General features: G+C 42.4%; 1 protein-coding gene and 1 non-coding gene across 2 annotated transcripts; both read left to right on the top strand.

Moving 5' to 3' along the window:
• The first annotated feature begins 22,045 nt into the window (after positions 1-22,045).
• LOC146347021 (desmoglein-4-like) lies at positions 22,046-65,672 on the top strand. Its single transcript, XM_084851460.1, has 16 exons — positions 22,046-22,075; positions 22,645-22,683; positions 23,197-23,325; positions 25,752-25,907; positions 26,528-26,675; positions 35,101-35,264; positions 36,274-36,408; positions 37,617-37,802; positions 40,841-41,112; positions 43,907-44,049; positions 44,673-44,894; positions 46,651-47,289; positions 51,642-51,793; positions 56,546-56,609; positions 57,935-58,152; positions 60,545-65,672. Exons 1-16 carry the CDS (start codon positions 22,046-22,048, stop codon positions 61,562-61,564), a joined length of 3,717 nt encoding a protein of 1,238 aa, XP_084707586.1. The 3' UTR covers positions 61,565-65,672.
• LOC146347022 (U1 spliceosomal RNA) lies at positions 59,726-59,889 on the top strand. Its single transcript, XR_014791880.1, has one exon. It is a non-coding gene; the product is annotated as a U1 spliceosomal RNA (small nuclear RNA).
• Positions 65,673-72,089: the final 6,417 nt, after the last annotated feature.

The following is a 72,089-nucleotide window of genomic DNA, read 5'->3' as shown; positions in this document are numbered from 1 at the left end:
GAATGAGAAACGCTTTCATGTGACCTACAAAAACGGGTTTTTAGGTGCTGTATACTCCGCCTTTCCTGCTTCGTGCGCCCCTGACGGACCAAAGTAATTTCAAGAAAATCCAGATATAACCAGAAAGCACTTCTCATTCCATTTCCATGTAGATCCCCCCCTGGATAGAAGCATCATTTCCAAAAACTCTCAGATTATGCATGTAGGAGGGAGCAAACATCAACCAGATATTTCTGGAAAGTTGCTTCAAGTTGTTCAGGGTATACTATCAGTAAAATTAGTTCAATTTCCTTGTAGAGCACATTTTAACATCTGCTCTAGTACATTTACAAGTTTATTTATCATTTGATTTATAGCAAATGTATGTTCGGTTTCTTTGGGGTTATCTGTTTTACTAAGTATCAAGTATCTTTCAATCTGATTATGTTGTATGTATGTTGATGATAACTAATGGCTTTTAGCAAATAAATTTGACTGGCCAATAGGACTTTGTGTGGTTCTTTCTCAGGAATACCTAGATCTCTGACTATTGTGTAGTATAAGAAGTAAGCAGAAGAAATGCTCATAAAATACATTCCTTCGGGGGAAATTGAGGCCATTGTTTTGTACTGAATGTTTACGTATACCACCCTGGAATCTCCTTTGGGATGAAGGTGTAGTTTATCATTTTTTTTAAATAAATAAAATAGCACCAATCCTATGTCTACTTATTTCTGAGTAGACATGTATAGGACTGCACTTTTAATCTTGAACATGTCCATGAACAGCATTTGAACTTCATAGTGACTGTTGCCCCTTACTGAAATTTATTTGCCTCCCCCCCAAAAACCCCTGAAATGCAATGAATATGAACCTGAGCACACTCCGGGAGAGAGCGGAGGACAGGAAGGCCTGGCGTTCTGTGGTCCAGGGGGTCACGAAGAGTCGGATGCGACTGAACGACTGAACAGCAACAAAAACCCCTGAAACAGTGCTCCTGTTTCTGGTTGTCAGTATTTCAATCCAAAATGCATATTCCTTCCTAATAGTCACTCTTGCTTTCAATGGCGTGGCCTTTTGCTTGCACGAGAGTAGCAGGAGCTTTGTCTGGATTTGCTCAAGGTTTCAAGTACTACAAGAGGTTTCTATGGGGATATTGCAACATACACACCACTCCCTCATTCTAAATCAAGTCAGACAACTTTTCTCTGGGATAGATTTATCAAACCTCTCATACAGTAATTGCTCACTCACTCAAGTACTTAAGGGAAACATAGAAAGAATTCTATCCCTCTATAAATTTCATGATCTTAATAAGCATGGACTCGACTGCAAACAGACTTCTTATACACTTTGTCCACTAGCCCAAATATACTCTTTTCTGAAAGCTGAGTCCCTTTGGGGAATAAGATGAAACCTGGATCGTTCCAACGACAGCAGTTGTAGCTGTCCATGTTGCGGCACTGAAGAATGGGGGAATTCCACACATACATACACATATATATATACATACATACATACATACATACATATGTTTTAAAACAGGGGCAGGAAACCTGTGGCTCTCTAAATGTTGTTGGATTCCAACACCCATCAGCCCAGCCAGCATGGCCAGTGGTCAGGGATGATGGGATCTGGTGTCTAACGACATCTAGAGGTTCACAGACTCCCCATCCCTGCTTAAAAAGTTGCAGGGATGCTCACTCATCACAGCAGGGGAAATCTGTTCTGCCAGTAGTTTCCATTCCGCTGGTAGATGGCCAGCATTAGATATAACCCTGTGAGTGTACATAGAAAGTTAAATCAGCATGAGGTGTCACCCCATGGTAGCTTGGTCATATGTATTCCTGATTTTCCCTTCTAAGCACTGAGGAAAAACAGTTGCAATCATACAGTATACTCAAAGGAGAATCAGGGAAATTGTATATATAGTAAAACCGACCTCAGTAGGAGCAGTGCGAGATACAGAAGACAGGGAAAGGGGTTGCAAAGACTGCAAAAATGGTCTGGGAAAGAAATTGTAGTTTTAAAGAACTGCTGCAATTTAGAGACAGGAGGTGTTATGGGAGTAGAGAACAGAAGCAGAAAAGTAGATGAAAGAAAAGTAGTGAGAACACTCCCATGGAGAAATATATAGGTGAGGATCCAAAGTTTGTGTTGGACTTAAAAGAGAATGGGAGAAACACTGAGAGTCTAAGGTGTCATCAAACTAGCAAGATGAATGATCTATCAATAAAAATACTAGGCAAAGTTAAGTAGGTCAATCTGGAAATAGTAAAGAACATCAGGAAGCACTAAAGTGACCATTTTCAATAGAATTTAGGGCCAAAACAGACATTGCTTTAGATCTGTATCTAGCAGCTATGTCTCCCCCCCCCTTTTTTTTTTCTTTTTTACTCTAAAATAAGCACAGGAGCCCCTAAGCCAGATTGGGTCCATTGTGTGGGAGGTCATTAAAGCCCTCTACCCCCACACACACGGAGGTCCCAATCCAGATTGGAGCCCCTGCTTGTACTGTACAGTAAACATGAAAAAGACATAGCTGCTAGATATGGATTTAAAGCAAATCCGCTTTGGCCCTCAGTCATAATTAATTTTAGATGGATTGGAGCCATCTTGTCTGTAAAGAACGAGTCCAGATCTTGAGATGAGAGGGACCGTGAGGGGAGGAGAGCAGAGCAGAGCATTTAAAGAACAAACTAAAAGTACAGACTATATCATTAGAGTTAGAATGAGAAGAATGAAAAAATGGTCCTGTTTGTTGAGATATTGCAGATCTAAGGGATGCATGAAAGAGTCACCTGAGAAAGACTGCTTAGTTGGGTGGTTTGTAGATGACTTACCTGGTCTCTGTGTTAGCATAACCTCCTGAGTGCTATAAAAAGAAGTATTCAGAAGAAGGAAGGGAAGAATTAAGGAAGGATATACTAAAGACAGAGGGTTGGATCCACCCTTAGTCATACTTGGGGTAGACCTATTGAAATCAATTTAAATTAGCTATGGCTCACTTAATCCCACTGGTTTCAATAGGTCTGCTCTGTAAGTATGATGAAATCTGGATCCAACCTATATAGATGATCCTTGGAAGTGAAAAGAACTGGAAAAATCATGAGATGAGCATTAGGTCAATAAAGAGAATCTTTACTAGTAACATTCTGAAAGGCATTTTGAGGAGAATTTTGTAGGGAAGTGTTGTTTTTTCAGCTCTTAGAGCAAAGATGGGGAACCTCTTTCAGGCCAGGGGCCAAATTCCATTGTGGAGAAGCTCTTTGGGGTTGCAGTTCAGTGGTGGGTGAGGCCAAAGGCAAAAGGGGTGGGGACAAAACTACCAGCATATTAAAGCTGAAAGCTCTTACTCTGCCAGGAACTAAGCCTTAGGAGAGGCCTTGCAACCTTTTAGAATGGGCAAAAAACTGCACAAAAGCCAGAAAACTATCGAATGATCAGTGGGTGGGAGAAAGGGGGTGGGGCCATGGGAAGGGAGGTAGGAGCGTTACCTTGAGAGTGCAGTTCTCTGCAGGGAAGCCCAAAAAAAAAAGTTGTGGGCTTTTTATTTTTATTTCCTCCCTGCATTTAAATAATTTGTGTTTTGCCACAGCTCCTGAAGAAGGATTATCTCCGAAACGAGTTGAGCTTATTTAAGAATAGCTTATTCAAGAATAATTTTTATAAGCACCAGAGCTTGTCTCTCTTTTTGTACCATCTGAGGAACCCCAGAGGGCCAGATTGGGACTCCAAGTGGGCTGGATTTGGCCCCCAGGCCTGAGGTTTTACACCCCTGTCTAAGAGGATGCAATTTGTCTCCAGTGCACATACATAAAAATATACACTCATGAACGTTAAGGTACCATGTCGTTCATAATCTGAAATTTAAATACTGCAACTGCTAAGGTCCATTTTGAACTGCTCAGAGCCTATTATAAGACATTTCTATTTCTCCCATAACTCTTAAACCAAAAGCGCAAACATTTTCAATTTTAAACCTGTGCAAGATAAGCTACTGTTTAATAAAGGAATAGAGCAGTCTTTCCCAACGTGGTACCCTCCAAACTTGCTGGACTGCAACTTCCATCACCACCAGGCACCTTGGCCCTAGCTGGTGCTGGTGGGAGTTGTTATCCAGTATCTGAAGGGTAGCGAGTTGGAGAATAGAACATACAGCTAGAGAGGGGACTTCAGTAATGGAGGGAGCAATTTGGGGGCCATAGTATAATTCACATTCCTGGATCCGAGGTTGGAGAGAGCGCTCCAACTGCAGATCCAGAATTCCCGCTCCCTCCTCCTCCCCCTCAGAGATGACACACAGAGAGTTGCACAAGCTGCCTCTCCAAGGTCACAAAGGCAACGTCAGAGAGGGGGTAAAGGGGGGGGGTGCCAGTGGGCAGGAAGGGGAGGGAACTGTGGAAGCCAGGATACAACATATCCCGAGGCCTCCCCAGCCTCCTTTCCTCCCACTGTGACACGCCCCAGCTAGACAGGTGAAAAAGTCTGTCTATCCAAAAGCTCCTCTCTGCAGTGGGAGGAACATGGAAGCAAAAATTGCCTCTGCCACTCCTTCCCTTCAGCATAGGATGTCTGTAAGCCTCCGAGTTTGGAGGCTTATGGGCATCCATCACCATAGGATTGCATCCATATTATATTAAGAAGTGAGGGCCTCAAGGCAGTGATTCTTAGTGTGAAAAGAGGGGTGTTGCAAGTACACAAGAGTACCGCTATTTCCATCTGTGACTTTTGGTGGATATGAGATGATGGGGAAACCAATAGGGTGGCCACGTGTCCTAATTTACAGAGGAGAGTCCTGTATTTGAAAGGCTGTCAGTTCTTTGTTTGATGGTATCCTTGATTGGAAGGCCTGTCCAGTCCAAGTCTCATTTAAAGATGCAGAACCAGAAGGAGACAGAGCAGTGGCCCTTCAAGTTGCCTATCAACAGTGAGTGCCTCAACAGCAGAGTGAGCAGGCACACAGCTCACCTGCCCACAGTCTTCCCCAGTATGATGAGGCATATTGTATTCCTAGTGAAATTATAGTAATTGTGTCTATATTTGCATCTATACATATCAATCAGCACATGTGAGTTTGATGCATATCTGTGTCCTCTTCAAATAGAGGACTGTCCTCTGCCAGCTGTCCAAAATAGAGGACTGTCCTCTGTAAAGTAGGACACCTGGCCACTCTATTATTTTTCTTCAAGTATAAAAATGTATTAATAACCCACCTGGTGCCAGATGTTTGCTCTTGGTAAAATATTTTATCCAGAAAAAACAGAAATGAAATTTGTCTTCATTTTAATGTTTCATGCATTATGTGAGCTTTGAGACCTACGTACACACAACTGTTCTAAGTGCCTAAAAGCTGTGGGGAAAACTCTGCCCATGTTGACTCCCATGTGCTCAGTCTATGGTGAACTGGTGGTCATGTGTATCTTTGATGTGTGAAGGCTTTGGCTTTTGGCATTCCATTAGTAACCCATATTTAGGGAGTTTGCAGTCTTGTGACAAAAGATCAGACAAAAATGGGTAAGGGCCATCATTCAGAGGCAGAGCACATGCTTCCAGTATGTGTCTCACTGCAATACAAATTGCTGATTTTGACTTAAAGGTACCTAAATAGCCTGGAACTAAAGTATCTGAAACTCTATCTTATTGCATACTGTTACCCAAAGGCCACTCTCTTGTTATTCTAGGAAGTCCTCAAAAGGGGCTAGACTCCTTAAACATGGGGGGGGGGACACTAGAAGCAGCACTGTGTAAGTGGTTAGAGTGTTGGACTGGGATTCAGGAGATCTGGGTTCTAGTCCCCACTCAGCCATGAAGCTCACTGGGTGACTTTGGGCCAGTTGCTGACTCTCAGCCCAGCCTACCTCACAGGAATAAAATAGAGAGGAGGGGAACTATGTAAGCCACTTTTGGTTCCTTGAAAGAGGAAAAAAGGCAGAATAGAAATATAATGATAAATAAAAACTAGTGGATGGAAGCAGCTATTTATTTTATTTTTCTACTACAAATACACAAAATGTATGTCAAAAAAGTAAGTTTCTTTCTTTTTAATGTAGAATTTTGTTTTATTTTGAAATAAACCGATATGTAGGCAATGCAATGTGCATGATACAGCATTCCAAAACAAAACAATTTACCACCAGTAGTGCATCCATTTTACACATTTAGGGTGCAATCCTATCGGGATAGGTGGCCACCTCCAAACTCGGAGGCAAACACCTATCCAATGCTGGGCAGGAGCAGGGCAGAGGGGATCATCCCCTCCGTGCTTCAGCCACCCTGCTTTCAGGGAAGGCGGAGCTGGGGGGCAGACACCGGCCGACGCATAGGAAGCATCAGAACGGCACTTCTGTCCTCCCTACCCCAGCACACCCCTAGGAACACCCCATTTTCGCCACTCCGTGCTTCTCTTCTGAGCATGGAGTGCGGGGCCGTTCCACGCTGCCTATGAGGCAGCACGGGAGGGGGTGGAAGTCAGTTCTCAGGGAACCGACCTTGGAGCATGGGCTCCGAGGTCAGTTCCTGGGAACCACCCTATCCTATGGCTCTCTGGCCGCTCATTAGCGGCCATAGGATTGCACCCTTATAGAGTTATTTATTTATTAAGCTTCTGCATCCTGCATAGAAAATAAGTGAAAACCATGGTGCCACATCTTACTTTACAATTAGGATTCTTTTCTTGCTGCACTTGCTAACTAAGTTTGTACGTAAACATAATCTCTCTCTCTCTGTCTGTCTTTTTTTTAATCAATCCACTGCTGTTGAAATGGTTGTATTGGGTATTTCCAGTTGTGTGCTCTATATATAACTTTGCCAACTGTATATGCTTAAGAGTGGCCAGTTTCTTTGTAGTGCTGGGGACGTCCTGTGCCTGGCCATGCACTCCTGTCTCTGCAGGGGTGAATCCTGTCAGTTCCCTCTTGTTAGTTCCTCATGTCTTTAAACACAAAATATTTTAGTCTAGTATCACTTCCTGTCTATGATGTTTAATAGTGATTACATTGCAGGTTTTAGCAATGCATCTTTACCATCCTGTTAGTACGCACTGATGTTGGGTGGGTTCCTATCAGCTTTTGCTCAAGCTGCTTATACAGTCATACCAGGAATGTACACAAACCTAGATACACCTTGTTACAGAGTGGGAGGGGGAATGACTTTCTCTGCTGGGGGACCCCCTCTTTAAAAGGGTTCCCCCCAAAATATTAACTATTATGCTGCCACTAGTCAGGATGAGCCTCCTGACACACCCTGATATGTCCAGCTGCTTAGGAGTGAGAAAAGTGCTTTGGGACATGACATCAAACCTACTACTTCTGTGATTTGCAGAGCCTTTTTTAAAGAAAGAAAACTAAGTCACTACACTCAGGAGCATTCTCAGTAAAGGTTTGCCCTGAGAAGAATACAAAGAGAGATGGAGGAATTCGTTGAGTCTCCCTTCACTTTTGTGGTCATCCACAGCCTGGCCCAAAGTGCATCCCACCATATTGATTGTATCCATTGTTTTATCCAATCTTAGTCCCATTCATTTTAATGGGTCTACTGTAAGTAGGAATAACATTGGACACAACTCTATTACTCCATTGGTGCACCTTAAATCTGTAAAGAAATAAAACCTACTGCATTGTTCCCTATTGAAATGACTAAGGTTGTTGTTGTTCAGTCGTTCAGTCGTGTCCGACTCTTCGTGACCCCATGGACCATAGCACGCCAGGCCTTCCTGTCCTGCGCTCTCTCCCGGAGCGTGCTCAAGTTCATATTCATTGCATCCGTGATGCTATCTAGCCATCTCATCCTCTGCCGTCCCCTTCTCCTTTTGCCTTCAGTCTTTCCCAGCATCAGGGTCTTTTCCAGAGAGTTTTCTCTTCGCATTAGCTGGCCAAAATATTTGAGCTTCAGCTTCAGTATCTGTCCTTCCAGTGAGCACTTAGGGTTGATTTCCTTTAGGATTGACTGATTTGACCTCCTTGCAGTCCAGGAGACTCGTAAGAGTCTTCTCCAGCACCACAGTTCGAAAGCATCAATTCTTCGGTGCTCAGCCTTCCTTATAGTCCAGCTCTCACAGCTATACGTTGCTACTGGGAAAACCATAGCTTTGATTAGATAGACCTTTGTCGGCAAGGTGATGTCTCTGCTTCTTACTATGCTGTCTAGGTTTGCCATAGCTTTCCTCCCAAGGAGCAAACATCTTTTAATTTCATGGCTACAGTCACCGTCTGTGGCGATCTTGGAGCCCAAGAAAATAAAATCTGTCACTGCTTCCATTTCTTCCCCTTCCATATGCCAGGAAGTGATGGGGCCAGATGCCATGATCTTTGTTTTTTTAATGTTGAGTTTCAAACCAGCTTTTGCACTCTCCTCTTTCACCCTCAACAAGAGGCTCTTTAGATCCTCTTCGCTTTCTGCCATTAGGGTGGTATCATCTGCGTATCTGAGGTTGTTGATAATTCTCATGGCAATCTTAATTCTGACCTGTGATTCATCCAACCCAGCGTTTCTCATGATGTACTCTGCATATAAGTTAAATAAGCAGAACGACAATATGCAGCCTTGTTCTACTCCTTTCCCAATTTTGAACCAATCGATTGTTCCATGTCTGGTTCTTACTGTTGCTTCTTCACCCTCGTACAGGTTTTTCAGGAGACAGGTAAGGTGGTCTGGTACTCCCATCTCTGTAAGGATTTGCCACAGTTTGTTGTGATCCACACAATCAAAGGCTTTAGCATAGTCAATGAAGCAGAAATAGACGTTATTCTGGAATTCTCTTGCTTTCTCCAGGATCCAGCGAAAGTTAGCAATTTGATCTCTAGTTCCTCTGCCTCTTCGAAACCCCGCTTGTACTTCCAGTAGTTCTCGGTTCGCATACTCCTGAAGCCTAGCTTGTAGGATTTTGAGCATCACCTTGCTGGCATGTGAAATGAGCGCAATTGTACGGTAGTTTGAACACTCGTTGGCATTGCCCTTCTTTGGGATTGGAATGTAAACTGACCTTTTCCAGTCTTGTGGCCACTGTTGAGTGTTCCAAATTTGTTGGCATATTGAGTGCAGCACTTTAACAGCATCATCTTTTAGGATTTTAAATAGCTCAGCTGGAATACTGTCATCTCCGCTAGCTTTGTTGTTAGTAATGCTTCCTAAGGCCCACTTGATTTCACTCTCTAGGATGTCCGGCTCAAGTTCAGTGACCGCACTATCGTGGCTATCAGGGACATTAAGATCTTTCCTGTATAGTTCTTCTGTGTATTCTTTCCACCTCTTCTTAATCTCTTCTGCTTCTGTTAGGTCCCTGCCTTCTTTGTCCCTTATCATGCCCGTCTTACTAAGGTAGACCTCTGTTAATTATGTCTGTCTGTCCATCTGTCTGTTTTTCTTCATTTGAAAAACACACACCAAGTGAATATATAGTTCAGTGAATTTTAAAAGTGTTACTCTTGAAAGAAATAATTGTTCTCTTGAAATAATACAAAGCTTTGGCCATTTGTGATCTACAAAACTTGTGACTATAAGAAACAAAATGAACTCATTCATTCCAATCCAGCTAATTACTGTGAGCACCAGGGCTCTGATGTTTCCACAAGCCCAAGAACACTTCCATTCACTCCAGTGGAGGACCAGCTTTGCATATTTGCCCATTGATGCATATTGATCAGCTATTAAAATGAATGGAGCAGTCTACATGTACAGAAGCCCTGGTAGGAAAATGCACATGGAACTGTGGATGTGCATGTAATTTTTCAAGCTTCCCTTTATTTATACGATGACTGTATCTCATGTTACTTCTCAAAGCTGGAAGTAAGCAGAAGGCCACCAGCCACATTCAGAATCATAGCAGCAATTTCAGTTGTAGATTTCTTTGTGGTGGTTACTTTGGATTTAATTTGGTAGTTCCCCAATAAATCCTGTCATCTCTAAAATGTTTTCTTAATGCCCAACAAGTCTTTCATTGCAACAACTATCAAGGTGTGTCTTAAGCTTTTCCCTTGGAGCAATAATGATGTTGTCAAGCAGTTCAAGTGAGACCTGCCCAGAATTTTTGGGTGGGGAAACACATGCAGCATCTTCAGAGCTCCCTTCTGAGGAAGCCAGAGGTCCCTCCAGAGCCTGGGTGAAAGAACATCGGTGCAGTGTCTTTTAACAGACTCTGCCATCGGGGGGGAGGGAAGGGCACAGCCACCTGGAGTATTATCATCATCTCTTTCTTGGACTTAAGAATCAACAGATGCAATGGACTGGCTTCCTTACAGAACAGCTGCTGTGCTGTTCATTTTAATGGTAAGAAGGATCTTTAAAGCAATATTTTAAAACCCAGTATTACCTTTTGAGCTGAGGATCAACCTTTTATATAAAGGTGATGCCTGATGCTATATTCTGCTTAGGTTAATGCTTGACGTAGGCAGAGCTTAAACTGTGCATTGGTAATTCCTGAATTCTGCATTAATAGTTTTTACTCATTTTAAGGTGAAGACTGGGGGTAGGTGGGAGGTGGGAGAGAGATTGTGGCTGTAATCCCATATTTACTTATGAGGGAGTAAGTCCCATTGAACTCAGTAGGGCTTACTTCCAAGTAAACAAGCATAGGATCATGCTGTCAAAAAACAACAATCCATCAGCTACTCTAAATACGATAAAACTTATTTATTTAGATTTTGTTTTAAAATGAAATTGAAGGTCTGATACTATACAACATAACAATCAATCCCTTTTTGCTCATTTGTCTCCTAATATAAAGAGTAGAAATATTTGAACTGGACTAAATCTTGCCAGCTTTATCCAAAATTATGCTTCCCTTGAAAAGGCAATACAACATAAATATTGTGTAGTTTGCTGTTTATTTTATTCTACCTTAATTGGAGCCTGGTAGAATTAAGCAATTGTCTGAGATCCTCAGATCTCTTGAGTTGGACTTTTCCAGTGAAGTGGCAGCACTGAGGATAGGTTGAATGCTGACTTCTAAAAATATGCACATATGATAACGTTAGTCAGCGTGGTACTCCTTTATATGAAGGCTTTAGGTTACAGTGTTTGTTTTTCTTATAGAAAGAGGGAAGTGGTGGTGTCTATGGTAAGAACTGGCAACTGCAGCATGTATATTCCTCTTGATCCCTGAAGCAATCAAATGTTGAGGGATTGTCCTTCATGGCCCATGTTCTCATGTAACTCCATTCTTCATCGTTTATATTTCTTTTTCTAGAATGCAGGAAAATTGCAACAACCACTTAACTTTAAGAGTACAACAAAGCCTCTTGCAATGGCTTCTTATATGGCATTTGTTCAGGTCAAATGTATATTTGAGTCGGTTTTTCTTTTAACCCTTTCCTGCTGGCACTATTTCAAAATGTTTTAAGTTGATGTGTCTACGTGAAACTGTGATTCATTGCTCAAATGAATTAAGCAAAGCCACCCTGGTTATTTTACATTCAGTACGGTAGAACTAATCTATACAGGCAGGTGTCAAGTAAATAACTAAAGTGCTGGCAAAAAGCAAAGCAACAAATTAGTACTTGTATGTTTGGTATAACAGACAAGCCTCTTCAAACTCTGGAGTGTTGCTTGCTCTTAAAAAATGAGACTAGGCCATTTGTACACCAGTGTCATTATTACCTGTACTACTAGGTTCTGTTAAATTGGGTTTTAACATGCATTTCTTAGGGCTAGGATTGAAGTACAAAGCTTGATGTGCTTGTTGCACTCTCTTTCAATGTTATCTGCAGAGATTCTCTCTTTTAGCACATGACCCAGTTCCATTTTTAGCAATCTCCTAAGGAAGCTTCTATGAACTCAGGTGTCACACATAAAGGCCTGAATCCAAACTACTATGTACACAGAGGGCAGCTTGTGGCCTTCCAGATGTTTTAGTCTACAACTGCCATCAGTCCTAGCCAGCATAGCCAACGGTGAAGGATGATGGGAGTTGTAGGCCAAAACATCTGGAGGGCCACAACTTGCCCACCCCAGAACTAGTGCAATGAGCCCAATGGGTCTGGGGTCTTGTGTTACCTGAACACCATTCCCTTTTGACAGTGAGCAGACTTTCAAATGCAGTTTGTAATACTGCATTGCAGGGGATGGGGGTGTCTATTGTTCCAAATTCACTGAAGATTTCTAATGAAATCTAAAGTCTGTCTTTCAATATGGGCCACAGAATGACATTGTATGTAGTTATCAAAAATAGGAACTATATTATATATGAGAGGAATGGAGGGGAATTCCGAGGCAGAAGCAAAATGCATACTTTCCTAATACCATAGAATCTCCCCAGCCGCAGAATGAAATAAACAAAAGTCTATTTATCATGATCTGCATTTGAATAAATGGTAATACTCTGGAAAGCATAAGAAGGCCAAATTGTCAAGTATAGATACATGGAAGGTTGAACAAACAACTTTATTTGAGACAAATGACATTCTCTATTTGGGAGGGAGGAATACATATTTCCCCATCTGGTCTGATTGTTTAACACCTGTTTGGACCAAAAATATTCACAGCAAGGGGCTGAATGATATGGTTGGGCTGTGTTCACAGTACTTGTACAGGCTTGCTTCATGAAGGCAATGCAGCATGATTTTTCTTTTTGCCACTGGCCTGATGGTTTATTATTACCATCTCCATGGCTAAAATCTTTGTTTGTCATTTCATCTAAGCACCTTCCTTTCCCCTTCTAATTATTAAAATTAAAAGGCTGAATTATTTGAATATATTTTAATTAAGTGTTACAGCAAACTCAGAGGGCCAAATAACCTTTTCCAGGATTTTGCATCTCATACAAGGTTGCGATCACAATCCAGCATGGAGTTAGGTGTGTTTAAGGCCTTTGAGATATATAGGCTGGATTGTGACCTATATGGTCACAGTCTAGTAGATGGATTTCTAATTCACCTAACAATAAAACTGTGTGTTTGTTTGGACATGTCATGATCCTCATGGTCCCCAGCACAGGGAAAACATAAAGGTTCTAATCCAGCCAGTGCAATGCAGCTTGGATAGCTCCATTAGAGTTCTGACTGGTTCTGACTGTAACCCGGAGCAGATTTACCACCCCACTGAGATCGGAGCCACCAGCCTCCACTGAATCCAGCTCTAGTTTTTGTGAAGCTAGCTGCATTCAGCCTGTGATATGAGGATAAGTATCCCCACCCACATCCAAAGACATGTCCAGTCTGTTCAATGGAACTCAGATGTATATCACAATGTAGCTGGGGAGATGTATTCAGGTGTACATCCACATCAGGATACAGGCCTGCACAGAAGAAGCCTGCTTCTACATGTGCATCACTCTTCTTGGATCAGACGGAGATTGTCTGGTTACCACGTTCAGTCAGCAACATCACAACTTAAAATGTGGTTTGTGGATTTGTTGACCAAAGCTTTATATTTAAAATAGGTTTTTTATTATTTTATTTTTAAATAAGGAACAAGTAGCCCCTAAATACATTAAACGCTCTTGGTTAGCTTTGATTTAAAAATAAGCCTTAAAAAAAAATCACTTGAAGACAGACACCAGGTATCTGAATATTTAGGCCCTAATCCTAAACGCATTTACATGCAGGGGAAGGAGTGTGAGGGGAAGAGGACCAGCTGCACCAGTTGGACCCGGAGGATTTGTCTCTGTTCCAGCCCAACCAGGCATTTACATGTATAGAACTCCTACTGAGGCTACAATCCTACCTGGGAGTAAGCCTCATAGAACTGAATGGGACTTACTTCTGAGTAGGCATGTGTAGTAGTGCACTGTGAGTTGCGGTTAGTTTCAGTGGGAATTCTAACCATGTAACAGGGTTTCGGCTTGGAGACGCCATCTGCCAGGATTTTGAAGGCAAAGTTACAGAACTCTGGAAGTAAATTTAATAAAAAGAAAGATCTAATCTTGTTCAGTGGGAGTTTTGGCTCGGGAATAAAATGCATAGCCCAAACTGCTGACACAACAGCATACTACAACAGCACGAGGATGACTAATAGCGTAATGTGTACTGGGATACTCAGCCCTGTTCACACAAATGCCCTTGCTTGACTTCAAAGACAGCAGACTCAACCCCTAAAATGAACAGCGCTGGGAAAGAGAACGAATCAGGAATTAAGGGCATGTTCAGTCACTTGGATGCAAGTAGGTGGAACAGGGAGTATTCCATAATTGCACGTAATATTGCTTTGGCACCGATAATGGTTAGTTAATTCAGGTTTGTAAATGGCTTTGAAGGAGAAGTTGCAAAGCAGCATATTAAAGCGGTGGGACTGAAGCTACTCTCATATACAGCTCAGACATTGGGAATTTGGGTTCAAATAATGTACAAGTTTTCATTCTTAGAATACATCTAAAAAGTCAAATTTACTACACAATCCTATACACGTTTACTCAGAAGGAAGGCTAATTATCACCAATGAGGCTTACTCCCAGGTAAGTATGTTTAGGGTTGTCAGTCTTAGTCAGGCAAGATGCAGTGGTTTTTTATTGAACATAGGAAGTTCAGTAACTTCAGATGATTGGGCCATTTAGCCCAGTACTGTCTGTGGTGACTGGCAGCAGCTCTACAATGCCTTTCCTAGCCCTTTACCATCTGAGATCCTTTAGTGGCCAGGTTAGTCAGACTAATCATGTAGCTATTGTTAAGGATTTTGTTCACTGATCTAACCCTGTCGTTCTTATTTTTGTGTCTTCCTCTCCATGCTCTAGAACTCCATATGGCACCCCAGTCCAGAGTTCTGTGTGCACTTCGATGTTCACAAGGAAATCCCATTGTTTCATATACTAGAGCCGCCTTCCCCAACCTGGTGCCTTCCAGATGTGTTGTACTATAACTCCCATCATCCAACATCCATTGATCATGCTGGCTGGGGATGATGGGGGTTGCAGTCTAACACATCTGGGAGGCGCCAGGTTGGGGAGGATGTAGTAGAGGGAGAGGAGCAACACACCCTTCTGCCCACCCCTGCATTAATGATTGCTGGTTTGGTTTCTGGAGTATCCACTTTTCCTTCTCAAAGCCACTCCCAATGAACATTCTGAATTTACTACTATTCTTATTTCCTTCATTAATTCATGCTGTTTTTGTCAACAACAGCATGACAAATTTATCAAATGATGTATTCAAACTAATGCAGCTATACACCAATTTCTTAGTTTTGATGTATGGAATTTAATGCACACACTAAGTCAAAACTGATATCTGACAGATAAACCAACTATTAAGATCAGGGTATAATTCATCAAGCAACATTTCTCCCACACCATTCTTATATGTTCTAATAGGGTTTGCATCAAATATGCCTATAATGGACTCATAAGAGTCATAAGAGCAGTGCAGAGCAGCAAAAATGGGGCATTGCTGGAGGTGGGCCAGGGCAGGGAGGTCAGAAGTGCCAGTACGACACATCCTATGTGCTGTCCAGCCACCGCTTCCCGCGCTCCAAGGTCCTGAGGCTAGACAGCCGAAATCAGCTGTCTAGCCACAAAAGCAGGGTGTGGGGTGTGGGGAGGAGATCCTCTCCTCACCACTCCTCCTGCCCTGCACTGGATAGGCTGTCGCCCCTGGGGTTGGAGGGGACTGTCAATCCACATAGGATTACTCCCTAAGTTACTTTTTCCTCTCTCATGGCTTTTAACTATAGACTTTCAGTGAATGGGATTCTAGTCCACTAATGCTTATGCCATAATAAATGTATTAGTCTTTAATGCATCACAAGACTCTTCATTGTTTTCGCTGCCACAGACTAACACAGCTAGCCCTCTGGGGAAAGTGAAGTAATTAAGAACATAAGAAGAGCCCTGCTGGATCAGCCCACGGGTCCATCTAGTCCAGCATTCTGTTCACACAGTGGCCAACCAGCTGCCCGCAGGAAACCCACAAGCAGGGCATGAGTGCAACAGCACCCTCCCGCCCATGTTCCTCAGCAACTGCTGTACATAGGCATACTGCATCAATCGTAATTAATAGATTTAAGAATGATAACATTTGTGACACTATAGCTAATATAACATCACATGCAAGGTCCTATAAGCTTTGCACCAAAATATTTGTATCGTAAACAGGTCTGCTAAGAATATTTCATTCCCAGAGAGAAACACCATGGTTACTATCATTCACTGGTGATGTATTTTTGTATAGTTCTCATTCTTATGAAAGATGGCATGGTGGAATTCTGTAAGTAGATAACAGTAGTTCTGGCAGTTCTAGTGATGACCCCAGATATGAGGAACTCATGAATTAATAAAACGTGGTGTTATCTATAGTGTGGATGCTTTAGAATATCACTGTGCCAAATTTTTCCATTTATTCATTTTCGACCATTCGTTGGGAGGAGGGGTGAAAAGAAATTGCACCCTAAAATCATGGGAAGGGGTGAGAATTTTGGAGAAATTTCACAGGGTGCAGGGCTTCAGAGCTTACCTACTATAAGGAGGTGGCTGCGGGGTGGTGTGTGGTGTGGGCACTCTTTATTTTACCATTTTTATCCCATTCAGTTCCTTGCAGCTTCTCCGGCTGCTTGAGCTTTCTGAAAAGCTCCCTAAAGGACTTAGCCAAGACTTTCTCCTTCAGCCATGTCCTTATTATTTATTTATTTAATAGAGTTCTATAACCCTGACTATATTTAAAAATATCTCTAAGTGAGTTATATTAAACACATTAGAATACATTATGATATACATTAAAATACACAATAATTGCTAAAACATTAATAAGAACATTAAAACCAACACAATACTATAATTACATAGTCCTACACCCTGAGGAATTTCTCTGAAATTCTCAACATCCCTATGAAAGAGGCAGAAAAATGACTGCCTCTTTCGCAGGGAAATGAAGAGTTTGCGAAAGAGCAGGTGGAGTTTCAGCACAGCACTACTTTAGAATGTGCTTTGATGTGTATCAGGCCTATAGGGGCTATTGTCAGGGTGGACACTGAGCCCATAGAATCCCAGAGTAGTTCTGATTTGGAGGAAGAGCAGTCGCTCCTGGGAGAGGAGCGCGCCCCTTTTTCCCAGGGCCTGCAGCTGACAGAGATTCCTCCCACCCACATTCCTAGATTAGAAAGCAGTCCAGGGAGTGACCCAGCACAGATAGCAGACTGGGTGGATGCGCGGCACAGACGCAGAGAGCGGCGCCAAATGGAGGGCGCGGAAAGGAGGCGTAGCGCCCGGTTGGCGCTCAAAGAACGGTTGAGCCCAGAGGATCCAAAGGAAAAGGGGAGGGATTCTCCCTAGTCCTTATATTCAGGAGTCTGCCAGTAATTGCCTTTCAAACGGGGACCAACTGTTCCAACTTAGGGCATAGGGATGCTGCTGCTACCTGTAGAGTTGTTAAGTTGTAAAAGAAGAATAAAGCTTTGAAAAGAATCCCTTTGTCTGTGTCTGGACTTGGCTACTGGATTAGACTGAGAGAGCCCTCCAAGGAGCCCTTGACAGCTATGCCTATTTGGCATCCACTTGCTCTGCACTTTAGGACCTCTTCACTTGCCTCTCTTAGTCCAATGCAGCTCTACAGGGAAGAGTCAACCCTTGATGACATCCTGTTGTGTGTCTATCACCACCACACCTAAATTTAGCAATGGCAAATTTTCCACTGATATAGGCTTTGGAGAACTCAGTGCAGCATTACTGAAGTGAGAAACTGTGTTGGCACACAATTGTCAAGCTCCTGCCACATTGCCCTTTGAAGAAAGAGCCTATGTCTTTTAAACAAGTTGCAGTCTCTCAGCATCACTTCCCTTTCTGTAAAATGAGAACAGTTAATTGCGTCACAGAGTTGCTGTGGTGGCACAGCCAGTAAGGACTGAAATTCTGTTTTGGAAATAAGTGCTAAATAAACCCTGTTGCCTGGGGGGTGGGGGCGTGCTGGGAGGAAGTCTGGAGGGCACCAGGTTGGGGAAAGCTATGTTAGAGGTACCGTTCATCCTGCTTGAACTAGAGAAGAAGTGAACTGGAAGTGCAGCCTAGAACTTTCTCATGGGATGGGGAGGCAACACCACAACCCTGACTTTGACTAGACCGATGCTTGCCAAATTCAGACCACACCCATCTTTATAGGCAGAGCAGCTCTTCCTTTGTTCTTTTGTATTTAATAAAATGTGCCTGAATGTGACTAAGCTTGTTCAGCGCTGCTGAATTCTAAAACTGTTCCATGTCCCATTTAATTTACAACTTTGACAAAGTGATGGCCATTGTTAGTTGGTTGCAGTTGTGAGGAATAAAACCAGTTATGTGTGAGAAGAAACTTTGGTTGGTTAGGCCTATATTTAGATAGCCTGACCCAGAGTCCAAGTTAAACTGAAATTCTTGGCTGTAGTCAATTTGTCCCCATCGTTTTCCATGGCACTGGCATCCCAGTGAAGCTTATAGGGCCATTTATATTCAATAGGGCACAAATTAGTGTGCTGGCCAGGGTGTAAAATATCTTCAAGTATTCCAGATTAGCTAGGTTGTAGATAAAGCTGATCCTAGATAGCTCATTTAGGCCGCCATCTGAAACCCCAGTCTTCTCTACCTTGATGCCCTCCAGATGTTTTGGACTTCAACTCCCATCAGCCCCAGGCAGCATGGCCAAAAGTCAGGAATGCTGGGAGTTGTCATCCAAAACATCTGGGGGGCACCAGGTTGAGGAAGGCTGCCATACCCCCTTCCAAGGGAGGAAGCTCCATTGAATTCAGTGGGATTTACACCTGAGAAGACAAGCGGGGCTGGGCTGCTTGTGGTCCTCCAGAAGTTTGGGCCTATAGTTCCCGTCAGCCCTAGCCAACCAACATCTGGAGGGCCACATCCCATCCCTGAATAGAATTGTACTCTTAAAGGTATTACTCTGATCTGTGGTGATGAGGCAATGACTATGGTATCAATATTGCCATAATTACGAACTTATTCAAATATTCAGAAAAGATAGGTGGTACAGACCCAGGAGTGACTTCCCTGCTCAAGATTGTGAAATGGCCGGGATGCCATCCAGGGAGGTAGAGCCTTCCTGAGACTGTACCACTTCAGTTATGGGGAATTACGATTCTGAATGCCCCTCACTCGTCACTCCTATTAAAATGTTCCTGAACCTGGACAGCTACCACTTCAGGTGGAAGACATTTCAGGTGGACATTTCTGCTATCCCTTGTTTTGTTTTGTTTTTCTGAACATTTGAATCAGTTTGAATATTAGGGGCACTTTTCAGAAATATTAATGAAAATAATTATTCAGACTTCATTCAAAAATATTGTCATGCTCGAGGATTTCTCCCTGGAACCAGGCCTAGCAAAATTCCAGGAAAGTATTATTTCTTCTATATGGCTGCTCTCATAGGGTCAAATGTCCTCCAATGGATGCTAAGCTAGTTAATTCTTCATATGCAGCAGAATCCTATGCATGCTTATTCAGAAGTAAGTCCCACTGTGTTCTATGGGGCATTCTCTTGGTAAGTGTGTTTAGGATTGCAACGTCATTCATTCATTCATTCATTCATTCATTCAATACATTTCTGTTCTTCCCTTCCCTTAAGGATCTAGCTTTAAACCTGGGAATACATGGAATTTACTCCCCAGATAAACATTCATACAATTGTGCTGCATGGTGGTGAACATGGGACTTAATCCATACTACAAGAGGCCAATTAATTATTAAAGAGCCACTGCCTGCAGATTTCCCATTGGTTATTTGCCAGACAGGTGTTCTGTGTTAAGGAGCAGTGTGGTTTTTAAAATGAAGCCTGTTGTCCCAATTTAGAGCCCACATGTTGAGATCCTGAGGTGTCCCATTCACTTCAGTGGATCTAAGTGCATGTATGAGCAAGTTATCCAATATTTCTTTTAGTTTTTATTATATGTTGGGGATCAATTCCATGTTCAATATAGATTTACAAGTATAATTAAACGTTATTTAGTAGATGATAAGTGAGATCTGCAACAAAAATATTGCAGTGTGGGGTGCAGTGTTCCTGTTCACTGTTCCAGTCAGCTAGCCATGCCCTCTTCCACAATACTCCATTCGACGTACACATACACCCAACAGCCAGTCAGTGTTTTCATAGAATCATAGAATAGTAGGGTTGGAAGGGGCCTACAAGACCATCAAATCCAACCCCCTGCTCAGTGCAGGAATCCATTGTGGCCACTGAGTACAGTGAGTTGTTTTGGGTTCCCCCTCCTTAGGAATTTTCCCCTTACAGATTTTGTGTACTTCTACTAACATTGGGGTTCCCCCAAGCCTGCTGATACCTCCCCCTTGTGCATGGATGATGCCATTCTGGCTACATAACGATCGGCACTCAGCAATTAACTTCAGAAATAGGGAGAATAATTATAGTTGTTAGAGACCCAAGAAGAAAATAGACATATGGGGAGACATTATAGTTTATCACATTTGCATGCAGTGGATTTAAAATTGCAATATCCAGGCAAAATATATCAGTGGGGAACTTAAGCACATCCTTATAGATCTGCCATTGAAATCATGGGATTTAAACGCTCTTGACTTAAGGCACAATGCTAAGCCTGTCACTTGTTGCATCTTTAATTTTTAAAAAAATTCATGGGGAGGGGCAATTTTCATTTATGAAGAGCCATGCATGCTGTGAGCACCACAGCTCACCTCCTCAACCATAATCTAAATGATAATCCCCTTTCTCTGCAGCTATTAGCCTTGGGAAGGAAGCTCTCATCCGCACAAATGGCAATGGGAGCGTCCATCCAGGACTAAGAGCAGCTATTGGAGGGGCAATTTTAATTGTGATCATGGTGGAGAAGGAAAGTATTAATCCCCCCACCCTGTGCACAACATTTCTGATCAAGGTCTCCCCACCCCATTTATTTATTTAACTTATATCCCACCTTTCTTCCATCATGGAACTCAAGGTGGCTACATGTGGTCCCCAGGTGCTTTCCTCTCCAAGCACTGACCAGACCCAAACCTGCTTATTTTATTTTTATTTATTTATTATTAAATTTATTAATCGCCCATCTGGCTGGTCACCCAGCCACTCTGGGCGATGTACAACATACAATAAAAACAGTTTAAAACTATAAAATTCTACAATAAAAACATTTTCTAAAATACCCTAACCCACCCCAAATGCCTGCCTGTGCCTGAACAACAACGTTTTTAATGCACGACGGAAGCTTAGCTTCAGCAAGGCGGCTGCCTCATGTGCCTTCAGACTACGCCCTGGGATCATGCCTGCTATTAACTGGTTGTTTTTAAAGATGCAGCAGCACTAATGCATTTAGTGTCACATCTAGTTTGGCCTTTTGGCAGAACTGAGAAGTAGCCATGCCTATATAGCTACCAGCATGCGTGGCTCTTCACAAAGTACAAATCCCTGTCCCAAGGAGCTTACAATCTATCATTTGACATAAAGGAAACGATGGAGGTGGGGTATAAGTTAGTTATGTCCTGCCTTAATTCCCACCATCTCATCCAAATCGCATCACATCATAGCTGCCAACTTAAATGAACAGACTATAAAACAAGACAATATAGGCCAGTTTTCAAGAAAGCATAAGAAAGAGTTACTAATTAAATCATCTTTCTCATATTGCAAAATCGCCCCCATGCAGGTGCTCAGATGACTGTTCTCATAAAGCCAACATAAGTTTTATGTAATGTATTAAACAGTATTTTGCATAACTCTCATATATATATATATATATATATATATATATGTATGTATGTGTGTGTGTGTGTGTGTATATATATATATATATATATATACACACACACACACACACATCTATATATACACACACACACACACACACACACATCTAATCTAAAATGGTTTATACAGTCTTGTTTTGTTGTAGGGTGAGTACTCTCTATGCATAGCCAAGTGCTTCTACAGACAAGTGTTTCCACATAGCCGAGTGCTTCTTGATTTCCTATTGCAACTTTTTGTGCTGTTTGGCGGATGCTCCCGAGGGTCCACCACATTTTGTCAGCAGTGTATAAATTATTGTGGGTCCCTTCCCAAGAAGGGCACATTTTGTGGGTCCCTTCCCAAGAAGGGACCCACAATCAGAAGATGGAACCTCTAAGGCCTGCTACATGGAAAGTTCCCATCTGGTCCTTTGGATCTGAGCCAGAATTATAACTGAGTTCAATGGGGGCATGACTGGAACATTTGCCCAAAGCGGGATGGTAGTGCAGGTTGCATGTGTCTGCTGATTTGTTAGGCAAATGCTGAATCAAATGGTCAGGGATGATTGGATTTGAACACTATAAATCAGCCTTCCCCTTCCTGATGCTCTCCAGATGTATTGGATTTGAACACTATAAATCAGCCTTCCCCTTCCTGATGCTCTCCAGATGTATTGGATTGCAACTCCCATCATCCCCAGCCAGCATGACCCATGCTGTTTGAGTCTTTAATTTAATCTAACACATCTGGAGGGCACCCAGATGGGGAAGGCTGCTCTAAGCCCTGATAGTGAGAAGTGTATGAGATGCGTTGATTTCAACTGCAGAAGGCAATGATACAAATGAGGAAGGGAGGGTGGGTTGAGGGGGAAAATACATGTGTGTGTATGGGCCTGCATAAGAACATTGTGGGACAGGATTCGTTATCTCCATATATTTTATCTCTGTGAAGTATTCAGACTCCAGGATACTTCAGAAAGTATTCAGACTTTGATATAGATGAAGTGTATTTATACGAACTTATAAATTACAAGAGGATCGTGTTGACTCTGTTCTTTTTGTTCTCCTAGGTGTCCCTGGAGTTCAGCATTGGCAGTTTTCATGTTGAGGTAATTTAATCCCATACTGGCTTTAATCAGTACACAGCCTTTCTTACATATAGGCCTTGTTTTCATACACTTTCCTCCTGCCTCCTTCAGAATCCTAGCCCTGAATCACGTGTCTCTCCAGTGACCCACAGCTCCTCTGTCTCTAGACTGTGCAGAGTTCCTGCCCATACCTATGCCCCTAATTCCACAGTTTGCAGCTTACCTGGTTCCAGGCCCCTTGGTCCCACTACAGTAAACAGATTCTCAAAGTAATAGCAAAGCCAACCAGATCTTCTACTTCTCCCCACAATGGCAGTGGTTTGCAGTGGACCCTTCACTCTCAGAAGTCTGAATATTTGTGAGCATCCTGCAACATTAGAGATATTCAGGGGTGGAGCCTCAAGAAAGAAAACAGGCAACAACCAGAGCTAGCCTATTATATGTAACATTATATATAATGTTGAGTATTCAGAACAGTTGCTTCATAATGGCAGTCCATTAGTCATAGTAATGCTAGTGTGCTTTTTGTTCAAGGTGAGAGAATGGAATGAAAAAGGTGTGGAGAGATGGAAAACATATCGAAGGCAGAAACGAGAATGGATTAAATTTGCTGCAGCCTGTAGGGAAGGAGAAGATAATTCAAAGAGAAATCCAATTGCCAAGGTAAGGTCTAAGCACCTTTAAAAATACTTGTACTTTTTTGTTTAGTAATTTACAAGAATCCTCCCATATACTGGCTAACTAGCGAAGTCCACTGGGCTTGAAAGAATGGACTCCCAAGCTAATGTGTGAAAGTGACAGCAAAGATCTGATAAACTTTGATAATAAGGTAGCTGTTTTTCTTATAGTACTGTAGCTCTAAGAGTTGTTTTTTTTAATTTGGTAGGGTGATCTGGTATTTAATATTCTGTGATGTATAAATCAAAATCAAACAGCTTAGCAATTGCTAGGGCTCAGTCTGTGACAAGGTTCAGCAGTGGAATGGGGTGCATGGCTCTCGGGCCATAGGTTGTGCAACCCTGGATTAAAGAGTGAAGTCCTCCATTCACTTTAAGAACATTGTGCATCTTACCTTTTAAGTATTTAGCTTCAGGCATTTTCACACATTCAGACAAAGCACAATCCAAGTGCAGTTTACCCATTCTGAGATACTCCTGCAAGTCTCCATGCAATGCCTACGTGATATCCCATCACTTCCTAACGGATGGGCATATAGCTTTGCTGCAGGAGAATAGTGGTGCAACTCTATGGGCAAGCCAGCATCATAGAAAGGGAGAAGGCAATCTTCAACACCTAAAAATCAAAAGAGAAAAGGGAAAGTAAAGATTCACATAAACAGAGGGCAATGATGAGATGGATAGTTTCCTCACCACTTTGTGTTACTGTTAAAACTGTGTCTGGATGAGCATTCTGCCACAGACAGATCACAAAATGGCAGGTGGATCACAGCAACTACAGATATAAAAACAGGTTTAACAAATTAATTTCAAAAACAGAAGTTTGCAAAAGAAGGTAGGTTGCTCAAGTGAAAGAGGGTCAGTTTGGATGTAACAATCTTAGCTTAATAAACTTAGTATCCAATGTTAGTCCTAGATAGAGTAGGCCCATTTAAAAGAATGGGACAGGTTAGTCATGACTAACTTAAGTTACATTCATTTCAATCAGCCTACTCTATGTAGGACTAACATTGGATATGACACCATGATTTATTATGCCAGAAATGGGTGTTGGAGGCCTCTCACCCCTTCCCTCTCCTCACATACTATCTTCAGTGCTGTGATCCTAGTTTCAGAGTCTGGTTAGTAAATAAACATCAAACCATAGTTCCCATTTCAAACATTGTGGGATACTGTAATTTAAAGAAATAACCACTCAAGCACCAAAGTTGGCAGCCAAAGAGATGAGAGGGAGTGGGAGCATGCAGGCCCAACAATTGCTCCCAGCTTAATAAAACATGGTTTATTAAGCCAGAATCAATGACAGAATCAGACCAGAACGACTGGGTTCACACAACACAGTTGCTGAACTGTGAGTTGTTTGCTGAACCATGGGTTAGCGTTAGGGATGTATGCAACTGTGTAAAATCCATTCTGTCTGTGTTTCATGGATTGTCAGATGCCTTTCATTCCATCATCCACTCATTGATGAAATCGGATTTTTTAAAAGTTTCTGAATTTGCACAAATTCATGTTTGTGCAATGCAAATTTGTGCTTGCAAAAATGTGCAATTTCCCACAAATGTGCAAATCCCCCCAATGTGCATTTTCACACTTTAGCCTATGGGAAAATGCACATTTGGGGCCAGTTTTTTAAATTTTTTCCATATTTTTCTATGACTAAATTTGCGCAAACTTCTCAAAGGTTAGAAAAACAGTCTGCAAGTCTGCAGAATCTTCCTGACAGGGGAAAAGCCAGTCCACTGACTAATCTGCAGGTAAGATTCATAAAAATCTGAACTCATTTGATTCTGTTGCAGATTTCTCCAAATCCCTAGTTAGCGTGTTGCCTGAACCCGGGAAGTTTTCTGCAGGATGACTTGTTATTTTTCTCGAACAAGCCACCTTGAGAACCCATGGTTTGTTGTTGGGTTGTTCAAGGTGTTTAACAAGCCATACTGCATGGTTAACAAGCCACCCTGAGGAAAATGTCCTGGGTTCAGACAACACATTAACCCACAGTTCAACAATTCATAGTTCAACAACAATCCACACTCAACCACTGAGTGTGGGTTAACGTGTTGTGTGAACAGCCCCAATGCGTCAGTTGCATGGCCATCTCCTGTGAGACTCCTTCTTTGATATTACACTGCTCACATGAGAGAAGTTAACTGCATGAATAAAACAGCTGCAGTAATATTTGCACTGGCTCTTAGTACACATAGCAGCAAGTTCTGGAGTGCTTCTCTTCTGGTTTTAGTAAGTGCTGTTAAATCACAGATGATACCATTCCCATTTGTTAATTTTCTGATTCAACTCCTGTATCAACGTTGATGTCAGAGCTGCTAAGGATCACGTAGGGACCGCTTAAGGTTGAGAAAGGCATCCGAATCATTAAGAAGAAAACTAGTTTTGTTTTGCTTTCTCTTGCAGATCCGATCTGATTGTGAGGAAACTCAACCAATTCTATATAAAATATCTGGAGTAGGGATTGATCAGCATCCCTTTGGAGTATTTGTCATAAATCAAAAGACTGGTGAAATTAATATAACAAAAATAGTAGATCGAGAGGCGAATCCAGTGTTTATTGTAAGTTCTAACTATATGCTCCTTTCGCTTTACAATTTACGATTGGAATATGTGAAAGATGTCTTTCCTCACTGGAGCCTGCTTACTTACTAAGGTCATCTGCAGAGGCCCCTCAACTTCTGATGTACGTCTGGGAGGAATCAGAATGAAGGCCTTCTCAGAGGCTGCACACAAGTTCTGTAACTCCCTCTCAAGGGAAGCCTACCTTCACCCCTCTTGAATGGCATTCTGCCGTATGGTGAAAACATTCCTTTATAGAAAGGAGCTTTGGGGCCATATTTTTCATTTTGCTGCTGATTTTTCTCTGGTGTGGCATTCCACTGATTATGATATTATAACATGGGTGGCTGTTTGCATTGCTATTAAGGAGTTTTTTATTATTTATTATGCTGCTTTTACTCTTTTTATGGTTGTTTTTAATATTTATCTCATTTTGCTGCCTTGAACTTGTGAGTAAAGGCAGGAAACATGTTATAATAAGTAATAATAACAATAACAACAATATCAGAATTGATAAATTAGATGAAAGTTGTTTATTTAACAAGTGAGTGGTTTTCAGTATTTTGAATGGTTAAGAACAGTCCTTTTTAAATATTTTTTTTTTAAATTTTCTAATCCAGATTAAATGTTATGCTATCAATGTTATCACTGGACAATCAGTGGAAACACAACTTGACCTTCGAGTTCGCATTCTGGATATAAATGACAATGCACCAGTATTTACACAAGCCATGTTTGCAGGATCAATAATAGAGAGCAGCATGGAAAGTAAGTACATTGTTGCCATTTCTGGTATAGCTGCCAGTAAAGAAAAGTATATATGTAACTCTCTTAATCAATACTTTCTGATTTTCTCAAAACTCTTTGAAACATAGGGCAGGATACAGAGGCGGTTTTTAGGCTGCAATTTATACACACATACTTGAACTCAATGGGACTTGCAAACATGCATAGATTGTGCTGCATGGCTCATTTATGACAACAGGAGAATTAAACTTCTGTTTAATTATGTCATATTGAAATCAATGGCATATACAAGTGTTTACCCTTGGCTGGATTGCACCCCTCGACATTTAAATCCAGTCGTTTTCTTCCTATTACTTGTGAGCTTTACAAATAATATATTCATCATCATAGGAAAACTTACCTTGAGATGTAGAAATGACCAAATAAAAGTTTTATCCACTCAACCTTTCCTGATTAAAGTAGTCCCCAGCTGTCCTCAGCAACAGTAGCTTTGATTGTGTGTCTGGCTTACAACAGAAGGCATTTGTTCATATCAGGTGTATTATTTACTGAAATAAATAAACTGCTCAAAGATTTGAGTGGTCTGCTCTAAAGGTTTTCCACACTAGCAAATAAATGTTTAAAATGGAGAGCAAAAAACATGTCTATGGGCAAGGTCATGCTGGTGTTTCAGACCAATAAACCAGTGAAAGGCCTGAACTAAAATAGTTCTTCCCTATTTTATGACCTTATAGAAGGGAAGCAAAATGGGAAGGATCATTCGAGCTATTTTTTTTAGTGACGGGGGAAAATAACCCCAATAATGTGGGTACGGAGGCTTAACTTCCAGGTTGTTTGGGGGGTTTTAAAGGAGGAAAAGTTGTCCAGTCTGACCTAATTCACACAATTAAACCAGCATACTGGCTCCTAACTGCTCACCCAATTCTGGATTGGTAGACAACCCAGGAAGATTCCTTGGTTGTGCTCCATGACGTACGAACCTGAAACTCTGGGTTGTTGAGGAAGAAGCAATCCAGAGTTATAACCCAAGTACAAGCCATGGGTTAAAACTTTCGGTTGTTTCTCCCTCAACAACCTAGAGTTCTGGCTTGGATGTCATGGAGAGCAATCCAGGAACAGGATTCCTGGGTTATTTAGCAAAGCAGAAACAGGCAAGTCATTGGGAGCCATCATGCTCACCCCCACATGCTCTGAAACAACTCATGGTTAGCAAACTGTGGGTTCTTCTTTGTGGTCTCTGTGCATCACACATATGGGCTCTGCACCTGCGCAAAACCTTGATTCAAGAACATTCTGTAACTGAGGAGATTTTCCAGCAGGAACCCATCCCCCACCATCCACTGTGCGCATCGCTAATGGTTCCTGCTTGTGCCCTCAGTTCTTCTTTGACTGCCATTGTGTGAGCCTTGTAGGGAACACTGTCTGTAAAGACTGCATTTGTTTCGTTCTGATAAAACTGAGGTTTATTCTTTCTTGCTTTTCTCTTACTTTCTTTTTTTTTCTCCTTACTGCATCTTTTTGAATTTATTTTCCTTTTGTTTGGCTGGTGATCTTTTATGTGATTGTTGGATCGCCTTAGGGTGTTTGGCCTCAAAGGCTCTTTTTTTGAAAATGTGTGAAGTGCAGCAGTAAAATTCTAAAGATGGACATTCCCTCTGTGTCTTGTGTCTACAAGAGGGACACATAGTAGAAACTTGTCCCCACTGCCAGTCTTTCACGAAACAGGCTAGATGCAATTGGCCAGATAGACTCCATGAGGAGCTCTGAAAAGGGGCACTAGAGGCAGTGCCTATGCCCAAGGCTAAGATGTCACAACAAACCACTGTCTTCTTCCTCATCGACTTCTCAAGGGGCCTCCCAACTGGTGACAAAGTCCTCTTTTTGTAGACCCTCTAACTCCAGGGCAGTCGCTCGCCTTCACAGTGGCTAAAAAAAATGGCAAAAAAGCCAAAATGTCAAAGTCAGCGGCAGATACTCAAAGAGAAAGAAGAAATGGGAATCTAGGGATCCTAAGGAAAAGCAAAATAATCATTATCAATTGTCCCAACTTCTCTTCCTCTTTTGGATTCACCTTTAGCTGTAGTACCATCGGTACCGAATAAGGAAGAATGTCAGGAACCAGTTATGCTACCCTCAACTTCATAGGGTGAAATACAGTACTTGATACCATTTGGGAGCTGATGAACATGCTGGCCATCCCTTTATGAGCCCACAGGATCAACATGATCCTCGATACTGAGAAGGATCTCCAGATTCAGTATTTTCAACCCTGCGTAGGGAAGGTTGAAAATAACACGGGGAAGGATCACAAGGAAGGTTATTATTTTCCTCCACCAAGATGCGAGAGATCTCAGTCTCCAGTATATGAATAGGACAGGTGCTCAGAATGGTCTCTCCCTCCTTGACATTCATACTGGAGTGATTGAAGGCACCAGGACAGATATTATTATGATCGTATGTGATATTTTGGAGCTGTATCTCCCCATGATCGTCCATGGGATTGCCTGATGCCATTGTCACCACTGCCTAAGCCTTCACTTCGAGACATGTTCGTGCTTCCGCCAGTACCAGGTTCTCAATACCCAGCTGATATACCTCAAACTGCAGCGGGCTGTGTTGCTCCATCAGAGACTTTGAGAGTCCCTTCTCCAATACCATAACAGATTCCACCAGTGGCGACAACTCAGTCTCGGGAGTTAAGACATTCTGTTTCTCCACAATCTGATAACGACAACTACCAATCCAACTCTACTTCTCTTTCAGTGGTAGTGCTGTTAATTTCCTCTCCAGATGGGGCTGTGGGAATGCAAGAGGGTGCCTCACCATCTGAGGATTTGGGACACTTCTCTGACCAAGTCCTTAGAATGGCTCAGTCCCTGGGCTCTGAGACCCAACAACCCACACAAAAACTGAAGGATCCCATTTTCAATGCTGTATGTACAGAAACCTCGATGCCTGTCTATACTGCATATATACGATTGACTTTGCCCCACTTGCACTGGCTGCCTATATGCTTCCAAGCTCAATTCAAGGTGCTAGTTTTAGCCTATAAAGCCCTACATGGCTTGGGACCGCAATACCTGATGGCACGCCTCTCCCGAAATGAAAGTACCAGTACTCTACATTCAGCACCTAAGGTCCTCTTCTGGGTGCCTCCTCTGAGGGAAGCTTGGAAGGAGGCAACAAGAGAGAGGGCCTTCTCAGTGGTGGCCCTCCATCTGTGGAACGAGCTCTCCAATGAAGTCTGCCTGGCACCAACATGGTTATCTTTTGGGCGCCAGGTTAAGACCTATCTCTTTTCCTAGGCATCTGGCAGAACATGATGAGTTTTACTTGGTCCTGGATGTGTCTTTAGTTATGACTGACTGTTCAAAGTTGTTTTTAGTTAGATGTTGTTTGTGTATATTTTCTTTTATGTAAATGGCTTTTAAACTTTGTATATTGTATTTCAATGTTTAACTTCTGTAAACCTCCCAGAGAGCTTTGGCTATGAGGTGGTATAGAAATGTTAATAATAATAATAATAATAATAATAATAATAATAATAATAATAATACAATTTCTCTCTATACTGTTGCAAATTGTGCAACAGTCATGGGAAATCCCCTTTGACAATGGCACCGACCTCAAAAAGATTGGAAGCAATGTATGAGGTACAGGAGAGGGATGTGGCTTTCCTGTTTTCCCATCCAAAACCAAATTCTGTGATTGTAGAATCATCACAAGGACAATGTCAAAGAAGTCACTCCTCGCCAGTAGACAAGGAGGGCAAAAGACTCGACCTAATGGGTAGACAACTTTATTCTTCCACAGTATTAGGACTGAAAGTGGCAAATTATCAAGCCACCATGGAAAGGTATCAGCTATTCTTGTGGGAAAAAGTCAGTTCCTTGTGTGATTATCTGCCAGATGATCGGAGACAGTTAGCGCACCTTTTTCAAGCTGAGGCACTAAAATTATCACGCCAAGAAATTAATATCTCTACACATCAGGCTGATTGTGGTGCCAAGGCAATGGTGGGGGCAATAGCTTTAAGAAGTCATGCCTGGTTACATTCTGCAGAGCTTTTGCAGGAGGCATATTCCTGCACTGAGGACCTCCTGTTCAATAAAGATGGACTGTTTAATACAGGAACTGATGATGTCATGGAGTAGGTGCAAAAGAAAAGAACCACAGTGAGGAAGATGAGGTTGGGATGCCAACAGCATCAACCTCAGTCTTTTCATTACTGCCATTGGCTGCACCAGCCCTTTCACCAGTCTCATCAATCAACAGCACAGTCTCATCGACAGCAGTCTGTGTCGGGATCAAGGAGGCAGTATTCATCCTTTTGGTTCTGAACATCTAGGAGTGGCAAGGACAATTCCAGCAAATGGCATTTTTGACTCTGCTCTTCGCTGCCTCCTTTCTATCATTCATCCTCTCCTTGGCTCCTGCCTGGCCACCTTCCTGCCCACGTGGCAGCATATAACATCAGACAAATGGGTGCTGTCGATCATCCAAAAGGGATACAGAATCAAATTCAATACCCTCTGTCCTTGGCATCCACGCTGCCCCTCCATTGATAGTGGTTTTGGAAGGGACATTATCACTTCTCCAAAAAGGAGCCATCTGACTAGTTCCATTACATATCTGCCAAAGTGGATTTTATTCCCGCTATTTCACAGTACTGAAAAAAGATGGGAAGCTTTGCACACTTCTAGATCTCAGAGAGGTCAACTTCTTCATTATCCCAAAGAAGTTCTGAATGATAACATGGCCCACCGTACTACCGCTCTGGCAAAAGGGGTAAACCAGAGCAAACCGCTCTGGTTTGCTTCAATAGACTTAACGGATGCATACTTCCACATTGTGATAGAGGAGTCTTACAAGCAATATCTCCAATTTGCAATTGGCCCCGAGACATACCAGATTTGGGTGTTTCCTTTTGGCCTGTCAACAGCACCCTGTGTGTTTACGAAGTGCATGGCAGTAGTATGCATTCACCTTTGCCTCTGAGGTATACAAATTTATCCCTACCTGGATGATTGGCTGAGTGTATCCCCTACAAGGGCCAGTCTTTCCTGAGACACTCTGGTCACAGTATAGCTGCTCCAGGATTCAGGTCTCTATCTCAATCTAGAGAAGTCATCGCTTAATCCCACACAGACAATACAATTAATCGGAGCACTGTTAGATTCCAAGACTGCCCATGCATACTTACCTCGGGAGCAAGCAGACACAATTATTGCCCTAGCAGACAAAGTATTATAAGCAAGATGGTTACTGCTGCCATAATCCAGAGACTTTTAGGGCTCATGGCGGTGATGGAAGTGGTGGTGGCATGGGCAAGGCTGTGTATGAGGCCACTGCAGAATTGGTTTCTGAGAAATTCTGACCATCACTGACACCAGCTACAGGTGCCTGCCAACATCCTAGAGTCTGGTGGACTCACAGATACAATCTGTTAGCAGGAATGCCTTTTCTTCATCCACAACCATCGATCATACTAACACACTTCTGGAGGAATGGGAAGTGCATTGTGGGTCTCTAAGAATTCAAGGACTATGGCACAATCAAGAAAAAACCCATAACATCAATTATCTCAAACTTTTGGCAGTTAGGAAAGCTCAAATCATGTTCGACACCAGCCTACAGTGCAAACTAGTGCAAGTGGTGTCAGACAACACCACAGTAGTAGCTTATTATATTTGAACAAGCAAGGTGGCGTGGGACCCAATCACAGAGCCTGATCTCCCTGACCCATGGTCTATACAATTGGTGCATCCAGTGAGGAATCGATATCATAGCTGTCCACACTGCTGGTACTGACATGTTAGCGGACATGTCAGTACTCTAAGTCATTTGGGTTGAGAGAATCATGAATGGCTGTTGAATCTGACAATCCTTTGCACCTTATTTCGATGCTGGGGCACTCCGACAGTAGATCTTTTCACAACCAGGAGCAACAAAGTGTGTCTTATGCCCACAAGTGGAAACTTTTTGAGACTCTTGTGAAGGGGGAGCAGGGAGACTGTTCCATCTCCTACCTCGGCTATTCTGACACTTTTCCATGCAGTGTTTGATAAGGGACTGACATTTTCATCAATTAAGGTATATCTTGCAGCAATTTCAGATAAACATGCTATACTGGATGTTTTCTTACTTTTTTCGCACCCATTAGTGCATCTATTTCTTAAGGGAATAAAAAATGTGGCTCCTCCAGTTCGTTCATCAGTACCGTGTTGGAGTCTCTCCATGGTACTGAAAGCTTTGACAGCAGAACCTTTTGAATCCATGGCATCCACTGACCTTGGGCTTCTCTCCTGGAAGCTTGCCATCCCATACATTGGATGCTCATCCAGCCCTTGCCTTCTACAAGGCACAGACAGAGTTTTTTCGACACACACAGAGGCTCTTTGTGTGGTATGGGGTCATGAGAGAAGGGCAGCCAATTTCTTCTCAATGTTTCACAGTGTGGATGGTACAGACTATATAATTAGCATATACCCTTTTGGGCATGCAGATTGCAGAACCAGTAAATGCGCATTCAACCAGAGGCATGGCCACTTCGGTTGCATTGGATAACGGGGTATCCTTACCTGAACTGTGCCAGCAGTGACATGATCACAACCATCCACTTTTACTAGGCATTATCACCTTGATGTTCAAGGATGAGCAGAGTGCACCTTTGGAAGAGCAGTCCTGTCACTGATTTTAAGTTGACAGACCGACCGACCTCCTAGTAAGGCAGTTTGTTAGTTGCCCGTATGTGTGATGCACAGAGACCATGAAGAAGGACAAGTTGCTTACCTGTAACTGTGGTTCTTTGGGTAGTCATCTGTGTATTCACACAACCCTCCCACTGTCCCCACTTGGTGTTGGACCTGAGTTCAAGTTTGGTACCAAGAATTTCCTTTGGTTCTGAGGGTACCATGTCAGTCTCAGGGAACTGAGGGAACGAGCGGGAATCATTAGGGACATGCTCAGTGGATGGTGGGGGATGGGTTCCCACCAAAAAAATCTCAGCTGTAGAATGTTCCCAAATTGAGGCTCCATGCAGGTGCAGAACCCTTATGTGTGAATGCTCAGATGACCACTCGAAGAACCACAGTTATGGGTAAGCAACCTGTCCATTTTTAATCATGCAAACTAGTTCCATCTGTCTCTCCAGACTTTTAAAAGCACCCTCTCTGTTCCTTGTGGAGTGTGTGTGTGTGTGTGTGTGTGCTGCCAACTGTCATCTACCATGTTTATTCCCAGAGACAGATGGCCTGCCCCTCATGAAAATATTTTAGAATTGGTGGGTAGAATGGATAAAAGCATCCTATCCAATCCTTGTCATAGAGGCACTTTCATTGAACGGGCAATATTTTTGTAACTATTTATTGGTTTAAGAATAAATAGTGCCATTTTTTGGTAGAAAAATCACATTTCAACTCAAATCAATGAATAGAAAACATACAGCTTCACCTAATGCTTTCTTTATAAACAATACTACAAATACAACTTTCATTACACAGTAATTATTAAAATAGACATGTTTGAACAACATACGATATTAAATCATTTTCACAATTATTCTAAAAAAAAAAAAAGATAGCAGCAAATGAAGGCATAATATACAAATATATTTAAATGCCATAGGTTAAAGGAGAAGTCCTAAACTCCCCAGGGAGGGCAGCTGAGGGGCCATTGGATGCTACAAACCTCCCCCTCTGTGGGGCAGAGATGGCATCCACCACCAGCAGGTGGTGCTGAAGAGGAGGCATTCCAGAGGTGTTCTGGGGGCATGTTGGGGCAGGTCTTGATCTGCTGGATCCAAATCCCCATCAGTTTTCCAACACCTGTCCCCCCTCCCAAAAGGCCAAAAAGGTAAATCAGGCCTAAAGCAGGTGTACTTATCTCTCCAATTAGTGTGAAATGGGAGGGAAACATTTTTAAAAGGCCTAAGGGGAGAATGGAAAAATCAGTTTCTCTGCCATGAAATCTACCCACCCCCTGTTAGGATTGCTCTGTAAGTACATTTAAAATTTAGAGAAATAAGAGACAGGATGATCTATCGTGAAAGTATTTACAAGAATTTCAAGCTACAGTCACAGTATCTTCCTGTGGTTAAGGGGGCGGGGGGAGAGAGAGAGACCTAAAGAAAATCAAGATACTTCAACCATCTAAACATTGGTCTCTTCAGAGAAGTTGCAAAATACATACTTTTCATGGAGATATCACAATTCTTTTGTAGCAAAGCACAGTACTGGAGACTAAGGAATTCCTATGAAATGTAGCTCTTTATTTATTTATTTATTTATTTATTTCGGGGGGAAATAAAAATGCTTTCTGTTCTGGTCTTAGCAAACAGGGCTAAATTAGAGAACTCAAAAATTGTGGTATTTTTGTGGTTTTAATAAACTGAAGTGCAGCTCTTAATTTTTTTTGTTTGTGTGGGTGGTCTTTTACTTCTTTTCAGACACATTGGTGATGAAAATAACTGCTACAGATGCAGATGAGCCAAATAATTTGAATTCTAAAATTGCTTACAAGATTGTGAGTCAGTCTCCTGGAGGTCCATCCAAGTTTGTTTTGAACAGAGAGGCTGGAGAACTTCACATTGCAAATGCCCTTGACAGAGAGGTAAAACAATAACAACTCTCCTCCCCCCCCGCCACACACACACACCTTCCTTGTTTCTCCTGGAAAAATACTATTACATGTGTGCCCCCCACTTCCAAGTGGTGAGAATTTCCAGGGCTTTCGGTGCTTACCCAGGACTCAGCTTCCTAAGAAGGAAGTCACTGGAAACTTATGGCATTTCTATAATATAAAGTTTATTTACACATATGAGCTGAGCATAAAATGAGGATTCACAGCAATAACACTCCAATAGATTTCGGCTCCCCATCAGATGTCTGGGAAACTGATAGTGCTGTAAAATTTGTTGCAGAGAGCAATGTCAGCTCTCTGTCTCCTTTTCAGACCCAGTTCCCACACAAATGGACTCAGCTACAGACTTGGCTTGCTTCTATTGTTCCCCTAGAATTAGTGCATTCCTTAGGGGGGAGGGTAACCCTCCCCCCATTTCCAGAACAGTCTGTCTATGGCCATCTCTGAGGGGAGGCACCACTCAGCTAATCTTCATAACAGTAGGGAATCAAACAGTCCCTTTTCACATCCCCAGACTCACAGGATTGGAAGGCTCTTTGAAAGGTCATTTACTCTGGCCCTCTAGCTTACAACAGTACTGTAGTTTAAGTGCTAGGAAAATGTCATATTTACATTTACTGCAAGAAAAAAAATCATTCAAGAAGAATCAGAAAAAGAAGAGAGATGACAGAGACAAATATGCATAAGGCTACCACCCTGTGCATATTTACTGGAGAGTAAGTTCCATTGAACTCAGTGCACTTATTGCTGTCTCATAACATCCAACTACAAAAATGATTTCAGTGAAACAGCAAAGAAGAAGACATTCCAAACATTTCCTACCTTTCTCAATACCTCACATAAAGCACTTTTTTCATGATGATTGTTTTTATCTGCTTTATCGAAGTGTGCTTGATTATTTATTAATGTGATCTTTTAAACTTTTTTCACAATTTTACTTTCTTTCTTCTTTCCTCCCCTTCTTCCAATGTTCATTTAGGAACATGGTAAATACACCCTGGTTGTGAAAGCCACAGACAGGGATGGAGGTCCAGATGGAATATCATCTGAATGTTTATGCCAGGTTACAGTTGAAGATGTAAATGATAACTTTCCAACCCTTTCACAGAGCTCGGTAAGACTGACTGACTAAAGCAGCATCACCAGCTACAATCAGTTCCGCATTCTGTAATAGCTTTCGGGGATGGTGGTGGGCAGGTAATAGTGGGAAAGTGAGATCTGTACAGGGGTGAATTTTTATGCCATCAGAAGCCCAAGTAGCAATTGGAGCAGTCTAAGATTATCAGTCCACATAGTTTCTCTTTCCCCTTCAAAAAAAAATAAAGTGAATAGAAAATATGTTAAGCATTTTATCTGGATTTCACTGAAAACAACAGTTTAATAATGAAGTATAGCAGGGATGAGGAAACTCTGGCCCGCAGGCCAATTTGGCTCACCAGGCCAGCCCATCCAGCCCACAGTGCCTCAGGCCAGGCCCCTCCCCCAAGCCCCACCCCCTCAGAAGGGAGAAGGGGCAGGGGAGTGACAAAGCCATGGTTCAGTCCCCTTCGTTCCTCCATTGCCTTCTAACAGAGGAGCAGAGGGGACCAAGCTGGCTCAGCTTTGCTCCTCCCCAACATTCCACGTGTGGGGAATGCAAGAGAGGAGCAAAGCATTTCTGCAAGTGCACTTTTGCACTAATGCGCACTTGCACAAATCCCCCTTCCCAAAGTAAAAAAAAACAGTCCGTAAGTTTGCGGAGTCCATACAACTCAGAAAAAGCCGGTCCACTGTGGAATCCGCAGTTCAATTCACAGAAATCCAATCTCATTTGAATCTGTTGCGGATTTCTCTGACATCCCTACTGGTGCCTGAATGCAGTGTGCTTGAAAAATGAGTACATTTGAAAAATGCACATGAAAAAGGTATACTTTTTGGAAAATGTGCATACTCATGCTTTAAACAATGAGAGAAAATGCAGTGTGCATCAAAAATGTGAACAATTGCTGCCTATATTTGGGAAAATAGACACGCATTTTCATGCAAAAAGGAGAAAAAAACTTGCAATCTGATATAGACATGAGTCAAAACAAGCTTTGGGGTGGAATTCAGAGAACCTTGATGAGCTCACCGTTTGTTGATTTGCACATCCCTACTTGTGACCACATTCCATACAGTAACTGTATCCATATGAGTGCAAAGTGATGAGTAGCGTTAGCGTAGTTCCTCTGTGTTCATAGCAAACTTGAAATCACAATGGCAAATATATGCCAAGCTTCTTTCAAGTTTATGGGAACACCGAAGTTGCCCCAAGTGTTACAAGCTATTTTCTTTCTTTTCTAGTATTCAGTATCAATAACAGAAAATTCACTCAGTCAAGAACTGCTGAGGATACAAGTATTTGATGCAGATCAAGAGTATACAGATAATTGGTTTGCACAATTTTACTTTATATCTGGAAACGAACAAGGCAACTTTGAAATAATAGTTGACCAAACAACTAATGAAGGTATTCTGAAGGTTGTAAAGGTATGAATTTCAAACATTCTTTCACTACCATTGAAACTCAGAATCTGATTCCATGTCAGTGTGTGAAAAGGAGAGAATCTTATATCCCCAATTATCTTGTCTAGGCAGGAAAAATAAGTTTACACAACTGTTTGCATAATTTTAGTCCCCGACTGCAGAAGTGTTCGTGGGTAAAGAAGGTGTCTGTTTTTTGAAGGTGGGAAGTCAACTAGCTTAGGGCAGGCAACATTCTCTACTGCAGTAGTTCCTGAGCTATGTACCAGGGTACTCCTATGTCCAGTTTTCTCACTGGAAGCCCAAGTTAGGGTTGCCCACCACGGGGAAATCCGGCCCTTTGGGGGCCTGACAGATCCCCACGACAGACCCAGCTCGGCTTGCATTTGCAAGCTGACCCATGCAATAGTTCCTGAAACACAGGAACTTTACCAAGTTTCCCCCCCCCCTCAAAATCACAGGCCAATTTGCACAAAATCATGGCTGTAAATACTGCAGTTTGCGCAAAATCGCGGCCATAAATGGTCTAATTTGCATGAATTAGATAATTTATGGCTATGATTTTGCACAAATCACAATTTGCACAACCCCCCACCCAAAAAATCTGTGAGTTGGCCCAACTCCTGAGCCGGGCTGACTTGTAGATGATTGAGCCATTGTCCAGCAGGCTGAGACAGCAAGAACTTGCCAAGCTCCAGCCCCCAAATGGATTCCTCTGACATCCCTAGCCCAACTAGCCTCTGTGGCCAAGGAAAGCTTTTCACCAGCTTAGGCTGATGTGCCAGCTGTGGTGTCTCCTGGACAGAGGAGACAGAGATAGCTTGTGCTCAGTTATTCATCCTCTGAGAGCATCTAGGACTGACTACTGTAATGCATTCCGTGTACATCATGTGAATATAATTCTGAGCGTAAAAGTGATGGATGCCTTCAATGGAGAGTATGGTTTAGTAATTAGCTGCTAACCACTATAACAGCCTTCCCCAGTCTGGTGCCCTCCAGACATGTTGGACTGCAAGTCCCATCATTCTCAGCCGATATGGCCATGCTGGTTGGGAATGATGGGAGTTGCAGTCCAACATATTTGAAAGGCACCAGGTTGCGGAAGGCTGCCCTTCTCCATACGGACTCACAATCAGAGGCACCGTTAGCATGTCAGACTGGGAGTGGAAAGACCCGTGTTCCGATCTCCACTCATCTATCCGGGTCAGGGAATAGCATATGGCCAGACACTCTCGCCCAAATTAACCTACTTTGCAGGATTGTTGTGAGGATAAAAGGATGGGAATATCATGCACACCACCTTGAGCACCTTTGAGGGCAGTGGTATAGAATGATAATAATTTTAAGCTAACCAGAAGAAGAAGAAAAAAGAAAACCTCTGCCTTGGGTATGGAAAAATTGGAGAATTCTGCTCTATTGCCTATGTAACTAGCTTCAACTTTTACTGAATCTTTGGTACTGTAGTAGCACAGAAGTGTACGTGTTGTATGTTTCAGTAGGTTTTTGACAGAGTTAATAATGGGTTTGAGCAATAACAGGTAGAGCTTTGGAAACAGATAAGCAGAGAAGTGTGAGTGAGAAGGAATTGGAATTACTGGTTGCAATGTCGAGGGCGACAAATTCCACATGCACCACTTAAAGGGCTCTAGGGCTATCCTCCTGCTGTTTGTATGCATGAATGAAAGACCTACATGCAATATTTTCATAAAGGGGCTCTTGTAGGGATAGTGCAGGCACGCAACTGGGTCCTGGAGTCTGTCAGGCTCCCCCCCACTGCCCATGCCACTGGACCGTGCCCGCCAAGCCTCTGGCCTCGCTCACCCCTGCCCGTGCCCTCCCTGATGTTCTCTGCACTCACCTGGACCCATCCACAAGCACCTGCCATTTTCCCGAGCTTGTTTCTAAGAAAAAAGGTCTTTTAAAAAGTGCATATTTAAATATGTGCAAATTCAGGCTGCAAAAGGCTGATCTATGCAACATTAGAGGCATAAATGGCCCATTTACGCCTCTAATATTGCGTATATCAACCTTTCCCAGCCTGAATTTGTGCATACTTAAATATGCACATTTTTGAAGACCTCCTTTTTTTGTAAAAACAAGCTTGGAAAAATGGCGGGCGCTTGTGGACACACCAAAGGTGAATGCTGACAGCTCGGGAAGCTTGGGGGGGGCTCGAGCGGGGGCCTGGGGGGGCTTGAGTGGGGGCAGCGCTTCAGCGGGCATTTGCCAAAACAGGACAGGGATGGGTCTGTCCATCCCTAGGCTCTTCACAATGAAAGGAAAGTAGGGCCAAACATTCTGGCTCTGCACCCATGTTACATGCTGGGACAAGAATGTCCTAACAAGATGATTACATTGTTACTGAAATGATAAATGGTTTCAAAAAATTAAGTGTGTGTGTATAAGAATATAAGAACAGCCCTGCTGGATCAGACCAAGGTTCCATCTAGTCCAGCATTCTGTTCACACAGTGGCCAACCAGCTGTTGACCAGGAACCCACAAGCAGGGCATGAGTGCAACAGCACCCCCCACCCATGTTCCCCAGCAACTGATGTACATAGGCTCACTGCCTCTGGTACTGGGGGTAGCACAGAGCCATAGCCATTGACTAGTAGCCATACACACACACACACACACACACACACACACCATGGAAAGACATAATGGTCTTTTCAATACCAGGTGAAGACCTCTTTACTCACCCAGACCTTTTAAACAATTTATGTATGGTTTGAAATCATCAGCATCCTTGGACTCTCATTGTTTTGAGTTGTGCTTTATTTTGTACTCTGAGCTGCTAATTGGTTTTATTTCTCCTCCACTAACAAGGGAAGGTTTTATGCTGCATGTTATTGTTTTTTGTTGTATTATAATTGTTGTATTTTGAATTGTAATACTATATCTTATTCTTTGTGTACACACATGCACATGTATACACACACATGCACACACAGAATGTACTATCCATACATGGGTGGGTACAATACCTTTTGTGTGTTTTGGTATATATGAAAAATTGATATGTCCCATTTCTTTCTTTCAGGAAATTGATTATGAACAATTTTCGAGCATACCTCTCAGTATTGGTGTGCGAAACGTTGCTGTTTACCACTCTTCAGTGTCTTCTCAAGTTGAAGCTCAAGGTACCACAATTACGGTACAAATAATCAATGTCCTTGAAGGACCAGCATTTAGTCCAAGTACAATTACAGTTTCTGCATCTGAAGGCTTCACAAGTGAAAGTATACTGACTTATAAGGTCGGAACATTCCCAGCCATGGATCAGGATACTGGAAAAATTGCAACTAATGTCCGGTAAGATAGCCTTGTGGTGAAGTCCATGCATTCATCCTGGTCAAAGTGGGACAATAACTTTTGGGAAGAGGACGGTATTATAGTCTGGGGTGCAGAAGGTGGCACTCTAAACTGACTTTCCCCTATTTTTAAATTTTAGTTTTTCAAAGATGAATTAATGCTTTTGTGTGATTGCTTCTTAAAGGAATATGTTCGTGATTTTGAATTTCACAATACCATTGAGGGCCTTTCCAGATGAACAGATTGTAGCACAATAAATCCACACTTGGTATTCATCTGCTGTCTTCCCTTGAGGTCTCTACTGCAAGAATATTACACTTCCCCAGCATTCAAACTTCTGTATTTGGTCTCTGCTCCTCAATCTAAATGCCAACAACACTTAAAATAGTGCAGCATGTCATGTGGCAGCGTGAGTCTTTCATAGGCCTATTGCAGCCTTCCACAACCTGGTGTTCTCCAGATGTGTTGGACTATAGCTCCCATCATCCCCAGCCAGTAAGTCAAATGGTCATATTGATGGGAGCTATAGTCCAACACATCTGGAGGGCAGCAGATTGGTGAATGCTGACCTATTGGGCAGTGTCTCCAGTGGGGAACAATGCAGACAAATCTTATGGCCAAGTGAATTTTTCTATTTGTTTTCTGTTCCTCAAGGCCAACCTATACGTTTTCCTTACTCCAGTGTAACTGTGTGCAGTTGCAATTCAGATTGGGGCCAGTGTGCTCTGAGAGGAAAGGATTAAGCCTTTCCTCCCAATTCCCCCCAATCCTGCAGAGGGGTTGAAAAAAGAGAAAAGGCCTCCATTGACTCTAATTGAGACTTTTTCTTTTCTTTTTGGTTGGATGTTAGAAGAAATGAAGAGGATAGAAACCCTGAGTCACATACACTTCTGTTTCCCCACTTCTCCTGTGACATTAGAAGTGGAAACTCAGGATTCTCACCCACAGGGAGATCTGTGAGCCCTGCATTGCCTTCTGCTTGTTACAGCAAGAGTACCGAAAGCAGAAATGTGTGTGACTTTACCTTCTGCTCGCTTTGCTTCTTGCACCATCTTCTTGCTTTGCTTCTTGCAACACCACATCCAGCCAGCTTTGCCAGCTTTCTGCTGCCTCTCTTGTTTAGATGGCAGGGCAGCACCAGGTCACTTCTGGACTCCTTCTGAGCACACTTCTGCTTTCTCCAATCTTTGCCAGTCCAAGCTTGAACTTACATGCACATAGCTCTCTTTGGATTACAGGGGCCAGGGTTTGTAAATACTGGGGAAAGGGGTTTGAAGTAAATATGGAAAGAAACAGAAAGACAGCATAGAGGGTTTGAAAAGACATGATCATGATGATAGGATTGAAATATCTTCTCCTTCTTTTGACTTTCATTTTCTTTTTATAGGCAGGAAACTAGACAGGAGAGCTCCAAACAGAGATTAAAACAGCAAAGAGGATGCTCTTGTAGTTGAAAAAGAGAAGTAGCAGGATGTGGCATCTATCCTGATGTGGGGACAGGGCGTGTTTCATTGCAGGTGGTGGAGGGAGACTGGAGGGAAGATAAGATGCTTACCATGATCAGTCAGAAGGTCACTTATTATGATGCCTCTGAGTTGCTAATTAACAAAAGACAGTGTGCTGAAACAATTATGAAATCCAAATGCACAGACCCAAGTGGTAAAATTCTGGATTGTACCACTTCACGCTCAAGGGGAGTGTCATATTTTTTTAATCCGCGTGCGCGTGTGCACACACACACACACACACACACATCATGTAAACAGCCCCTTGCATGTAGTAAGTTCACATTTCAGGGAGAGGGCTGCACTAAACCTTTTTCCATGGTGTGCTACATTCAGTAGATTATTTTTTTTAAGTGGGAGCACATTCAAAATCATTCCAAAATGTGAAAGCCCTGCCACATCTAAAGTCTGAAGAAGTACTGTCCAGAATTCTCCAACTTGAATCTACCACCTGAACTCTTTCTGAATAACATATAGAATCGCTCTAAGATCTACCCTAACTGGTATTGTCATGATTCCCTTGGCCCCCTCTTTCCTTAAGCTCTCACAAACACACAAAAGGAGAGGCTTCAGTCTCACACCTTTAATTCATTATTCACAGGTTCATTACAGATGCAAATGCTCAAAGATTCTCTGGCTACAAAGGAATGCCTCCAGGGGATTCAAATGGGATCACTGAAGGTTGCCCGCAGTTTGAAAGGGCGGCTGTCTGGCTAGGCTAACTTAGGGAGGGAGGTCCCACCCCTCGCATGCTGCTTCCCTGCGTAGCCTCTCAAGGATCACTAACCGGTTCGACCTTCTGAGCTCCGCCCCTGACATTTCCCTCTTAGCTCTGCGTCTCTGCCTCCCATCTCTTAGGTCACAGTCCTCAAGCCCCTCCTCCTCCTGCTCACTGCTTCTCACAGAGGGCGGTAAGGAGGAAGCTTTGTGCCCAGCCATCTGGGAGGTGGTAACCTGAGAAGCACGCCTACCCATATCTGAACTGGCCTGTGAAAAAGCCTCCCCCAGTTCTGGCTGCTCCTCTTCTGAATCTGAGCTGCTAACTATCTCCCTGTGCTCAGAATCAATCCTGACAGGTATAATATTTTGTTCTCCCATATCAATATATTCCTCACTGACATTTTATTTCTGAGTAAATGCTGAATGATGGAGCAATCTTTGGAGCATATCTTTTCATCTTGAAATTATTGAGCAAATAAAATGGGTGAGTTTGCACTAGCAAAACTCTGGTGTGTGCCAGCATTTGAGCATGTATAGCTAATTCTAAGCATTTCTGTTGGTCAAAACAGCTATCAGATAGGACGTGATCCAGCTGCCTGGTTTCAAGTCAACCCAACAACTGCGCAGGTCTCTTTTAGCAAGGTGATTGATCGGGAGTCAATCTATGTAGTCAATGGAGTATACTCGGCAGAGCTGCTAGCTATTACTATAGGTAAGAAAATAGCTTCTTCTTTCTTTTTCTTCCTTTATATAAGAAGAACCTTGCTAGATCAAACCAAAGGCCTATCTAGTCAAACATTCTGTACAGATCCTCATCCTGCAAACTCTCTGCTGCCTCAGCTTCCAAAGACTAGGTAGGAGCACAGAACATGTATTGCCCAACACAGCAACAGAATGTGTAAACACGGATACCCCATATGTTCAAATGAATGGAGAAGCACACTGCCACAGTAGCCCCATTCGTGTTTTGGAACAAACTTAGAGCTCTGGCTAGTCCAGGACACTTCTGTAATTGCTTATTCATATTGTTCTCAAATCTTAATGTCTAAGGATATCCTCTTTAAACTGTCCTTCAAATTGGGAGAGACATGCAATTGTAGATTTTTGGTGATCAGCCATTCAGCATTTAACAGCTGTTTAACTTGGCACTCAGCCACTAAAACCTACCACTTCCTCCCTTTTTTCTGGACACTTTTTGGACTGGCACAAATTAAAGTTTGCCAGAGGTACCTCAGTATACTATTTTACAGCAACATACATTTTCTTGCATATTATTGAGTGGTACAATTCATCTGAATTGTTTTTTTCACATTTCACATCTGTATTTTATTACAGATAGTCCTTTCAGAACAGCCACTAGTACCATTGTGCTTACGATTCAAGATGTCAATGACAACTGCCCAACGGTGACAGATGAAATCAGACAAGTGTGTGTAAAAAATCCATCAGTAGTAATCACAGCTAATGATCGAGATGGTCATCCATATGGACCACCTTTTAAATTTACCATAGTGGCTCAGTCTCCAGGAAGTTTGTGGGATATCAGAATAGTGAATGGTGAGTAAAGTTATTTGTTGATATCGTCACTTACCATATTGTTCAAAGATTGCCCACCTTTCTAAATTTGCTTTTCCTTCCAATTCCCTACACCATTCCTGCACTAATGATGAAGCCCCTTTTGTTTAACAGACACCGTGCCAATCCCGCCCCCTCCCCCCGCCTGCCTCAAATGAAATTGCTGCTGTATGGGCAGATGTTAATAAATACAGTACGGTATCCACTGTGTTTATAATGTGATCAAGTGCCATACACCAACGCAGTGTTGTAATTGCAGGAAAAGTGGGAGTTTGAAAGGTCACAGTTTGTTTTTTCACTTATGTTTACAGCGTGAGCACATGCCACAGCACAGACACACTGGTCATGCTAACTTTTCAGGTTGTTTTTCTAACAAAGTCCAATAACTGCATATGTATCTTTGCAGCTGTGCAGGAATGTAGGCTTGAAAATGATTGTGTGGTTATTCACACATAACCCATAAAAATAGTATTGGGAGGGGGATGGAATATTGAAGGAGAAATAGCATTGGGATAACAAGTTAGGGAGTGTATGATGTGCCATGGGGATAAGCCAAACGTTATATGCGAAGAGAAAAGTCACTGGAAAAGACCCTGATGCTGGGAAAGATTGAAGGCAAAAGGAGAAGGGGACGGCAGAGGATGAGATGGCTAGATAGCATCACTGATGCAATGAATATGGACTTGAGCACGCTCCGGGAGAGAGCGGAGGACAGGAAGGCCTGGAGTGCTATGGTCCATGGGGTCACGAAGAGTCGGACACGACTGAACGACTGAACAACAAAAGCAATCTAGTATAGCTGTCTAGTGTAGATTGGCCCCATCTGTTTGTTGGGTGAGTTTGTAAGATTCCTTTCACACATCTGAGTGTGTGCATCCCACTGCTGCACTGTGGATGGGAATGGATCCTCAAGATGGATCTTTTGCACAAGTGGGCTTCCTCCTCTCCTCCCACTCCTCTCACCTTCTCTTACTGTTCTTCCCACTCACTCACCTACAGAACCCAGCAGTGGTTTCCATAATGGAGTCCAATGCTACATTATTTCTGGTCACTCTCATCAACTCCAGGGGGGCAGAGTGGGGTATCTACCCACCACTTTGAGAATCCGGGCTAGAGGAGGGGGGGTCTAATTCAGGTGTATTAAAGAGAGAACTAAGGTGTTGTTGTGGCAAAGACTCAATGCAACTATTTAACATTACATAATGCACCCTTTATTTAATACAAGTGTCCCTTACTAGCTCCAATCTATTAATTAAATTGTTCTCAAAGTTATTGCTAGAGGCTATGCAAGCTCCTCATTGAGTTGTCCAAGAATGAAGTGGCCACAGAATAGTGTTCTCCTGCTCTTCAGCTTCTCCTTGATCAACACAATCAGTGTAGCTGTGGGATACTTGTCCTCCCTCACGTCAACTGATAGCCAGTTCTTACAAGACAGTTCTAATACCCTGCTATATGCATTAGCTAAAAGAGTATAGAGGAAAGGAAGACAGGAGTCAGTAACAACGCTGCAGTATGCTTCAGGAAATAAAGAAAAAATGTTATTTTATTGCAACCAGATGGGCATTGAGAGATTAATACAGACCCTTCTTTCTTCCAAAGGACTCTGGGTCTCTTGAGTTTTCATAAGCAACATCATGCTAATTTTACTTAGGAGCATAAACTACATCTGAATAAAGAGACTCCAAAGCAGAATTCTTAATATAAATTATTTTTTCCTCTTTCTTCCCCTTCTCAACAGATACCTCAGCAACACTATACTGCAACAATATGCAGTTTGTTATTCATGAGGTCCAAGTTAAAGTGTTTGACAACAGCGGCAGAAGCTGTGAAAGGCCACTGATAGTTCCTTTGCAAGCCTGTCATTGTGATCATAATGGAAAGTGTGTCGAATATGCTACTCAAAGAATCAGAGTTACTATTATTGGTGGAGGTGGTGGAGGAGGTGGAGGAATTGGTGGAGGAGGAGGAGGAGGAGGAGGAGGAATTGGTGGTGGAGGAGGAGGAATTGGTGGAGGAGGAGGAGGAATTGGTGGTGGAGGAGGAACTGGTGGAGGAGGAGGAATTGGTGGAGGAGGAATTGGTGGTGGAGGAATTGGTGGTGGAGGAGGAACTGGTGAAGGAGGAATTGGTGGAGGAGGAGGAACTAGTGAAGGAGGAATTGGTGGTGGAGGTGAGATTGGTGGTGGTGATAATTATGGTGAAGGTGGTGGTGGTGGTAGCGGCGGCGTTGTTGATTATGGTGCTGGAGAAGGTGGTAATGTTAGAGAAGAATATGGTCCTGGTGTTGGAGGTATGGGAGGTGACAGACAACGTGGAACAACTGGCCTTAGTGCTGCTGCCGTTGGTCTGATGTTTCTTGGAGGATTAATATTTGTGTGTAAGTATTCCACTAAGCTAGATTTGTTATTTCTGTTTTGTTTGCTTTATAAATCTGCTTGCTTTTCAGACAAAATAAGACCTCTGGTCTCTCTTATTTAACCATTTTCTATAACATTACTGCTTTCATAAAATTACCTTATGTACCTTGCCATGAAATAAGTAGGTGTTTTAGATGAGATGAGAGCTTGAAGACTGGGAGTTCCATTAACCAGGCCTGGCCCTAGTATATATAACACCCTGGGCAAGAAGCACCTTCAGTGTTGACCCCCACCCCCTGGCCAGTCAGTTTTGCAGAATTGTTATGCGGCTTGTGCAGAACTGCAAAACCTAGCAAAATGAAGCTGTGTTCCACCGATTTTTTTCTATAACATATGACATCAAACTGGAAATGGAAAAAGAAACATACTTTAAAACTCATTAGTGAAAGTTCATTTTTGTAGTTAGCACCCAAGCAACCTGTAGAAGTTTGAAAAAATGGTTAAAGGGCGCTTACTGCTTTCTCACACTTGCTAACTGCAGACAGTGCATGCAACAAACACTGTGCCCCTTTCAGCTCAGCACCCAGGACAAGCGCCCAGTTCACCCACCCCGAAGGCTGGCCCTGCCACTAACTATGTGTTTATTCGCACACTTATGCACACACATACATATTCTTAGAACCTAGCCTTGAGGGCTGGCTGTCAGGGCGGCTGCTTTACCAGTGATGGAGATGGAGTTAGACTGGGTCATGGCACCAGTGGGACAGGTTGTCTACTTGCACCAGAGTGATATCCTGGCACCTGATACTATATATCTTGTCTCAGCTTATTACCTGTTCATGCAAGGAAGGATAGATAAAAACAATATGTTGTTCGTAATGCCCATCTTTTTAACTTCAGAGTGATCAGAAATAGAAGGGCATGATCTACTGAATTTAAAGGCAAAAGTGCTGACAGTGTTTTGTTTTGTTTCAAATAACTTTGAATCTCAGAACTTTTGTTGTTCAGTCGTTCAGTCGTGTCCGACTCTTTGTGACCCCGTGGACCATAGCACGCCAGGCCTTCCTGTCCTGCCCTCTCTCCCGGAGCGTGCTCAAGTTCATATTCATTGCATCGGTGATGTTATCTAGCCATCTCATCCTCTGCCGTCCCCTTCTCCTTTTGCCTTCAGTCTTTCCCAGCATCAGGGTCTTTTCCAGGGAGGTTTCTCTTCGCATTAGGTGGCCAAAATATTGGAGCTTCAGCTTCAGTATCTGTCCTTCCAATGAGCAGTCAGGGTTGATTTCCTTTAGGATGGACTGATTTGACCTCCTTGCAGTCCAGGAGACTCGTAAGAGTCTTCTCCAGCACCACAGTTCGAAAGCATCAATTCTTCGGCGCTCAGCCTTCCTTATAGTCCAGCTCTCACAGCCATACATTACTACTGGGAAAACCATAGCTTTGATTAGACGGACCTTTGTCGGCAAGGTGATGTCTCTGCTTCTTACTATGCTGTCTAGGTTGGCCATAGCTTTCCTCCCAAGGAGCAAGCATCTTTTAATTTCATGGCTACAGTCACCGTCTGCGGTGATCTTGGAGCCCAAGAAAGTAAAATCTGTCACTGCTTCCATTTCTTCCCCTTCTATATGCCAGGAAGTGATGGGGCCAGATGCCATGATCTTCGTTTTTTTAACGTTGAGTTTCAAACCAGCTTTTGCACTCTCCTCTTTCACCCTCAACAAGAGGCTCTTGAGATCCTCTTCGCTTTCTGCCATTAGGGTGGTATCGTCTGCATATCGGAGGTTGTTGATAATTCTCCCAGCAATCTTAATTCCGACCTCTGATTCATCCAACCCGGCATTTCTCATGATGTACTCTGCATATAAGTTAAATAAGCAGGGTGACAATATGCAGCCTTGTCGTACTCCTTTCCCAATTTTGAACCAATCGGTTGTTCCATGTCTGGTTCTTACTGTTGCTTCTTGACCCTCGTACAGGTTTCTCAGGAGACAGGTAAGGTGGTCTGGTACTCCCATCACTTTAAGAATTTACCACAGTTTGTTGTGATCCACACAATCAAAGGCTTTAGCATAGTCAATGAAGCAGAAATAGACGTTTTTCTGGAATTCTCTTGCTTTCTCCATGATGCAGCGAATGTTGGCGATTTGATCTCTAGTTCCTCTGCCTCTTCTAAACCCAGCTTGTACTTCCGGTAGTTCTCGGTTCACATGCTGCTGAAGCCTAGCTTGTAGGATTTTGAGCATCACCTTGCTGGCATGTGAAATGAGCGCAATTGTGCGGTAGTTTGAACACTCTTTGGCGTTGCCCTTCTTTGGAATTGGAATGTAAACTGACCTTTTCCAGTGTTGTGGCCACTGTTGAGTGTTCCAGATTTGTTGGCATATTGAATGCAGCACTTTAACAGCATCATCTTTTAGGATTTTAAATAGCTCAGCTGGAATACTGTCATCTCCGCTAGCTTTGTTGTTACTAATGCTTCCTAAGGCCCACTTGACTTCACTCTCGAGGATGTCCGGCTCAAGTTCAGTGACCGCACTATCATGGCTATCAGGGACATTCAGATCTTTCCTGTATAGTTATTCTGTGTATTCTTTCCACCTCTTCTTAATCTCATCTGCTTCTGTTAGGTCCCTGCCTTCTTTGTCCTTTATCATGCCCGTCTTTGCACAAAACGTTCCCTTGAGATCTCCAGTTTTCTTGAAGAGATCTCTAGTCTTTCCCATTCTGTTGTTTTCCTCGATTTCTTTGCATTGTTCATTTAAGAAGGCCTTCTTGTCTCTCCTTGCTATTCTCTGGAACTCTGCATTCAGTTGGGTATATCTTCCCCTTTCTCCCTTGCTTTTCGCTTCCCTTCTTTCCTCAGCTACTTGTAAAGCCTCATCAGACAGCCACTTTGCTTTCTTGCATTTCTTTTTCTTTGGGATGGATTTCATTGCTGCCTCCGGAACAATGTTACGGACCTCCGTCCATAGTTCCTCAGGCACTCTGTCTATCAGGTCTAATCCCTGAAATCTATTCCTCACCTCCACTGTATATTCATCAGGGATATGATTTAGGTCATACCTGAACGGTTTAGTGGTTTTCCCGACGTTCTTCAATTTAAGCCGAAATTTTGCAAGAAGCAGCTCATGATCTGAGCCACAGTCAGCTCCAGGTCTTGTTTTTACTGACTGTATGGAGGTTCTCCATATTTGGCTGCAAAGGACATAATCAATCTGATTTCGATATTGACCATCTGGTGACGTCCATGTGTAGAGTCGCCTCTTGTGCTGTTGGAAAAGAGTGTTTGCTATGATCAGCATGTTCTCTTGGCAAAACTCTATTAGCTTTTGTCCTGCTTCATTTTGTACACCAAGGCCATGCCTGCCTGTTATCCCGGTGATTTCTTGACTTCCTACTTTAGCATTCCAATCCCCTATGATGAAGAGGACATCTTTTTTTGGTGTTGGTTCTAGAAGGTGTTGTAGGTCTTCATAGAACCGATCAACCTCAGCTTCTTCGGCCTCAGTGGTTGGGGCATAGACTTGAATTACTGTGATGTTGAATGGTTTGCCTTGGATTCGTACTGAGATCATTCTATCATTTTTAAGATTGTACCCCAGTACTGCTTTTCCCACCCTTTTGTTGACTATGAGCGCTACTCCATTTCTTCTAAGGGATTCTTGCCCACAATAGTAGATATGATGGTCACCTGAATTAAATTCGCCCATGCCTGTCCATTTGAGTTCGCTGATTCCCAAGATGTCGATGTTCAATCTTGCCATCTCATGTTTGACCACCTCCAGCTTACCTTGATTCATTGATCTGACATTCCAGGTTCCTAAACAATATTGTTGTTTACAGCATCGGATTTTCTTTTCACCACCAGACACATCCACAGCTGAGTGTCCTTTCGGGTTTGGCCCAGCTGCTTCACTCTTTCTGGCGCTACTTGGAAATACCCTCTGCTCTTCCCCAGTAGCATATTGGACACCTTCCGACCTGAGGGGCTCATCTTCCGGCGTCATCTCTTTTAGCCTTGTGATACGTTCCATGGGGTTTTCTTGGCAAGAATACTGGAGTGGGTTGCCATTTCCTTCTCCAGTGGACCACATTTTGTCAGAACTCTCTGCCATGACCTGTCCGTCTTGGGTGGCCCTGCACGGCATAGCTTATGGCTTCACTGAGTTACGCAAGCCCCTTCGCCACAACAAGGCAGTGATCCATGAAGGGGAATCTTCAGAACTTACCCAGAATCAGAATCAGAAACAGAATTCAGAATCTCAGAACTTACTACTCCTAAAAAAATAAGTTGTGTGTTTTCACGTATATACAGAGAGAAATATTCAACTTAATGGTTAAAAATGGTGTCACTTTTTGTTTGTTTTATCAGTGGTTCCAATTCTGATGTCACAGAGTGACTGTTGTGGCTATTGTGGATCTGGTGCAGTTGGTGGTGTTGGAACTGGATTTGAGCCTGTGCCTGAATGCACAGAAGGTGCTATTCATTCATGGGGAATCGAAGGAGCACAGCCTGAAGACCGGGTTAGTTCATTACTTTACAGAAATATATGTAGCAGGGATGTAGCAGGGATAGGCAGCATAGTGTCCCCCAAGTGTTTTGGACTACAGTGCCCATCAGCCTTGGCCAGGATGCCCAGTAGCAAAGGATTATGGGAGATGAGCCCAAAACACATGGAGGGCACTAGTAGAGATGAACAGTTTGGGTTAAATCTGTTCCGTCTCTGTTTCACGAATTGTCAGGCGTTTTTTGTTCCATTGTCCGCTCATTGACGAAATCAATTTTTTCTCAGTTTCTCAAACTTGCACAAATGTACATGTACAAATGAAAATGCACATTTGGGCAAATATGCAAATCTCCCAAAATGCGCATTTTCACACTTCAGCCTATGTGGGGAAATGGACACTTTCGGTCAGTATTTTTTAAATTAGTCATATTTTTGTACGACTAATTTTGCATAGAATTCTGGAAAGTAAAAAGCCAGTCCGCTGCAGAATCTGTGGGGTGGATTAATAGAAATCTGAACTCATTTGAATCCATTGGAGATTTCTCTGACACCACTGGCACTAGCTTGTATACCCCAATATGTGATCTATCCTGTTACCAGTTCCAAACCTCTGAAATAGCCATACTTTCCAACACAACCATAATTATCTGCCTTTCTGTCTATCTTCGTGTCTATCAGTATCTATCTATCTATCTATCTATCTATCTACCTACCTACCTACCTACCTATCTATCCTGTTTTATTTAGAAATATGTATCCCATTCTTCAGTGTTTTATTCCTAGGGTGGCTCACAAATAGTATTAAAACGACCAAAATAAGCAAAAAAGGGGCAATCTAAATTACAACTTTAAACTGGTTTCAAACCTGTTTTTAGTGATTACAGGTACTAAATACAGGAATTCTGGGAACTGTAGCTCTAGGAAGAGGGGCCACTTGGGCAGGGGACAGGGGTCTCTAGCAAAGAATTCTCAGTACCCTCATGAAACTACAGGATCCCTTTAGACAAACCGGTTTGAAACCAGTTTAAAGTTGTAATGTAGATTGGCAACTCAAAGTATTAAAACAGCAGACAAGTAAACCATGTCAGAAGCAGAGTTAAAAACCAGCTCATGGCACAATATCAAAGGCTTGAAAAAATTTGCCTGCCACCAAAAAGGCATAAGAGTAGACACCAGGTAAGCCTCCCAAAGGGGAGGTGCCACAACTGAGAAGGTCTCTTTCTGGTTAGCTGCCACCTTTCTGAATGCAGGGACACCTGGAGAAGGACCTCCTCAGTGCAGTCAAGTTCATGAAGACATAGGTGGTCCTTCTATGCCACATGCAGCTCAGAGCCAAAGATTCATGGTATATCAAACAAATACTGCTGAACCTGAACAAAATTAATTTCTCCTGGAGAAAAAATTGGGGCAGTCTTCTTTGAAAAAGCCTGCAACAAAATAGGTATTGGAGGCACATAGCTTAGGAGTTAATGGATGGCTGACTTCTGCATCGAATAACAGACTAGAAAGCCTGTGAAGTAAAAAAAAATGAAATTAAATAAAATATATTTTGGCAGCCACTGGCTTAAAGCCTAAAGGTATATTATTTTTAATTATTTTTTTAAGGGAGGCTTATCATTTTTCAGAATAGTTTATCATGGAAGTGAGATATTAACTGAAGGAGTGTTTAAGGAGTTCGACGCGAAGGACACAATCTACCAGGAAGTTCTTTTGCACGAGTACTACTGAAGTAAATGGGAGATGCACAACAGCACAATGTTCTTATAGAAGTTCTTGTAAAATTGAAGTGGCTGCCATTTTCTTTTCCCCCGAAAGCCCTGTTCTGAGGTGCATTTTGAATGTTTCAAAATTCAAAATGGCTGCCATCATAAAAAAAAATCAGCTGCCTCATTTGCCACTCACTGGGGGCTGCCATTATAGTGGACAGTAGTTGAATATCTACAGAAAAACACAAATTTTTACAGACTGAGCAGATCATAATTCCAGCAGCTCCTCCAAAGCATGGGCAGTGATTGAAGGAGGCTGATTTAAAGCATAGAGTTGCAGTATGCCATTCCATACAAACTTATCTTTAAACCTGAACTAATAGGGGAAACAATGTTTTTATATTTAGATTTTTCTCTTTTTATATAAGACTGTCTTGCTAAACACAAACCAACCCAAAGATGCTTATTCAAAAGCAAATCCACAGGTTTAAAAGGGGGTTTGGGGGTGGGGGGGAGAGATTAATCAGCAATTAATGGTGCATTCCTATGTATATCTAATTGAATTGAATTCATTGAATTCAGTAAGACTTACTCTCAAGTAAACATGCTAAAGAATCAGTAAAATTATTCAGACAATCAAAGTTGGGGAGAAGCTGTTTCATGCAATCATTTCTCCTGAAATTACTGGATCAATTTTATGAATTGTTCATCACATCACTGCTTCTGCTCATCCCTAACTTCTATAAAACTTTCAGTCTCAAAGAAGTAAATTCACAAAAAAGAAAAGAGTACTCTGTTCTTGAATTGTGTGAACAGCTGTAAAAAAAAAAGTAAGTAAAGGGAACATAGCTAAATAATTGTGATTATCCTTAGACAGTATTATCTGTAGCCTTTTCCTCTCTTCCCAGCTAGTTGAGTTAGGTCTTGAGATCCGCCTTCTCCATATTTGCTAAGCCAATGTTTGATTCACACCTACATCAGTATTTCTCATACAGAGTCCTTCCAGATGAGGCTTTTTTCATACCATTGCCCTGCCTCATTTACAGAATTTTACCGTGGGTACAGACAACATTATCTTCAACTTGTAACTCTCCCATGTTTTCCCAATACATCTTCCATTTCTTTCTTTTCACACACAAAAATCTGTTACGAGAAAAAGACGGAATGGCTGCACAATGTCTTTTGATTGGTATCTCTAGGAGCCCTCCATCTGGAAGCACCCATAGACTCTGATCCCATGTCAGCTCCAGACTTTGGCCTTGGGCAAGATGCCTTCAGTGGGCTACTTCCTGGAGTGGGCCAACTCCTTGCCTCTATCATTCACCACTGCTCTTTCCAGGGTGGCCATGTGTCTTCCTTTACAGAGGACAGTCCTGAATTTGCAGTGTCCTCTACTTGAAGAGCTGTCCAGCAGGGGCTGTGACATTGCCCATCTGCAGTTAGCACCCAGACAGCAGACTGAGTAGAGACCCAGGTCACTTGGTCAGTCTTCTCCACTATGGTGAGATGTACTGGATCTCTATTTAAATTACAGTCATTATTTCTCAATTTGCATTTATACATACAAATGTTCTCTTTTTTCTTCTTTTCTGGTGATGCATTTCCTCTTTTGGGGTGATGTGTAAGTGGGTGCCCCAGCTCTTTCACTTGCCCTCTCCCTCTGGGCCCAATCCGTACCACTGCTGAAAAGGAGAAATAGAGGCTGCTGTTCCCTTTCCTTGCTCTTGACACGGCTCATACACTTAGGGAGCGCAGGTGAACAGGCAGAAAAAGTGAGGCGGAGGGGCAGGCAGGGTAGTCAGTAGTGGGCCCACTTCTAGGATGTGGGTCTTAGCAGGTGCCCTACATTACCAAGCCTTGACACCAAGCCTGCCTGATCCAGTGGCAGCAGTGCACACATGGAAATAGATTCCTCCATCAAACCGAGCAACGTGCACATACATATGGATCTGGTTTGCATGACACAACAATCCACAGTGGGTCCCCAGCCTTGTTTGTTTCAGGGTGGCTTGTCATGACATCCAGCTGTGTGGCATGGTGGCTTCAGCTAACTCTGAGAACCCACGGCTTGTTGTTGGGTTGTTGTTGGTGGCTTATTTTCAGAGTGGTTTGTCTTGACATGAGAACCCAGAACAATGGCTTGTACCAAAAAACTACAGGGTCTCTTGGCAAGAGCAGGAGAAAACCTGAGCTCTCCGCCTGCTACCTCAAGATCTCAGCAGCCATATGTCCAGCTGACAATACCTGCATGCCTAATTCCCATTCACGTTTGCGATCACTGCTCCTTCTGCACAAATGGGAGAATTGCACAAATAGAGCAGGGATTGACTGTGAAATTTGCAGGCCATTTTGAAAAAAAACTTTCTAGAAGTGTATGCAAATTTAGTCATATGGGGGAGGGAAACCCAGAAACCAAAAATATGCATTTCCCCCCTTAAGCTAAAGCATGAAAATGAGGCTTGGACAGGGGGATTTGTACTTTTTTAACCTTTTTCTTCACTTGTGGGGAGATTTGCACACACTCGCATTAATTAATGCGTATTAGTTAATGCAAATTTGCGCAAGTGTGCATTTGTGCTACTGCAAATTTGCGCAAGTGTGCATTTGTGCTACTGCAAATTAGCGCAAATAGAACTTCTTGGACAAAAAAAAGATTCCATCAGTGAGCAGAGGATGGGATGAAAGATGCCTGACAATGTGCAAAACACAAAATCCATACAACTTTTTAAAAAAGTTGTGCCACAAAGGCCGCTGGGTCCATGCTGGGTTCAGGCAGAAGGACCAAGGGGGAAATAAACCATAGTTAACCAAGGAGCACCTGATCATCTGACAGCAGCAGCATGGGTTAGTGATGGATTAAATAATCCACCATGGTTCATTTTCAGGGTGACTTATCGTGACATGTGAACTCCGTTGTGTCTAGTTTGTGCCGGATGCCTCTAACACTGCCTGTTACTTTCTAGGCAGGACAGGAGTGGGATCCATGAGCACAGCAGCTCTGAATCATGGCAAGAATCTGTACTAAATGTGTACTTAAAAGTAATTGCTTGGTTGTTTTTCAGGACGTTTCAAATATTTGTGTGCCGATAAAAGTTCCAGGTAGAGGTGATTTTGGTGACTCCTCTGGTAAGTACATACTAAACTTCTCTGCAGTTTTAATTTCACTAAATAATCCTTTTCTGAATTGTTTTTTCAGAGAGTAATACAAAAGGCACTGAGATAGATGAGACTGCTTAAGAAGGAGAATCCAGTTCCACAGCCCTGTTAATCTATCTGTCTAATCTAGTATTTAAACCTTCTGAAGGGGGGATCACAGGCATTAGTCAATGAGTACCCATCATATTCACACATGCCAGCTCAATTCACATAACACACACCAGCACAATTGATGGGCTGAGGTACACCTTTCCAGAATCAAAATATGACCATTTGTGCTGAGATAAAGGTCTGGTTTGCATGATCATTGCAGCCCACCGTGGCTTATTTAGCAGGAGGTGCCAGCAGCCATTGTGAATGCTCAAGCAGCATATGGTCACCACAGCTTATCATGACATCCAAACTTGGCATAGGATGGGTTGTTGCCATGGTTGACAAACCACCCACAATGCAAGAATAGGCCATGGGTTGTGGGTGGTTTGTTAATCATGGCAACAAATCACCATCTCTGGATTTGGTTGTCACGATAAGATGCAGCGACCACATGATAAGCCACAACAACCACCCGCCACAGCTTGAATATTCACAAGGGCTGTCAGCATGCACCGCAACACACCATAGCTTAAATAAACCATGGAGGGTTGTGGTGATCGTGCAAACCAGCCCAATATGGCAAACTGTGGCAATTTGTCCTGTGATTTTTTTTCTGCAATAGAACTACTTTGCGGGAGAGGGGATTTGGATCTTGTGCAACATCTCTGTAATAAGTTATTGCCTCAAGAAATCAGTGACATACAAATAAAATGATGTGTCACTTCTTGTATTTATTATTTTATTGTATTTATTAATTATATATTTAATCAGTTCCAATAACAAGTGTTCTCTAGGCGAATTTCAAACAGATAAAAGATGTAGCAGTGGCAGAAATGGTGGCAGCCGCTGCCACTACAATGGTACAACTGGCCAGAAATTGACGGGGGGATTTCACAGCGGGGAGCTCAGGGCACCTTGCGGGGGGCACAGGTAAGGCCTTGGGGTCTGCATGCAGCCCTCAGGCCACAGGTTGTGAACCCCTGGTGGAGGGAGTTAGAACACCCAAATAAGGCTCATTTGGATTTCAGTTGGTTACCATAAATTGTCCAAGTTGAATTGCCAGGTTGACAGCTTGTCCACATTAATTGGGCCTAAACTGACTTGAATTCACCTCAGCATTGGTTGGTTGACCAGGCTGTTTGGGGATGACACAGATCACTCCTCTGAAACATCATGTAATAATACTGCTGTTGTTTTTCCAGATATCTATGCAACTAAGTATCGAGATGGAGGGATGGTGACTACAGGAGTTGAAGAAACAATGGGACTTGGTACAACTAAAGACTATGGAACAACTGTTGGTTATGGACCAACTCTAGGCTATGGAACAACAGGAAGAAAAGAAACATTTGGAGGGACAATAAAAGAATACAGAGAAAGTGGAGTGAATATGGCTTTCTTAGACAGTTACTTTTCTGAGGTAACCCATCTTTGTTTGTTTATTTGTTTGTTTTTAATATGAAGTTTACTGAATTTATACTTTTTGCACAGTTGACATTAATTCTTACTATTGCCACATGCAGCTGTCCATGTTAATATATATGGGGACTAATTTCAATTTTAGCTAAACAGGAAAATATTCAAGGTCAGAGAAGTAAGAAGGAATGTTCACCTGTGCTGTTACTGAACCAGGTTGCTTTGGCAAATGGGGGGCAGGGGCAGCATTTTATGATGCTCTATGTTATGATGCTCAACATCTGGAACCACTGGAATGCAGCCCCCAAGAACTTCTGTGAAATTGAATTTGGCCTTCAGGCAGAAAGCAGTTCAACAGCCCTGCTCTACATACAGCAGAGGTGGGCAACTTGTATGTCCCTGAGGGCTGCATATGTTGGGTCGGTGGCCATTGTAGAGCAACTTTCTGTAGGCATGGAAATGGTGGCTGCCAGCTGGCTGGCCAGTGGCCCACATTTGTGCCAGCCAGCAGAGCTCTCCCTCTTGCTGGTTGACTCGCTAAGTACATCACTCTGCCCTCCACAGACAAGGAAGGGGAGAAATAGGAAGATGCTGCGACTCGCCATGCTACATAACTAAATTTCATTGCAGTGCTCAGCCTTCCTTTCCCCCACCCAAACCAATTTGCTTATTTTCCTCTGCCTGCACCTGAAAAATGGCAAAATGTCCTCTACCAATTGAGGGTGGTTATATTGCAACACCCCTAATTTTCACACAAGTCACTGACAGAAAACAGTTGTGAATATGATATTAATAAAACTGCTATAGCCTTTTGGAAGCAAGATACTAATTATATGCATTTAGAATACATTGTGAGCATTACACATATTTGTATTAATGAGAAACCTGCTGGCAAAATGATTCCTTGTTTAGTCTCTGAGCTGGGCAACTAAGTAACTACACATCTGTTTCATTTGAGGATTCCCATCTTTTTCCACAGTTAGTTACCAAACCAGATATAAAACTATAGTTTGATCCTGGTTTGTTTTAATTAATTAACTGTGGTTAAAATAAACCACAGTTTCCCACATTTGTACATAATGGGAAACTGTGGTTGGTTCTAAAGTGGGAGGGGAGCACATAAGCCCGAGACGCATGCAGGCTTCTTTGCGATAAGAAGCCTAAACCAGAGGTGGGCAACTTTGGCAAGTTCAGGGACCATATTCCACTCCCAAGACAGCTGCCCCGCTTCCAGAAAGAAAAAATTGGCCAAGGCCTACAGGTTGCCCACCTCTAATTTAAACCATGGTTTTGATGATCATCTGAACTTGCACTAGCTCTATCAGCTGGGTAATGACCACAATTCCCAGGGAGTCCAGAAAAAAACACAGCTTGTGGTTTGGGGCACAGAATTTAGCTTGCTGACATTCAACTTTCTGGGAGTCTTAGCTTTCTTTTCTTTTCTTTAAAAAAAAAATCAAGATTCTAGTCCTTATGTCTGCAAAAGCATGCTGGAAAGTATGTGGATAATGTCTGGTGAAACTGCAGAAGAGTGGTAGCTAAATAAGCTTCTAGGAAGATTTACACTTATATATTTTATACTTACCTGGCAGGGGAGACACCATGATCACGAAGGTGGTTTTCCCAGGGTGAGGCTCATCCATTGCACTCCGGGTGTGCTGACCCCTGCGATTTCCCCAAATGCGGGAAACTCGACTGCATAATTTGTGGTAGTGGGGGACTGCGTTCGCGCTTTTTATTTAAAACCGCCCAGAGAACTTCGGCTATTGGGCGGTATAGAAATGAAATAAATAAATAAATAAAGATTTCATATTCATAACTACAAAACCAGAATGCATTATGAAAAAATACTTTTAAAAAACCAGAATAAATTATGCAAATAGGAATCTAAACAAATTTGCTAACTTGTCATAATTTATATAGTTTGCAGAATCTGACTTTTCCTGGTGCAAAATTTGGATTGCCTGTGTGCAAAGTTGCATGGAGCATAACATCCCTAGGTCTGACAAACTGTACAGCAGCAGACATTTCTGAGAGCACAGGTTACAGTATAGGGGAATAATCTGTGTACGCATGGCCTTCATCTCACAGTAGAAGGAACTTATCTGGAGAAATCTATCTGCTGTGTCCAACATATTCTGCCTGCTTTTCAATAATAACCATTAAAAGTGCCATCCTTTACATGTTTAGACAGGAAAAAAAGGCCTACAACTCCCAGCATGCCCCAACTAGCATAGTTGGCTGGGGCATGCTGGGAGTTATAGACTTTTTTTTCCTGTTTAAACATTCATAGGATTGTGCCCTAAATCTCCTACTAATAGTTTTGATTTTCCTCTCCATGTTGATCAAAAGAAAATAAGGACTCTGATTCTCTCTTGCCCTTTCTTCATTTTTAGAAAGCATTTGCCTATGCCGATGAAGACGAAGGCAGACCTGCAAATGATTGTCTCCTGATATATGATCATGAAGGTATAGGCAGTCCTGTTGGTTCCATTGGCTGCTGCAGTTTTATTGGAGATGATCTGGATGACACCTATCTGGATACATTGGGACCTAAGTTTAAGACCTTGGCAGAAATCTGCTTGGGTGTAGAAATTGAACCATTCCCAGATCCTAATGCACCTTGGCCATCTCTGCCCAATCCTGATATCGATGTAAGCCTGCCACCGCCTGGAACTACCATTATTGTTAATACATCTTCGCCAGTGCCTCTACCTACTGCTGTTGGTGGCACAACGGTGGTTACTGAAAACACTTACACAACGTCTTCTACTGTACAGCCTCCGCCAAGGCCTATACTTGACCCTGTGCGCCATGGTAATGTAGTGGTAACTGAGACATATACATCAGGGCCAACACTGAAACCTCCCACAATTAATGTTGATCCTCTGTGTGGATCAAATGTTGTGGTAACAGAAAGAGTGCTTGCTCCTGCCTCAGTCACCGATTTGCATGGCATGATAGATATTCCTGAGCTACCCGATGGGTCAAATGTAGTAGTCACAGAACGGGTCATTGCTCCAAATTCAAGGATACCCACCTCTATGAGCATTCCTGATTTGGCTGATGGGTCCAATGTAGTTGTGACAGAAAGAGTGATTCGGCCTGCCACTGGCATGCCAGGCAATCTAAGCATTCCTACTGAATTATCCAGTGGACGTAATGTGGTGGTTACAGAAAGAGTGGTGTCTGGGGCAGGAATGAGCGGTGGCGTTGGCAACATTAGTATGGTGTCTGGGGCAGGAGGAATGAGTGGGGGGGTTGGCAACATGAGTGGCACTGGGGGTCTAGGCAGCCTCACAGGTCAAATGCTTGGTACTGATAATCTCCTTAATCCGACAATTGGATCTGCTTCCCCTGGTACATCTCGAAGAAGGGTAACGAAGTACAGTACTATACAGTATTCTAATCAATAAAACCCCTTACAGTTATAAGTTGTTGCAAAGATCCCCATTTTTTTTAGATTTGCCACCGAACAATGTTTTTATTATTTATACATAGCAAATCGCACTAGGGGGAAAATTAATGATTCTTATCTGAAAAAGAATCTCTTAAAGCTATGCAGTTCCAAAAGGAAATACAGAGGCAATCTTAATATAGGAAAACTCTGGTACATCCCCCCACCCCCGCAAAAACAAAGATGTACATAATTGCAGGAACCATCAGTACAGCCTTTTGTACATACTTGGTGTTGAAGAGCATCATTGATCCATCACATCACCTTCCAACAGTCATTTAATGAAAGTCTTCTGTATTTGTTTGCTGTATTGTTATTATTATTCATTTCTTTTTACCAGCATGACCAAAGTGGATTATAGGAACAGCCTTAAACACTCACTGAACTGTTTCATTCAGTTCTGAAATTGCTTGCCTTGTTTTATAGCAGTTGCATGGAATCTGTTCCAAGTAATAGCTCCATATATTAACACATAGTTCAGTTACTTCATAAAGCTCTCTAGTTCGTAAGCATGAAGCAGCTAGAGATAGTAAATTGTGGCCAGACTGGGGAAAATGAGGAAAACATGGAATAAATAAATTTCATATGACTGAGATCCTGTGTGATACTGCAGGCGGTCAATAGAGCAGGCTTTTATACTGACAATACATTGATCTAACAGTAGAAGACTCTACCAGGTTTAAACCTATTATGCCATGTCACAGCAATATTTATGAATGGTGAGGGTGTGTGTACATTTAAGTCCCCATTGCACATCTTCAGATATCAGAACATATTACCTACCACCTTTTAGGACCTTCTATGAGGAAGCGTTTGAATAAAAGCTCTTCCTAGCTAGCCACTGGGAAGAGCTTGTGTTGTATCATGAAACTCTTAGTTTTATTAGGCTCTGCCCAGTTTTTCAAATCATGCAAAATATTACTAAGTACATTACTAGTTTTCTATCTAGTGTAATTTGGAGTTTACTCTACACAGCATATTGTCAGAAAAGAAAAACCTTAAGTTATCAAAGCAAGAGCACAGTGATAGATAATGCAAGAATGATAGAGAGGGTATGTAATAATTATATTTTGAAAGTAAATTTAGATATTAAAAGGTATCTTCCCCAAGAAACTTGACCTGCCAAATATTTATTTTCACAATAACGTAAGCTCTCTAAGTATTTGTTATCAAGTTTTACATGCTGCTACAAAATACTAAGGCTGAAATCCTATGCATGCTTACTGTGAGTAAATCCCATGGAAAAGCCAGTGGGATTTACTTCTATGTAAACATGGATTACTCATGGAGTAAGTATTGGATTGCACTACACAAATCTTTTCTTTGTTGTTTATTGCTTTTATGGAAGCCTAAAAACATATAAAGCTGGGTCATTAAAGTACTGAAAATATGGAGTATATTGTCCAGGATCCAAAGACCTGCTTTAGGCATGCCCAAGAGGCTTGCATGCACCCAGTAGAACTTTGGACTTGTTCCTCTTTGGAAAGCAGATCCCTATGTCACAAACTGACAATATATGATTCTGAAGATAGACACTTTCCATTACAAGCACAGTTAAAAGTTTACTGGAGATGATCTCCTATCCGTTTCCAATCAGGTTTGCAAGGTGGAGCAGCCTCCTGCTGTTTGAGGGATACAAGTCCAAAGCCTCATTGGGCATGCAAAAGCAGTTACATAGTTTTTTGGATTGACTTACACATTTTAGTTCTGTACCATATGTAAACTGTAACTAGCGGCAGTGTCGACAACATGCCCTGTAGTGTAAATAAAGTTGTTATTCACTAGGATTTCTTTTTCTGCCAGACTATAATAATCTACTCACTGTACCTTTTATGTACTCCATTATTTTGATAGGCATCTATAGAAATGTACGGATGTTTTTTATGGCTGCTTAGGGCCGCTCCCAGTGTTCCATTTTCCTACTTCTGTTTTTAAAATGTGTGTAGAGGAAGAGGCAGAAAATGGCTCAATAAGCACATACTTCTCTCAGCAGAAGAGTCAGATGTAAACACAAAACCCATTTCTAGCACATCTGAGTTTTCTTATGTTTCCAAGATGTTCACCTCCAGACATTTTCCTGCCTCTTCCCCACACATATTTTGAAAACATGAGTAAGGCAGCAGCCCTTCGTTTCTCTTCATATTTCTTTCCATTTCTCCAGTTGCACAGCCTTTGTAGTTGCACAGACTGCAAGGTCATATCTTAAACAATATAGTTTTATACCTGTTTAATAATGGTTTCACCCAAAGAATCCTGGAAATTATAGTTTGACAGGGGTGCTGAGAATTCTGTGTTAGACATCTCTAGCCTCTAAAACAAAACTATAGCTCCAGGGATTCCCTATAATTATTTAACTCTATGAGCCAATATGCCATACCTTGGGTTGGAACCATTCTTAGTTACACATACACCAGAGTCACTGAAATGAATGGGACTTAAGTTAGTCATGATCCATCATTCCAATGGATTAGACATGTCTAACTTAAGGCCCACTGATTGCAATGGATCTACTCTACATGTGGCAAAAGTATGATCCAACCCATGTTTTGTATGTCCAATTATTCCCACCGTTAGTCCCCAATCACCATGATTACTATTCTGCTTTTGCATATTTCAGTTGTAAAAGATTTTCCCATAATAGCACAATAATAGGTTGGGTTGGATCCAGACTTAGGGTGCAATCCTATGGGCTGGGTACTGGTAAGCTCGCAAACTTGGAGGCTTATGAATATCTTATGCAGAGAGGGAGGGAGGGAGGGAGGTGCCTTGTGCCCCTTGTGCTGCATTTTAAGTAGACAAGCCGTTTCACCTGTCTAGCAGAGGCCTCGGAGAAGGGGAGGGAAGAAGGCTCAAGTGGTGATAGGAAAAGGTGTAAGCCAGACACCTCGACCTCTTCCCCTCCCCACCCCCAGGAACGCCTCCTTTCCCCTGTCTCCGCACTCCATTTACCAAGTGTAGAGAGGCAGCCCTACGACGGGTGGGGAGGGGAGTGCAGTTTCCTGGCTCTGCTCTTGGACCTCTGTCTTCGAGTGTGGAGCCAGGAATCTGAAAAATCTATGTCCCCCAGACAAGAGTCTGGGGGACATAGGATTGCTCCTTCTGTCATGCTTAGCACTGACCCACTGAAATCAGTGGGATTTCAGATAGTCATGATTACCTTATGACTTCGGATAGTCATGACTAACCCCATTGGTTTTGTTCTAAGTATGACTAAGTCTGGATGCAAACCATTATATTTAAAATCTTTATTTGGTGGTGGTTCTCAATTTGGTTATAGTTACAAGTTACAAGTGTTGATAACCTTTGCTATAGAACAGCCATGGTTCAAATCTCAGTTCAAATGGAGCACCACCTAGCCGTTCTGATTAGAAAATCCTGAATAGTATGAAGAGCTGATTCAAATTTGACTTTCTGGTTTGGTTTTGCAAGCTAAAATTCAAAGCAAATGTTTCCCTTTCAAGTGTTAATGAATCACAAGGCCTAGCAGTAAGATAACCTTCTCAAGATATGTATCGCACAGACACATTTTATGATAAACATTATGATAAACATTAGCATACACTGTTTTTTAAAAGAAGTACGTATGTGAAACATTTTATGCCAGTCTAAAAATATTATGATTTCCATAGTACTACATGGTTGTAATTTGCAGAGTTACTTACTATATTTTTTCCCTTTATGCATATGGATATGAATTTTGTATTTGAATTAATGTCTGGGAATAAAAATAATCCCAATACAAACATGTAACTTTGACAATTTTTGAGGTATAGCAACTTTCTTGTCTTTAGCATTCACTGATAGTCTTTACAAATATACTGTTTAATAGTTAGCAAACATAGGCTTTAATACTTGCTTTTTCACTTATCAACCAACAAGAACTCTGTCCTTCAAGTTACATGCCCAAAGCATTTCTGAGTATTAACTCTCATTGCTGTTTTCTATTATCATTTTTTAAAATAATTGTTTTGTTTGTGAGTGAACTATTGAAGCTCTTGGGTTACAATAAATTGGCAACTTATATTTGAAGGTGTAAAATAATATTCAGTTAATAAAAACTTCTGGCCAAACTCTCTTGTTAGACTTATTTACTGTTGATGGTGGTTTATAGAACTTTGAGCTGCAATCTTAAGTGCATATTCTAGAAAGCAAGTTGCCATTTACTTATTCTTTCTCTGAGCTGCTTGGAAGCCAATCAGTTCCATTCAGTTCAGTGGCACTCTGAAAACAAATATGCTTTGAATCATGCTGGGCAGTTGTGTGTTCTTTCCATTATCATTTAAACAAAGGATTTTTCCTTTGGGGTTTGGACTACAACTCCCATCAGCCCCAGCAAGCATGTCCAATAGTTGGAAATTATGGGAGCTGTAGTCCCAAATATCTGAAGGACATCAGGTTGCCTACCTCTGCCCTACACCATGTCTACACAGTGCTAAAACTGAGGTGAGACTTGGAAGCCATTTTGCTTCTGCATCTCTCAGCAGCATCTCTACACCAGCCTAAAATCCCACATTTAAAACGGGGCTTTCTGCTTCTATTTTAAATGCAGAATCGCCATGGTCTCCCCAAGTGTTTCCTTTACCCCCTCCTTCTCCCCCTTATCCGAGTCTTCCATATGTTTCATTGATCTAGCTCCTCTTCTTGCCGCTTTTCCTTTTTCACGGGGGAACTCAAGTGAGGTAATTTGATACCTCATTATCTTGGATCTATTTAAAAATGAAATAAAGGTAATTTAGTGCAGGAGATGCCCTGGAGGGTCACGACGTCATCTAAAGGGCCTGCAAACTTCCATGAGTGAGCAATCTTAATAGCAGAATAAAAGCTCTGTGTAATAGGTGCATTTGATTGCATTTTAATTGAGGAGTTAAAATGACTAAGAAGGGTGGAAACATTTTGATGCAGCAATGCATGCGAATCTTCAACAGCCCAATCCATTCCAAGGGGGAATGTCCCTTGTGCAAGTCCCACTGAAACACAGAAGAGAGATGTGAAATCATAGAACAATGGCACATGCTCAGGAAATGTGCCTGATGAGTTGTGCTCGGTCTTTGAGTTTACTACAGTCTTGGGAATTGGGAGTCATCGTGCACAAACATTCTATCTATCTATCTATCTATCTATCTATCTATCTATCTATGCACTCTGGAATATGCTTGCACACGCTGCAAAATATGCTAAGTCTGGTCAGTCACAATGGAAAGAGTCAAGCAAAATGTTTCCTTAGGGGAAGTGTTGGCAGCTGCTGTTCTGTGACATACCTCTCACTTTTGTTATGCTTTTCTGTACTTAATTATAGAGGGGAAATACCTGGGGGAGAAGAGGTGCTATTTCTTTAATTTTCTTCGAAGTGCAACAAATTTTCTCTAGGTTTTCAGACATTAAAAAAAAAGACTGAATAATGTATTTGTATGTGAACGTCCACATTCACCAGACTTTCAACCTTCATTTTAATATAATGCACCCAGTTAACCATGGAGTGAATTATTTCAGTATGCTCCAGATTTTTTAAAATTTATACAGACATTAATATGCTGCTTTCAGGCCCTAACACACACACACACACACACACACACACAGAGCAGGTCACAGCAGAACAACTAGAATACAATAAAATAGATTTAACTACAATAAAACCATGAACAGGATAAAACAGGCAAAACACAATCAATGGGAAGACAGAACTTCAAAAATATACTAGGTTGGAACTTTATCTCAGATTAATCCTTGACTTCAGACTGAGCAAATTCAGACCATAGATGAGTCAGCCTAGGTATACCTTACTGGCTTACTTTTTGTCTTCCCGAGCTCTGTGAGAGTGAGTTAATCATATCTACATGCTGACAAAAGTATTTTCCTAGGCTTACTCAGCCCAAGGTGGGAGTGGCACTTGTGAGTGACATTCTGAGAAAGTTTCACTGAGAATAAAAAGTTACAGTGTTCGGTCACAAGACTGCAAGCTGTGCTCATAAAAAGAAAATGACATCACCATCATGTTTCTAGTGGAGGTGGAATAGAAGTAGAAAACAGGAATTGTTCTTACTGCAAAAGACCGTAAGAGCAGTTAGAGCAGACCCACTGATTTCAATAAGTCTACTCTAAGTATGACTAAATCTGGATCCAACCTTCCTCCTCCTCGACATTACATTTTATCATTGGCTCATTATGACCAATAAAATCATCCAATACAAATGGGTCGTTTTTAGAAAGCTAGTGTACAGAGGTGGATTTGATTGTGTATTAGCTCATCCTGCATAGTTGGAGGGAATGGGTCGTTTTTAGAAAGCTAGTGTACAGAGGTGGATTTGATTGTGTATTAGCTCATCCTGCATAGTTGGAGGGGATGCGATTCAAGGGGAGAAGAAAGGTGGATGTTACTGTAAATCAAAATAAACATGATCCATTCTGATACCTTCTATGTATCCATCTGAAACTGAGTTCTAAGCTTTTCATATATGCTCCGTCAATGCATGTAAACCTGTGAACCTCCAACACTGAGGCTTACCCACAGATTACTAAACACCCATTTACACCGCAGTGTTCTGAACACATAATGACCTGGTTCACAAGCAATGAGAAGGCACCATGGGTGAATTTCCCCACGGGGCTTTTTGTTGCAGTGGCAGCCGCCATTTTGAATATTCAAGCCGCAGCATGGGTGCGCCATAGCTTGTCATTACATGTGAACCCAGCGAGGATGGGTTGTTGGGGTGGTTAGCAAGCCACCCAGAACCCATGGGCTGTTGTAGGATTGTGGGTGGCTTGTTAACCATCCCAACAATCAACACTCACCAGGTTTGCAAATAACGACAACCTATGGCACACCTTCTCCACTCAAATATTCAAAATGGCGACAGCCGCCACCCAACAAGAAGCCCCACAGGGAAATTCACCCATGGCAGTTTCTTGTTATGCGCAAACTGGCCCAATAAATGAAGGAGGGAGATGCACCTCCAAACACTCGGAAGCATGCATTGAACACATGCCAGCATTAGCCACAACTAGCCACAGCTCTTTAGCACATCTTTGTGTTTACACAGAGATATACACTTGTTCCTTCCCTTTATGCAATCCCCTAATCAGAGCATTCTGGATAGGGATGATGGGCATTGTAGTCCAACATATCAGGAGAGCGCCAGGTTGGGGTAGGCTAATGTAAGGCATTGGGGGTTTCAAACAGCAGACTCTGGCAGCAGGACCCAGATGCTTTGCTCACTGTGCCATTGTGATCCTTTGCAAGAGGCAGGAACTCTTTGCCTGGTCTCCATGGTGCTACTACAACTACTGCAGCAGATGGACACAAGGTGGTAATTTGCAGCTGCCTGCTCAGCTGGGGTCAGGTGACTCAAGGGACCAATAGGATTCCACTTGGCCCTATGACACTGTTAAGTCTAGGCTGGCTCCTCAGTCTGAGCAATTCATTGTTCAAGGACTGACAAATGCCAGCTTGCTTTTGTTGGCTCTTAGGATGACTTGGAACAACTTTAGTCTGAAATCCACAAGCCAAAAATCTAGATCCATTATGATTACTATACTTTTTTGAGGTAGTGATGATAGGAGGTTATAGAACTGAAATGTGGATTCTAGAGAAACTTATTTAAACATGTAGCCATCCCTGGTTCAAAGCTTTGGAGCAGATGACAACTTTAAAAGATACACTTTTTCAAACAATTATTTTTAACAGATAAAAAATATACAATGAATGCTAACGTCCCCTGCCTTCCCCCCACCCACACACTATAAGCCTTTTTTGAGCCACTGACAAGGGTATTGACTCATTTTAGCAAAATGTAATAGCAAGATTTCTTGTTTGGAGGGATTTATTTATTTATTTAAGAGGTTTCCCGCCCCCCCCCCCAAATCGCCAACCATTTTGAGGAGCACATTGCTAATAACATCAAGGCCAATAATAAAGAATTCTTTAAATATATCAGAAACAGAAAACCAGCTAGTGAGAGAGTTGGACTGTTGGATGGCATCAGAGTTAAAGGGATACTAAAGGAGGATGAGATTGTGGAGAAGCTGAATGAATTCTTTCATCTGTCTTCACTGCAGAAGGTGCAGGGCAAGTCCCTATGCCTGAGCTAATATTTTCAGTAAAGGAGTCTGAAGAACTGAGGCAACTAGTGGTGAAAACAGATGAAGCTCTCGGCCTTATTGAAAGCTAACAAATCACCAGCCCCAAATGGTATCCATCCTGGAGTTCTTAAAGAACTCAAATGTGAACATGCTGATCTTCTAACAAAAACATGTGTGTCCCTAAGATCAGCCTCTGTCCCAGAGGACTGGAGAATGGCTAGTGTAACTCCAATTATTAAAAAAAGGATCCAGGGGGATCTGGGAAATTATACTCCAGTTAGTTTAATATTGGTTCCAGGTAAATTGGTGGCAAGCATCTGTAAAGATACAATTAAAAGCATATAGAAGGACAAGCCCTGCTGAAAAAGAATCAACTTGTCTCACTAAACTTTTACAGTTTTTTGAGATTGTCAGTAAACATGCGGATAGGATAGGGTGATCCAGTAGACATTACTTTTAATTCTAAAAGGCTTTTGACAAAGTTCCTCACGAAAGACTCCTGAGAAAACGTAGTAGTCATGGAATAAGAGGAGAGGTCCTCTTATGGATCAGAAACTAATTAAAGAACAGAAATCAGAGAGCAGAAATAAAAGGTGAATTTTGCAGTGGAGGGAGGTAAACAGTGGAGTCCCACAGGGATCTGTATTGGGACCAATGCTTTTTAACTTGTTCATAAATGTTCTGGAATGAGAAGTGAGCAATGAGGTTAAGGGCATCCTTAAGAATTGTTCCAAGTGGGGCGAAGGTGCAGTGCACAGCATTTTGTGGGGGAAGGCAGCTTTAGAGAGTAGCAGTCGAGTCTGTGGGGAGCATCTGTAGCAGTGGGAAGAGAAATGGTTCTGCTTTATCTAGGGTTTAGGGTTCTAGAGGAGACTACTCACTTTACTTTTCACACTGTTATCAGCCACTTTTTCTTACCCACCACTTTCACATTGTTATCAGACACTTTTTACACCAGTTAACAATACAACTTTTGCATGGCTTGGATTCTGAACTGCAGCAATAGTTTTTTGGAATTGCACATTTTCCTGGAACTGCACATTTTGTGTATGGTTGCACATTTTTAGAAAGCTCTGATAGCATCAGAAAACAGGTCCACCATTTCTGGTAGATCTAGAGCTTCTTTACACGGAGCTTTTATCCCACTATCGAGATTGCTCACTCACGGAAGTTTTGGATGATGTCATGGACCTCCAGGGTGTCTCCTGCACTAAATGACCTTCACTCCATTTTTAAATAGATTGGAGATAACGAGCTATCAAATTATCCCACTTGTGTTCTGCTTGAGTTCCCTCCATGAAAAAGGAAAAGCCACAAGAAGCTGAGCTAGATCAATGAAACATATGGAAGGGGGAGAAGGAGGGGGAAATGCGGGGGGGAAGGAAGCACAAGTAAAGGGAGTCTGTTGTGATCCTGCATTTAAAACGGAAGCAGAAAGCCCCATTTTAAATGTGGGATTTGGGGCTGGTGTACAGATGCTGCTATTGACTGAGCAGTGACAAGGGCACCAAGTCTATCAGGATATGGCCTCTGAGAAATCTGTATACCAGGCTTACCTCTCTGTTGTCTCAGTGGACAGGTATCACGTCCGAACAATATCTTTCAATCCACAGCTTTTCCACGCAGTGTCTTTCCACCCTCAATCCTGTTCCTCAGTCCTTTTACCCCTTTAATCGCCCTTGGGCCAACGGCCACTAGGCTGGGTGTCCTGCTCAGCTGGCAATCTACTCCTAGGCTCTGCTCTGTAGGCAATACACAATAGCTTCAAGTACCTTCACAACAGGGTTATGTATTACTACAATACCTGAGAAAACACTAACATCTCTGTGGCACACTATCTCAGCTCCAAAGCCTGCATTAAGAGAGAGATGAGGAGAGGCTGCACTTGGGCTTTCTGCAAGAGCTAAGAATGACAGCTTCTCTTAAAACTACACACACACAAACAACCCCCTCTAGCCCTTAATACATTGCACTGCTACTACAGTCAACTCCAGCCGTGTTTCCCTAAAACGTTAACACACCAGGAGACTGGGTACAACACTGGACTACACTGCAGAGTGGTTTTACACTACTTTCACACACACAGACACGGCAAAATGAAAATTTGTTTCTGAGCAAAATATAAAACGCTGGTTCCTACCTTTAAGGCCTTACATGGTCTAGGTCCTAGGTACCTTAGGAAGCGCCTCCTCCCCTATGCCCCAGTCTGCCACCTAAGGTCCTCTAAGGGCTCTCTGCTGCGGCTGCCTAATGTGAGACTGGCAGCCATGCGGAAGAGGACCTTTTCCTTTGCCGCTCCTCAGCTGTGGAATGACCTGTGGGTTGAAATGCACCTGCTGACCTAGTTTAAGGTTTTTGAGTGGGAATATTTTTCCGGCAGGCCTTCCCTTTTTAGAACTCTTGTTTCT

Source organism: Heloderma suspectum, chromosome 4 (genome assembly GCF_057233095.1).
Source record: "Heloderma suspectum isolate Gila_16-S chromosome 4, 16-S_ref, whole genome shotgun sequence".
In the NCBI taxonomy this organism is placed as follows: Eukaryota; Metazoa; Chordata; class Lepidosauria; order Squamata; family Helodermatidae; genus Heloderma; species Heloderma suspectum.
This window is presented reverse-complemented; position numbering and strand designations above follow the sequence as displayed.

Coding starts and splice junctions, on each gene's coding strand:
- LOC146347021 (XM_084851460.1), top strand. CDS start 22,046: ATGACTGGAACATTTGCCCAAAGCGGGATG. Junction 25,908..26,527: donor AGGCGAATCCAGTGTTTATT/GTAAGTTCTAAC, acceptor TTTCTAATCCAG/ATTAAATGTTATGCTATCAA. Junction 56,610..57,934: donor TGATTTTGGTGACTCCTCTG/GTAAGTACATAC, acceptor TTGTTTTTCCAG/ATATCTATGCAACTAAGTAT.